General features: G+C 35.4%; 2 protein-coding genes across 2 annotated transcripts; both read left to right on the top strand.

The window, feature by feature from the left end:
• Positions 1 to 6,485: 6,485 nt before the first annotated feature.
• Positions 6,486 to 7,789, top strand: LOC101251136 (endochitinase). Its single transcript, XM_004248952.5, has 3 exons — positions 6,486 to 6,950; positions 7,030 to 7,183; positions 7,265 to 7,789. The coding sequence occupies exons 1-3, from the start codon at positions 6,509 to 6,511 to the stop codon at positions 7,635 to 7,637; spliced, it is 969 nt and encodes a 322-aa protein (XP_004249000.2). The 5' UTR covers positions 6,486 to 6,508; the 3' UTR covers positions 7,638 to 7,789.
• Positions 7,790 to 34,109: 26,320 nt separating this feature from the next.
• On the top strand, positions 34,110 to 65,696 carry LOC138338949 (uncharacterized). Its single transcript, XM_069290045.1, has 12 exons — positions 34,110 to 34,436; positions 37,275 to 37,356; positions 37,465 to 37,566; positions 37,876 to 38,787; positions 39,403 to 39,480; positions 39,715 to 39,821; positions 40,401 to 40,487; positions 40,581 to 40,925; positions 41,145 to 41,714; positions 41,886 to 42,014; positions 42,180 to 42,270; positions 65,509 to 65,696. Exons 1-12 carry the CDS (start codon positions 34,110 to 34,112, stop codon positions 65,694 to 65,696), a joined length of 3,018 nt encoding a protein of 1,005 aa, XP_069146146.1.
• Positions 65,697 to 72,089: the final 6,393 nt, after the last annotated feature.

Below are 72,089 nucleotides of genomic sequence, written 5' to 3'. Positions count from 1 at the left end.
AAATTCAGATCCACGCGCAAATCCATTTTATTTAAAATTCTTTGATATTTATTTGAATTTCTCGCCGTTGGAGATAATTATGAAAGGTTGAAACTTTCAGGAACAACCATGACCGTTTAAGGTTGCAAATTTAAATGGTCGTGTAGAAACTGAAAGGTTGCAACCTTTTGGAACCAATTACTTTTTGCTATAAATACCAGTTGATCTTCAAACTTTTTACTTACGAAAATTTCTGATTTCTTCTTCATCTGCACAAAGTTTTTTCGTGTATGTTACTGCGGTTGAGTGACTCGCTGACACCAAGGTTTTGGATATCAATACACTAGTGATTGAGATCATTATATCCTGGGAGGACATATTCCAAATCAAACCTTGGATACTAGAGGGGAATAGTTTCCATAAGGGGTTGGTATGTTTTACAAATTTTATCTATTCTTCTAATCTTCACTGATTCATTGAAAACTTTGGTAACTTCATGTTTCTGCAAAGTTTCTGGTAATCAGTATTTTTGTTTTAAACACTGATTGATAATAATCTTAAGGAAATTAATATTTTTTTGTTAAATTTGTGTTTCTGGTGGAGATAAAAAACCTTCGTGGTTTTATATTCCAAGTATGTTTACAATTTAAGTTTTCACTTACTGAGCCATCTGTATTAATTTCTGTTTTTTTACAGATTTTGAAATGGAAACAATAGCGACGGTCACAGTTGCTGCACCATCCCGAACTGCTGTACCACCAATGAAATCGAGAAAATTCTCTGATGTGAATTTCAAAGGATGGTAACAACGGGTATTTTTCTAGCTTACCGCTCTTGGTCTGCAGAAATTTATCAACGAAGAAAATCCAGTGCCTACTACTGATATGTCAGACATAAAAAGTTCATGATCATTGAAGCATGAAAACGGGTAGACTTCCTATGTAAAAGCTACATTCTGAGTGCTTTAGAGGATGACCTTTATAATGTCCATAGTGTAATGAAAACTTCGAAAGAGTTGTGGGATGCACTTGAGAAGAAATATAATACAAAAGATGCATGCTTGAATTTATTTTCCATTATCTGATAGTTGAGGATATGATAGTTAATGAAACTCTTCAAGTAACTGCAACGATTGAGAAGTTACCTCCTTCATGGAATGACTTCAAGAATTATCTAAAGCACAAATGTAAGAAAATGAAGCTTGAAGATCTTGTGATTGGCTCAAGATTGAGGAAGATAATAAGACCACAGAAAAGAAGTCTCGTAAGAGTTCGACAATGATATGAGTTATTATTGTTGAAGAAGCTCCTACCAAAGGGAAGAAGAGAAAGAAGTCCAATGGACAGAAGTCAGAACAGACCAAGAAGAAATTCAAAGGCAACTGTTACAACTACGGTAAGAGTGATCACAAGTCTTGTGGCTGTCGTGCTCCAAAAAAGGATAAATACAAAGACAAAGACAGACAAAGACAAAGTCAAAAGTCATATAAACATTTTCGAAAAGATGGAAAATTCAAATGACCTTTTTGCAATGATCTCAAAGTGCCACTTATTTGGAAATTCCAAGGAGTGGTTTCTCGACTCAAGTGCCACTAAACATATTTGCTCACCGAAAGAAGCCTTTACGATGTACGCTCTTGCTGAGTTCGATGGAGATATATTCATTGGGAATACGACAACAACAAAGATTGTAGGAACTAGATAAGTAATATTGAAAATGATATCCGGCAAGGTGTTGACTTTGAGCAACGTTCTGCACGCTCCTACTATTAGGAAGAATTTAATTTCTGCTGCACTACTCGTTAAGAACGGGTTTAAGTGTGTCGTGCTCAGTCACAAAGATGTAATAAGTAAGAATGAGATGTTCTTAAGAAAGGGCTATCTCACTGAGAGTCTCTTCTAACTGAATCTAATGGTTATTGATAGTTTTAAAAAGAATTCTGCATTTGTTTACTTAATCGAGTCAAATGATTTATGGCATGAATATTTGGGATATGTAAATTACAAAGCCTTGCGGAAATTGATTACTTTAGAAGTATTGCCTGATTTTAAATGCAATAAATTGAAATGCAAAATTTGTGTAGAAAGTAAGTTTGTTAAACATCCTTATGAGTCTGTTAAAAGAAATTCGAAACCTTTAGACTTAACTCAAACAGATATATGTCATATGAAGTCGACACCATTTCGTGGTGGGAAAAAGTATTTATAACATTTATTGAAGACTGCACTCAATTTTTTATGTGTATTTTCTTAACAGTAAGGATAAAACAATTGATGCATTTAAGCAATAAAAAAATGAAGTAGAGAATCAATTGAATATAAAGATAAAAAATGATTCAGAGTGATATGAGTGGAGAATACGAATCTCCTTTTGCAGAGATACGTTTAACATATGATATTATTATTTAAATTACTGCACCCTATAACAGTCAAATGGTTTGGCAGAATAGAGAACAGAATATTAAAGGAAATGATGACTGCCTTGATAATTAGTTCTGGTTCACCACGAAACCTTTGGGGGGAAGCCATCCTTACGGTTAATAAGATACTCAATAAGGTACCATGTAGCAAAATGCAATCGATTTCATATGAATTATGAAAAGGAGGGAAACCCAACTTAGAATATTTCAAAGTGTGGGGATGTCTAACCAAGGCAGAGGTTTCATTAACCAAGAGGGTGAAAATTGGACCCAAACGCTATGACGCATTGATGTCAGCTCGGACTAGTTCAAATTTTGGTAATTTAAGTGCGTGCCCCAAAATTTCAGCTGGGCGCCGAAACACTAATCAAATCAACACTATCCATTCAACAACTCAACCAACAAGGATTCAACAATGTTCTTCAAGAACTTCACTTTTTTTCATTTAACCAACCAGAAAGTCAATGAATTGAAACAAGTTTGGTGTGTGGGTGAACTGACCAACACTAAAAGATATCACATACCTTGATAGAGATCACCCCGACGAATTCCACTCACAAAACTAGACATTCTTGGCGAATTCTTGACTACTCTCCCTTTGTTTTATTCTATTCTCTTTTCTCCAAGCCCCAAGCGTAATTCTAACTTTTTCAAACTGATCTAAGACTTGTTTTTACCCCAATAAACCCCTAAAGCAAAATAGGAAATTATTTTGATGAAAAGAGTAGTTTGCCTTTCCCTAAATTCGGATTAAGATTTTCCTCAATCCAAAAGCCCAACTTCCGAAAGATATAACTCACTCATACGATATCGAAATCGTGCAAACTCGGAGGCGTTGAAAATATTATTCCAAGATCTTTCCACCAATACCTAGAAGAACATCTAACTCATCGTGATCTAGGAGTTATGACCGTATAAAAATGACCAATACTTACTTTATTAGATTCCATGTTTGATCAAATGCTTAAGCATCGCAATGAATCTATATTTCCTTATGATATTTTCTTGTCAGTGTTGGGAACAAATGTTGTATTTCAGTGAGCACCTTCTTTTCTGAGAGGTGGAATAGATATCAAATAATACATTCACTTAATTGATAGATGGTATGAAAAAGGGGGAACATAGTAAAATATTGTCTGATGCAAGTTGGTAATGTGAATAATGCTTCTTGATTGGAGTCTATGACAATTTGATATTAAATGTATGATTTTTAAATATTTATGCTTAGAAACCAATTTTTCAGTACATTAGTCATATCAACTCACTACAGATCAAAGCTTAGTCAACATGTATGACATAAAATATACGTCGTTATTAAGAGGAGCGAGGACTGGAAGACGAAAGATGAAATAGTTATTTCTCTTGTTTCATTAAGGGGGTGACACATATCTTAATAACTTCTCTTTTAGTATACCAAATAGAGGAATTAAAAGGTCGTTGCTCCAGGTAGGAAAAATAAATCCACGAACTTCATGAGGAGAACACTGTCAACAGGTCTCAAGACCCAAAGAGAATAGAGAATTTGTTGTCACTGTTATCCTAGGGAATTACTGCTTGTTCAGAAAAAATATGCTAGCATATAACGTCATAACGTAGCTTCAAAATGAAAAAAGAAAGTCTGCATTTTCAACTTCTATCGAATTGTTCTCTGCTTCTGTCATATCTTTATCACCACTTTTGTTTCTTTCTTCGATTTTAGTTTCTTTGTTATCTCGGGTGAGCTTTGAATTCATTGTCAATGTGTTGTACTAATTAAATCATATGCTATCGTGATGGAGCCTGTAAAAATTAGGTTTTAAGATATACAATTATGTCTGTGGATAAAAAATCGATGGTACCAACTTCTTCTTATAACAATTTATCTTTTACTTCATAATATGGTGCATTCACTTCTCTGTTGCAACCAAAAATCTCCTACCTGAGCCAGCTTAGAAGATGAACACAGGTTTTCTGCTCTTTCACCTACTTAAGTGCACTTGGAAGAGTGTTTTTGGTACGTAGGAAAATGTTTTCCAATTTTCTCATGCTTGATTGAGTTAAATGTTTTTCAAATCAATTCATTTTCCTCAAATTAAGGAAAATGACTTATCTTCAAAAATTAAGGAAAACATTTTCCAAAACTCTCTTTCGACCTCCATATCCCACCCACCCTCAACCCCCCAAAAAAATTAATTTATTTTAAAAAAATATTTTCAACTTCAAAAATATATTTTTTTCACGCCTACCCTCGACCCCCCTCCCGCACCCTTACCCGCCCTCTACCAACCCCCCCCCCCCCCAAAAAAAAATAAATTAAAGTTTACTTTTAAAAATATTTTCAACTTCAAAATTTCATTTTTTTTCATCCCTACCCTCGACCACCGCCACCCTCCCGCTAAAAAATAAAAGTTTAAGTTTGTTTTTGAAAAGTATTTTCAACTTCAAAAATTCATTTTTTCACCCCTAACCTCAACCCCCCACCCACATTCCCACCCCAATTTTTTTTTTTAAGTTTGTTGTTAAAAAATATTTTCTACTTCAAAATTTCATTTCACCCTTTCCCCCCCCCCTCCCCAAACCCCACCCCACCCCCCCCCCCACCCCCCAAAAAAAATATTTAAATTTGTTTTTAAAAAATATTTTCAATTTCAAAATTTTATTTTCTATTCTAGTAAAAATAAAAGATATATCTCAAAAACATTTTTTACTTATTCAAAAACCAAACACTCTTTTCCAGAAAAAATTTCTATTCACCAACCAAATATGAGAAAATAAATCAAAATCTAGTTATTTTAGAAAATGTTTTCCTACATATCAAACACACCCAATGTCTTCATTAATGTGTTCAGATTTATTTTATGCTCAACTTGGTCGCTATGTTATATGAATTAGCCACACAAATTCAATTTAATTGCACATTACCACTATTTTGTAGTTCACTGAGAAATTAAAGTTCATCACAACAAAATAAATATTGGGCGCACGGGCGACTCCCCACTAGTATCACTCAGAAATCACAATAAAGTATTAAATTTTGTCAAAATTCTTTATCCGTATTAAGAAATCTTTGAAGTCTGAATACATATAAATTCATAATTCATAAATTTCAAATTTCTCTTAGTAATTTTTATTGAGTTATTAATTTCATTTAAACAAATTCATTGTACTTTGTAAATACTCCTAATTTGTATGATTTTGGACTCATGTAAGGAAACCTTATCAAATTAAGTATGGAGTTAAAGGGGAAGAGTAGAATTAGCAGCCCAAAGATACACTTTCAAATTATGTAACTTTGACCCAGCCTGCCCTATTTCTTCTAGCACCAGCTGCTACCTTATATAATTACTTTAATTTGAAAATGTCATCAATATCATGCAAAATTTACCGGCCCTATTTCTTCTAGCACTAGCTACTACCTTATATAATTACTTTAATTTGTAAGTGTCATCAATATCATGCAAAATTTAGTCAAAATATTTATCTCGATGTCTTTGGTTCTCAAATAGAGCAAATAGACTCAGACTCGAACCTACGCAAGTGTAAAAGCAAGGAATGATTACCAAACAAGACAGTTCTCAACAAGCAACAAAATAAACAAGGCAAAACTAGTTAGAAAACGAATGCTATTGTCATTCCAGCCGAACTAACAATAACCTACATAGAAACCAGTTCAACCTTTAGCTTTACTTTTACCATTTTTGGCTCTTTTGTTAATTGAGATTTGAAATAAATCTCAACAATAATTTATTTATGATCCACATGACATTAGTCTAAGAGGTGATTGAACATTACTTGAGAGATATTGCTATTCGATGAGTTACATAGTTTTCCACTACAAATTTAATTTACTCTAACTATGAATATTATAATTTGTAGTACAGTTTTTATTTAATAGGTAAATTTAATAAGAGTAAACAAAAAATATCCAGCAACTATAGTCTCCAGTCCAAATTATGTAGAGAAAAGTCTGGAATAACGTCCAAAGCCGCCCGTCTCTTTTACTTATAACTGAATTAAATTCTGGATACGACAGGGTGGACTATCAATTTTGTCATAAAAGTCACTGATTCCTCACAACCACTTGCCTATAAATAGCTTTCACTTTAGCATTTGTTTGCCATCACATTCAAAATGAGGCGAACTTCTAAATTGACTACTTTTTCTTTGCTGTTTTCTCTGGTTTTGCTGAGTGCTGCCTTGGCACAGAATTGTGGTTCACAGGGCGGAGGCAAAGTTTGTGCGTCGGGACAATGTTGCAGCAAATTCGGGTGGTGCGGTAACACTAATGACCATTGTGGTTCTGGCAATTGTCAAAGTCAGTGTCCAGGTGGCGGCCCTGGTCCTGGTCCTGTTACTGGTGGGGACCTCGGAAGCATCATCTCAAATTCTATGTTTGATCAAATGCTTAAGCATCGTAACGAAAATTCTTGTCAAGGAAAGAATAATTTCTACAGTTACAATGCCTTTATTACTGCTGCTAGGTCTTTTCCTGGCTTTGGTACAAGTGGTGATATCAATGCCCGTAAAAGGGAAATTGCTGCTTTCTTTGCCCAAACCTCCCATGAAACTACTGGTATGTGTATAACCATTCACATCGAACCATTAAAATATAATTTCATTTTATTTTATTTAGTAATTGATTATATATGTAGGAGGATGGCCTTCCGCACCTGATGGACCATTCGCATGGGGTTACTGTTTCCTTAGAGAACGAGGTAACCCCGGTGACTACTGTTCACCAAGTAGTCAATGGCCTTGTGCACCTGGAAGGAAATATTTCGGACGAGGCCCAATCCAAATTTCACAGTAAGCTACATAAATCTATATATGGTAAAATTTGATGAACTTGTAGTGTCTAATTACGTGTATTTTGACATTTCAAAACAGCAACTACAACTATGGGCCATGTGGAAGAGCCATCGGAGTGGACCTTTTAAACAATCCTGATTTAGTAGCCACAGACCCAGTCATCTCATTCAAGACTGCTATCTGGTTCTGGATGACCCCTCAATCACCAAAGCCTTCTTGCCACGATGTCATCATTGGAAGATGGAACCCATCTGCCGGTGACCGATCAGCCAATCGTCTTCCTGGATTTGGTGTCATCACAAACATCATCAATGGGGGCCTAGAATGTGGTCGTGGTAATGACAACAGGGTACAAGATCGAATTGGATTTTACAGGAGGTATTGCGGAATTCTTGGAGTTAGTACTGGTGACAATCTTGATTGCGGCAACCAAAGGCCTTTTGGCAGCTAATTCTATCTAATAACTTCATTATATGTTTTGTTGTATTCTCGCACAATGCAAGGATCAACGATAAAATGAAGTTATAATAATATGATTGTAGTTTGATTAGTACCATGGCTATATATAGCCGTGTTCAATAATAAATAAAGATTTTTATCTAAGATACATGTATCTCAATAAAGTCCACAAGTATTAATCTTTCCCTTCAAATTAAGTTCCAACTTCAAAAACCAAATCTATGTGGACATAGTTATCCTCCAAGAAGGTTCCTCTCTAATGCTAGCTAGTTTACCAGTAACAAAGCTAGCTTCTCTATAGAAGTGAGTAATATATATATATATATATAGAGAGAGAGAGAGATATATATATATAGATATATAGATAGAGATATAGATATATAGATATATAGATATAGATATAGATATATAGATATATAGATAGAGATATAGATATATAGATATATAAATATATATATATATATATATATATTTATATATCTATATATCTATATCTCTATCTATATATCTATATATCTATATATATATATATATCTTGGAGCATTATATTAAAGGTTAGAAATGATGATGAACACCGCTCCCCTAATTAATGAGTAAATAGGAAAGTTAGTGAAATGAAGGGAACGAGTTATTTTGTCCAAATGAGTGAATTTGTAGCTATGGGTAAATCTAGAAAAGACACATCGTACAAATATAATCGAGAAGTATCACTCATTTATTTATTTAATGAAATCTAGGAAGAGTCGTCCCCTTATTCTCACTTGACTTCCAGTGATTAATTAGCTTTGTATTAGAGACAATACTTTCAATGCATCATCTAAAAATAATTGTCTTTTCTCCACCATTTCAAATAATGTGTCGTTACATCCGGTTCAAACAGCCTAGACGGATAGTATAACCTCAAATTAAAATCAATAGGTCGGCTAAGTTCCAGACTTGAAGGCGATTGAGGAATCCATTTAGGTAAGACTTGATCATATCCAAATTGCATTGCTACCCGATTTGGTCGATAAAGTTCTTGACAATCTAAACAAACAAGCTCATATGCCCTCAAGCATTGAACAACAGATTCCATTTCTGATCCAAAGTTTGCCCTTCAACTATTGTCCACTCTTTTTTTCCCTTGTAAGAATTGGGAACTAATAAACCTTCCATATACAAGGCTTATGGCCTCCACTGAAACGTCTCTCTCCAGAGGAATCAATAGTAGTCCTCAGTTATGACATTAATTACACATAGTTGTTTCATATTGTGCCATCGTCGTATTCTCACCCCATTAACCATATTGTTATTCTGAGCCTGATCTGGCTGCAATGGTACCAACCTCTCCCAAGCCCATGAACAAAGAACAATGGCACCAAAAGACTAAGGTCGAGAATGCAAATTTGTCTCCATATTTTTGGTGATTCGGAATTTTGAGATCATTTTTGCCAAAAATTAGCATGGAAGTCTGTTAAGACCTAATCTATGGAGACGATTGGTCACCACCACGTTCAAAACGGGTCATTTTCAAGGTCAAACGACCCAACAGCAAGTAACCGCACCCCATTTTGACGATTTTCGTGTGTTATAATCCACCATTTTTTTGGTGATCTTGAATTCCGAGATCATTTTTCCCAAATGTTTACATGAAATTCAATTAAAACTTATCTATGGAACTGGTTGGTCACCACAAAAATGACTCATTTTCAAGGTCAAACGAGCCCCAGAGCAGGTAAACCCCCTATTGTGTCGATTTTCGTGGCTATAGTCCATATGATTTTTTGTTATCTAGAATTTTTTGTCAAAAATTTACATGGATGTCTGTTAAGACCTTATCTATGGAGTCAGATGGTCACCACGACCAAAAAGGGGTCATTTTCAAGGTCAAACGATCCCAAAGCAGTAAACTCCCTATTTTATTGATTTTCATGTGCTATAGTCCATTATCATTTTTTATGATCCGGAATTCTGAGATCATTTTTGCCAAAAAATTGCATGGACGTTCGTTAAGACCTTATCTATAGAGTCGATTGGTCACCACGGTCAAAATAACTCATTTTCAATGTCAAACGACCCTAAAGCAAGTAAGACCCAAATTTATCGATTTTTATGTGCTATAGTCCACTATCTTTTTTAGTGATTCAGAATTTCGAGATCATTTTTGCCAAAAATTTACATGGATGTCAGTTAAGACATTATCTATGGAATTGGTTGGTCTCTACAGCCAAAACAGTCCATTTTCAAGGTCAAATGAGCCCTAAGCATTTAAATCCCCCATTTTGTGTTATTTTCGTGTGCTACAAGTCCATGAGATTATTGGTGATCCAAAATCTCAATGTCATTTTTGATGAAAATTTACATGGACGACTGTCAAGACCTTATCTATAGAGCCGGTTGGTCACCACGACCAAAACGATCCATTTTCAAGGTCAAACGAGCCCTAAAGCTGGTAAACCCCTTATTTTGTAAATTTTCGTATGTTATATATGCAGATTATGAAAGTATCAAATCACTAATTGAGCCAATCGAAATTTCAATTAGCAACACCTAACTGAAATTGTCTTCAAATTAACTAGTAGTTTATGTTAACAATCCTCGAGGATCTTCACGTGCCTTTAATTAAACGATATTAATTTTTTTTGAAAGTTCAAGTAAATGGATAGAAAAAGGAGTGTTCCTGCAGTAGTTGTAGTCGTTGAAAATATCATTAAATGATAAAATTGTGTACTGTTCTCTTTAATAACTTAAGCTTTTAGATAAGATAATCACACATTTCTAACAGTTATTGCTATGTTATGGACCATTACTTTGGCTTGTAAAGGTAAAAATAAAGTCATTCGATTTTTAATGGTAAGAAAATTCAACTTTGCTCATGTTTGACCGTATATACTATAATTGCTTATTTTAATCACTTTTATACTAGCTTTTCAAAAAGTACATTAAAGTGTTTGATAAACACATTTCTTTTGACCAATCTTAAAACATATTTTCTATGAGAGGAAGAAGAGACAGTAAAAACAAAAAAAGGAAAAGGCAAGATGGTTGTATAATATTTTAGAGATAAATGGGTAATATATTAGCAAATAACAGTTTGGTAAACATAAAATTTTGGTAAGAATAGTTTTGTCTTGAAAGAGTTAATTATCTGCTTTTGCTTCTTGACAGAAGCATAATAAATTTGTAATTTTCTTTTCCACAGAAAAAAGGGTTGCTTATGCAACGTTTGTAATCTCAAAGGTAGCAATATATGTAACGCAAAATTATGAAATTAAAATGAGTAGAGTCTTAATTATGAAACTGTATTCGGTAACATCATATCACCAACTGATACCCAAGGGGAGATTGTGTGAAATTTAAGGGTATTCAGATTTAGGGTGACTCGACAGTGAAAAAAAGACGTGTGTTAGGCCTCTAAATTTAAGGGACCTCATTTTTTAAAATAATAGGTTATAAGTTGTTATTTTTTAATAAATATTGAATACCATTTGTAGAAAAATTATGAAGAGATCGATAACTTCAATATGCATAAGATTTGACAAAAGATTATCACAAAAAAGATACGAAACTTAATAACAAAGTTCTCAAACACCAACTGTATTTGGTAACATCATAACACCAACTGATACCCAAGCGCATGTAGGCAACAGAATACACTCCTACTACTACAAAAGGAATCACTCAATCTGCATAAAGAATACATGTTGAGAACTCAGTACAAGCATAACAGAGTCAATTTACACCTTCTTTTTGTTATAATACCTTTTCTTGTTTTACTTTTGGTGGACTTTGCACAACATCACTTTGTTGAGGAGAAGTCTGAGCATTTTCCTTGGCAGGCTGCACAAACATTGATTCTCATAAAAAAAGCTAAGGGTGATGTGTAGAGATGTTAAATGAGCGGGTTGAATTGAAATTGCATATATTAAAATAGATTGAAATAGAAATTAGATTTGGTCTTGATCCATCCAAGTTTACTTGGGTTCAAATTGTTAGGAAAGACAAGGCACTAACAAAGAATGTCTGACAGGATAACGGCGAAAGAATACCAAAGTCTATACTTTCCCTTCTCGATTTGAACCAAGAGAAGACAAACAACCACAAGCAATATAATAGTAAGGCAGCAAATAATTCAACCAAACAAATATAACAAGTCAATAATAAACCAATCACACAAGACACCAAGATTTACGTGAAAAACCCTTCGATGTGAAGAGTAAAAAACCACGAGACCAAAAGCTCCACTATAATCACCAAGAGTTACAATATTGTTCTCCAAAATTGGCCACAAAACAAGTGACAAACAACGAGCAACAACAAAATAAGATTGCACCAAATCTAGAGAATTAAAGGAGCAAAATCACCAATTTCGCAGCTACTATTCACGACAGCAAAACTGAAGCTGCAGGCCACCAAATCCAATTCTGTCAGTTCCTAATCAAAGATTGAGATGAAGATAATATGCTATCCAAAAATCAGCTCAATCGGATAAGAAACGAAGCGGGAATCGCAATTTGAAGTTGGCTGTTAGGGCTGAATTTTGATTGCAAAAAACTGCTCTTTTTCTCTCTTTTTGGCTGCTGAAAAACTCTCTGTGTATATGAAAATAAGACCTAAATAGGCTTAAATTTGCCTAATAAGAATGGGACTACGGGCAAAAATGGATTGGTCCAAATTGGGCTTTTATTTATCCACATAGGAAGGGAAAAAAGACCCATAACCCAACAATTCTCCCCCTCACGACTATGTGGAGGAGACCGCCATCCCGACGACCATGCAACAATCTTCAAACTTTCCTCTTGGCAAAGCTTTAGTCATCATATCGGAATCATTGTCATTTGTATGAATCTTTTCAAGCTCAAGAAACTTAGAATCCAACACATCTCGAATCCAATGGTATCTCACATCAATGTGTTTAGACCAACCATGGAACGTAGAATTCTTGCCAAGATGTATAGCACTTTGACTGTCACAATAAAGCACATACCTCTCTCGAGCACAACCAAGTTCCCCCAAGAATCTCTTCATCCAAAGCAATACTTTACAAGCTTCAACGATAGCAATAAGCTCAGCTTCTGTAGTAGATAGAGCAACACATTTTTGCAACCTAGATTGCCAAGACACAGCTCCCCCTGCAAAAGTAACCAAGTACCCTGAAGTAGACTTGCGAGTATCAACATCACCAGCCATGTCTGAATCAGTATAACCACAAATAATAGGCTTCCCTGTACGAAAACACAAACTCAGACTAGAAGTGCCATAGAGATATCTCATAACCCACTTCACAGCATTCCAATATTCTCTTCCCGGATTAGAAAGAAAACGGCTAACAACTCCAAAAGCGTGAGCAATATCCTGTCTTGTACAAACCATCGCATACATCAAACTACCAACAGCTGAAGCATAATGAACTTTCTTCATATCTTCCTTCTCATCATCACTAGAAGGACACTTTTTCGTGCTCAATTTGAAGTGCATAGCTAAAGGTGTACTGACAACCTTAGCATTGTTCATGCTGAATCTGCGAAGTACTTTCTGAATGTACTTCTCTTGTGATAATACCAATTTCTTGGCCTTTCTATCACGGACAATCTGCATGCCAAGAATCTGCCTTGCTGGTCCTAAGTCTTTCATAGCAAAAGACTTACTCAACTCTTGCTTCAACGTCTGAATCCTGCAAGTATTATGGCCAACAACAAGCATGTCATCAACATAAAGCAACACAATAATAAAGTCACCATCAGAGAACTTTTGCACAAAAACACAATGGTCTGAAGAAGTCTTCTTGAAGCCCTGCTGACTCATAAAAGAACCAAACTTCATGTACCACTGTCTGGGAGCTTGTTTCAAACCATACAAGCTCTTCTTCAATTTGCAAACATAATTCTCTTTTCCCTTGACTTCAAAACATTCCGGTTGCTCCATATAAATTTCTTCATCTAAGTCACCATGGAGGAAAACAGTTTTAACATCCATTTGCTCAACCTATAAATCTAGACTTGCAGCCAAGCCTAGAACCACACGAATGGATGACATCTTCACAACTGGAGAGAATTTCTCATCAAAATCAACTCCCCTTTTCTGATTAAATCCCTTGACAACTAATCTAGCTTTGTACCGTGGAACTGGATTACCATGGCCTCATCAAGACTCTCAGGTTCTCCCCCGTCAGTGAAGAGTACATACTCATTGGGAGAATAACGAGATGAAGGAATTCTCTCTCTACTAGATCGTCTGAGAGAACTCTTTGGAGCATCTATAATTGGTTGTTGGACAACCACATCATCTTGCACTGGAGCATCAACAACATCATGCCGGTCATTCTGAACATGATCACCATCTTCATTATAAACTTGATTTTCATCATTATGAAGATTTTCTTCCGGTGCAATAGTCAAAGGAACTGGATCAATATCAACTAAGCTCTCACTACTCTGAAAATCAGCCTTGTCAACTTTGTCAAAATCTTCAATTGTTTGGTCTTCAAAGAACACAACATCACGACTTCTAACAAGTTTCTTCTCAACAGGATCATAGAAAAGATAGCCAAATTCATCTTGACCATAACCAATGAAGATACACTGCCTAGTTTTAACATCCAACTTTGACCGTTCATCCTTAGGAACATGTACAAAGGCTTTACACCCAAAGACTCTAAGATGATCATAAGAAACATTCTTACCAGTCCAAACTCTGTCAGGGACATCACTATCTAAAGCAACAGCAGGAGATAAATTGATAACATAAGCAGCAGTATTAAGTGCTTCTGCCTAAAAAAAATCTGACAGCTTAGCATCTGAAAGCATACATCTAACCCTCTCAACTAGAGTTCTGTTCATCCTCTCTGCTAAACCATTTAACTTAGGAGTCTTTGGAGGAGTTTTCTGATGCCTAATACCCTGCTCTCTGCAATATCTATCAAAAGGACCAATATACTCACCACCATTATCTGAGCGGATGCATTTCAATGTCTTCCCTGTTTGTCTTTCAACCAAGGCCTGAAAACCCTTGAACACATCAAGTACTTTATCGTTGGACTTCAAAGGAAATACCCAGAGTTTGTGAGAATGATCATCAATAAAAGTCACAAAGTAAAGTGCACCACCATGAGATCTTACCTTAAAAGGACCACACAAATCAGAATGTACCAACTCCAGCAAATCGAGCTTTCTTGAAGGCAGATGACTTTAAAAAGAAACTCTTTTCGGTTTACTGGCTAGGCAATGAACACATTTCTTCAACTATGCTTGTTTCACTCCAGAAAACAAATTTTTCTTAGCCAAACTATCAATCCCCTTCTCGCTCATATGACTCAGCCTTCTATGCCATAACTCTGATGAAGTATCATTCTCCACCCAATTTACTGAGTCTCTCGACATGGAGCCCTGAAATACATACAAGTTAGACAACTTGTCACCACGGGCCACAACCATCAAACCTCTAGTAAGCTTCCACTGGCCAATACCAAGTGTATTAACATAACCCTCATCATCAAGATATCCCACAGAAATCAAATTCAAGCGAACATCTGGAGCATGCTTGACATTATTGAGAACTAGTTTGGAACCATTGTTACTTTCCAAACAAACTGTCCCAATGCCAATAACTTCAACTTCATGATTATTGCCCATTTTCAACGTTCCAAAATTACCTGGAGTATAAGAAGAAAATAATTCCTTCTTTGGCGTGACATGAGAAGTAGCACCAGAATCCACAAACCAGCTAGACTCATCACGAACAAGATTAATGGCATTTGCATCACAAGAAACAAGAAGATTATCATTAGCAACAACAGCAACACGATTTTCATTATCACCTTCTCTCTTTTGTTGTCTCATATCTCTCTTGTGCTTGTAACAATATTTCATGATATGCCCATTCTTGTGGCAATAGTCACATGTAATATTCTTGTATTTAGACTTTTGACTTGCTTCTACTTTTACCTCTATCATTCTGACCTCTGGACTTGTTTCTCCCCTATCTTCAGTAACCAAAACATCGGAGTGTGAAGCTGAAGAAGATGAGGCTTGAGATCTTCTTCTCATTTCTTCATTCAAGACACCACTCTTAGTATATTCCATGGTTACAACACCATTGGGAGCAGAATTAGTCAATGAAACTTGAAGAGTTTCCCAAGAGTCTGGCAGAGTATTAAGAAGCCAAAGTCCCTGTATCTCATCATCAAACTTTACACCCATTCTGGACTGCTGGTCAAGAACACCCTGAAAATCATTAGTATGATCAGAAATAGGAGTGCCCTCTTTATACCTGATATTCATTAATTGTTTCAATAGGAACAACTTGTTGTTGCCAGTCTTCGAAGCATAAAGTGTCTCGAGCTTGTCCCACAAACTTTTGGCATGTGTCTCATTCACAATATGATTTCTAACATTATCTTCAACCCATTGTCTAATATAGCCACAAACCTGCAGATGCTCAAATTCCCATTCTTCATCATTCAAAGACTGAGGCTTATTAGAAGCAAACACAGGTAAATGCATCTTCTTGACAAATAGAAGATCTTTCATCTTGCCTTTCCAAATATGATAGTTACTACCATTTAAACACACCATTTTGCTCATATTTGCCTCCATCATTCAAAACGACAATCAACAATAATCAATACTCTGATACCACTTTGTTGGGAAAGACAAGGCACTAACAAAGAATGTCTGACAGGATAACAGCGGAAGAATACCCAAGTCTATACTTTCCCTTCTCGATTTGAACCAAGAGAAGACAAACAACCACAAGCAATATAATAGTAAGGCAGCAAGTAATTCAACCAAACAAATATAACCAGACAATAATAAACCAATCACACAAGACACCAAGATTTACGTGGCAAACCCTTCGATGTGAAGAGTAAAAAACCACGAGACCAAAAGCTCCACTATAATCACCAAGAGTTACAATATTGTTCTCCAAAATTGGCCACAAAACAAGTGCCAAACAACGAGCAACAACAAAATAAGATTGCACCAAATCTAGAGAATTAAAGGAGCAAAATCACCAATTTCGCAGCTACTATTCACGACAGCAAAACTGAAGCTGCAGGCCACCAAATCGAACTCTGTCAGTTCCTAATCAAAGATTGAGATGAAGATAATATGCTGTCCAAAAATCAGCTCTATCGGACAATAAACGAAGCGGGAATCACAATTTGAAGTTGGCTGTTAGGGCTGAATTTTGACTGCGAAAAACTGCTCTTTTTCTCTCTTTTTGGCTGCTGAAAAACTCTCTGTGTATATGAAAATAAGACCTAAATAGACTTATATTTGCCTAATAAGAATGGGCCTATGGGCAAAAATGAATTGGTCCAAATTGGGCTTTTATTTATTCACATAGGAAGGGAAAAAAGACCCATAACCCAACACAAATGGGTTGGGTTCAATAAGTTGTATCTTGACCTGATTAATCTGAATAATTTTAACATGGTCATAGTTAACTTTTATAATCACAATCTGGAATTTCAGCTCAAGATTTTTTATTTAAAAAAATAACAAATTGATAAATAAATCCTAAAAGATATTAAATAGATAATAATTATTATCTTTAATAAAGCAACATATTCATAAAGAGATTTAAAACGGGTTGAAATTGGAGACTGAATTCAAAATTTAAAATGGGTCAGGCTTGAATGAGTTGAGATTGAACCCAATTTAAATTATCTTGAGCCCTACCTTTAAATTTCTGGGTAATTAGGTGGGTTAGAATTCATTTTTCATACCCCTACTGATATGTGAAATTTAAAGGGTGTTTAGATTATTGCACTTACTTTTTTGTTGATCATTGTTTTCTCAATGAAATCGTGTTGATTTTGTCCCTTTTTCTCATCACTATTTACATCTGCTTGTTTCTGCATCATGTTCTTTTGATCCTCCTTTTCTTTCCTTCTCATTTCAGTTTCATGCCAAAGATTCTGCGGAATTAAAAAAATTAAACAGAACATATTCATGTATATATGAAAATCTTTTATCAATTTTTAGAACCATGAAAAAAAAACCGAAAGAATGTAACTCACCATCACATATTCATTGTCCTTCATGATAGGGGAAAAAGGATTAAAATTGGTGTTTCTCTATCGCGCTTATCTTGTCTCGGCTAAACATGAATTAATGAAGAAACAAATCAGCTCAGGAAAATAAAAACAATGCGAACAAAATACTAGAAAATTCAGAAAGAAATTGATTCGAGAAAAGTTTATACTATAACCAAACTTGAACGAAATTTAGAGTAAAAGACACCAATTACTTTAAACCAATAAAACATCATACACACACAAAAAGGAATGAAAAGAAAAAAATGGTTGCAAATATAAACACATAGGAAAACTCACTTTTTTTTCCGTATTTTGACAGAAGGATTGTGTACAAAATAAGTTATTCTCTCTCTATATGTGTGTGTAATTTATTTAATATATTAGTGTTTTTCCATAATGATTATTCACATCTTTTGAAAATGAGTGTTTTTTTCCATAAAATCTAAATCCAATTTGAAAACAACTTATGACTGTCCAAAATTGGACAACTATTGACTGTCCTAAATCCAATTTTCAACTCACTTTTGACTGTTCAAAATTGGACAAATATGAACAAAAGCTCAAAAATCAAGTTTTTCCATAATTAAAAAAAAATCATTTGTGGGCGTCTCTATTATCCATTCTAGATTCTGAGTTGTGTTAATTGAGGCAATGAAAAATAGAGTATATGTTTTCTTTGATTATAAGATATCAAAAGCATTAAACGAGATGAAAAAAGATAGTAAATTCCTTTAATATGGAATGCTAGACATGGATATAAAGACGAATCTCAAAGGAAATCTTTTTTTTTTCTATTGCGATAAAGAGAAATGGGAGAGGGGATTACAATGCAGGAAATTGAACCTGAGGAAATTGAACCTGATTGATGAAAGGTCAGAAAACCATTCTACCATTGTGTCTGCATGAGTATATATAACGAATAGAATGTATTGAATTGAAAAGGTAAGCAAGAAACAACGTGAGTGTGTGTGTAAGATAGTTGTGAAATGGCGTGTGTTTCGATATGTATTGTTATTTTGTGTGTTGGAGTGTGTGTATAGTCCAGATGGTGACCATGGTAACAACGTGAGTTCATTAGAAGGAATCTTGTGAAGGTGGCAATGTCTCATTGGTTTATATTTTATTTTATTTTTTTGAAAAAGAGTCATTAGGAAATACAAAAAAATAAAAAAAATAGGCATAATACATAATTTTTTGCTTTTAACTTTGCTTTATCTCGTATGTATATCCTTCAACTTTGGATATAAACCTGTAGACACATCCTACTTGATGTCCTACGTGTATCATGTCATGTAGGACGTGTGTCCATTTGTTTAACTTTATACAAACTGAAGTGTGTTTACTTGTAAACAATCAAAGTTAAAGAATATAAATGTGATCTGAGTTGAAGGATTGAGGTACTCCAAAGTGTATTCAATCCATTAACTCCTTTAAAGGAATTCCAAAATTTGAACAAGTAAACACACATGTCCTACTTAATCTCTTATGTGTACCATGTCATGTAAGATATGTATGTCCACTTGTTCAACTTTATGAAGAAGCTTGAGTCTATGAATATGAATATACAATTATGAAATCATGTATATATATATATATATATATATATATATATATATATTTTCATGAAATCAATGTGTGTGACTTAAGTAAGCTTAGAGATAAAGTTATTTATATGTTCATCACAACAAATTAGATTATCAGGGAAAAATAATTTCGTCATTTATAAATCATATTTCGTCGGTGTTATCTATGTATAGTTACTGTACGTATGTATGTTGAATTACTATTAAGTATGTACATATTTATAGACAGAAGCAAATAGATCGACTTAGTGTATGTAGTTTATCAATCACAAATCAATAGACACACACAAAAATTAGCACAAAAACTTGAGAATTTTTTTTGTGCGTGTTTATCAATGAAAGTATATTAAAATAAAAAATAAAAGTGCTAAACCAACAATTATTAGTGATCTGGTGGTAGAACTGTGCCCCCCACACAATACTTATAACCTAGATTGTATTTTTCAAATGATGCATTTTATAATTATGTAATTTAAAAAAAATTGATGTATTAAACTTTTTCGTTTTTACAAAATAGACTGAAACTATAAGAAAATTACTGATTACCTGGGGATTTTTCTAGGGATAATATCGTAAATCTGCATGTGATTTGATAACCTGCGAATTTTCTCGTAAAATGAAATCCGATACAAAAACCTTCGTAGGTAACTCTAACCTGCGAATTTAAACAAGCCCTAGGTAATTTACCTTGGGATTAAAATCTGCATGTATTACTTGCGGATTTATTTGCGATAAATATCGAAAATTCTTGCGAATTTTTACCAAAATTTCTTTTAAAAATAAAATTTCTTGTGGATTTTCGTAGAAATATTTCGCAAGCAAATCCCTATAAAGATCCCCAAGTGTAGGAGTTTGGACATAAAATTTTGTGAAACAAAAGAAAATTTCTTGGATATATATATGAAAATACTGCCTATAAAAAGAAACTCGCAAGGACTAACAAAAAAATACAATTCATGTTATATCACTTCAATTCAACAAACAATAGAATTCATAATTCCTATGAAAAGAAACCCGCAATATCAATAGTTTATGATTCTTAAACGGACTAAAAACAAAATACAATTCAAATTTGAATTCTACATAGTACTGTTAACTATCTCAATCATTATTATAGTCACTCTCATTCACACTATCAGAGTCATGGGTAGAACCACTATTTACCAACAATTTTCGATGCTTGAAAATTTTCATTTTTCTGAACCAAAAAATAAATATATTTGTGAACACATAAATAATGAAATTTAGATGTTGTGTGGTTCAACAATGGTTGGGGAAAATTACTAGGCAGTTACATGAATCTAAAAATATGCGCATAACAATACAAGAACAAGGACAAAAGAAAACAACATGATACTTGTCTGAAAAAAAGCTACATAAGAAACAAAACATAACTATAATGTACAGGGAACCAATTCTTTTGAACACTTCCCTATATAATTAGAATTTCATACACTTTTAATCATGTGCACACAGTATATATAGCTAGCCATATATTTATATCCTACCTACTCAAATAATCTCTAAAGCATTCTAATATGAGAACACACAACATATATATGATGTATTAATTGAAGCAGATATCTAAAAAGAATGAAATTGTAAGCTAATTTTCATAGATGTGTCAATCGAATACTTTCGACCTTTCGCATTCTACTCATGATCAATGAGACAACTTGGTTAGGGAACAAAATATAATCACAAAATTACTTGTATTGAATTAACTTAATTTTGATTGTTCCATCAAGTAAAGGAAACAGAATGAGGAAAACGATCCAACATCAAGCGATCACATCACTAATTATTGGAATATAATTACAAAATGGATCAACAAGGAGAAAAACTGATGACCATGCAAAGAAAAGATGACAACAAGTTGTACTAAGTTTCAAGATAATGAATATATTTGTACTTGTAATTTTAGCTCTCTCTCATATTGTACTTGACTCTACTACTCATTTGTTGGATTCTCTTAGTAAAAAAAAATGGACCAAGGAAGAAACAACGCAATAAGCCACTCACCTATGCTTCTAGATATAAAATTGACTTCATGCAATAGTAAACCCTATTCAGATTCTTTAATGTATGATAAAATCATGAGACATTTGTCCTTAAAGTATAAAGAAGTTGGACTAACAGATTATATGGTAATAAGTGAAAGTATATAAGGCAAAAGTTCAAAGAGTTGAAGCCACACTTAAAATTGCTAAACAATTATAATTACAGAGGAGTCACAAAAAAGACCTAACTCATGAGACACTATTTAAAAGTAGTACAGTCGAACAACCACAAGTAACCAAATTAAATGAGTAGTTGAGTTAAAGTAATAGTTCAATCTTTAAGGATGTCAATTTTTGAACTTGCTTTATTCCACATGCCTCAACACACACTCACACACACACGCACGCACGCACACACGCCCGCCCGCCCGCCCGCCCGCAAGCACGCATGCACGCGCGCGCACACACACACACGCACTGTCAATTTTCTTGTGCTATGTCCACCATCTTTTTTGGTTATTCGGAAATTTGAGACTATTTTTGCTAAAAATTTTCATGGACGTCCGTTAAGACCTAACGTAATGGAGACGATTAGTAACCACCACGGATAAAATGGGTAATTTTCAAGGTCAAACAAGCCCCAGAGCAAGTAAAACCCCATACTTTGACGATTTTCATGTGCTATAGTCCACTATTTTTTTTGTGATCTTGAATTCCGAGATCATTTTTCCCAAATATTTATATGAACGTTCATTAAAACCTTATCTATGGGGCTGGTTGGTCACCACAAAAATGACTCATTTCAAGGTCAAACGAGCCCCAGAGCAGGTAAACCCCCAATTATGTTGATATTTGTGTGCTATAGTCCATAGAATTTTTTGTTATCCAAAATTTTTTGCCAAAATTTTACATGGATGTCCGTTAAAACCTTATCTATGCAGCCAGATGGTTACCACGGCCAATAAGGGGTCATTTTCAAGGTCAAAGGATCCCTAGAGTAGGTAAACCCCCTATTTTGTTGATTTTCATGTGCTATAGTCCACTATCATTTTTGATGATCCGGAATTTCGAGATCATTTTGTCCAAATTGCTCTTATCAAGTATGTTATATATTGATTGAGGTTAATATTGTATATAGTGAAACTGTTGAGCACTCATGTTCCATGTATTAATTGTTCTAATACGACAAAAAAATTAACCACTCAAGTGAAAGAGTCTCATTCTTTCAAATTGTTCTCTCTCACTTTGTATTCTTGAATTTTTTTTGCAAGCTTAAAGCAAATAGTATCTCATTTTCAGTTCATGAGGAAGAATCAACTCCTAAAACACATTTTTTCTCTATTCCACCTTAAACTCTCATCTAGAAATCATGTGTCAACAAGATGCCATTATCTTAGAGCTAGCATGAAAAAATAAGGATAGCATGATTTCCATTGTAAGTTTTAAGGAATACTCAATTCCAAATCATGCATGTTTTTCCAATAAAAGAAAAAAATTATTGAATAGATGAATCATGGTTACCTATATGCGTCAGTGAGGGAAACTGCTACTCCAATGAAAAGGTTGAAGTAGTATTTTCACTGATAAGATTGTTGAACTGGAGGTTGGTCATATTGCTTATGAAAAAAAATCAGATATGATTTTAGACTCTAGAGACTATTCTTGATAAATATTGTTGACACTACTATCTCCACTTATTTCATTCTTTTATTCACTTCTAATGTTAGTGCCTCTGGCTTTATTCTACTCATGTCAAGTATTTGTTTTTTTTAATTATTGCTCAATAGTTTTTGCTTCATTCAGTATGACTTCGATCTTAAATAAAACATTATCTGCCCTCTATAATACACAATTATGTTCCATGAAGTCGTAATTTGATTGTCTTGGTGATAGCCAGTGGCCATGAATAGTTTAAATGATCAATCTAGCTCGTATATTATAGGATTGACATAGCTTTTCAATGATGCCAAAAGAGGGAAGATAAGAGTTGTGAAGTGTTTATAACCCATTGACTAACTTGTTTCATGTTAGTATTTCATGCTTCAGTGTCTACAGATAAATTGTTTGAATGCACAAAGAAAAGAGGTTCGTCATCATCAAAAAGGGTGAATTTGTTGGTATTTATGCAGTTTTTATGATTGACAAAGAAAGAAGAAACATGTCAGTCAACACGGTCCAAACGTACACTGTCACGAGCTATTGAATTCGAGAAAGCTTCTAAAATGAATAAAGACAAGAGTGCAAAAATAAAGGAATGGATAATGTTAATTTCGTGAGTAACTCCAATGAAATAAACATCTGATGAATTGAAGAGAAAGAATCAATGAGTTTTGATTTGAAGGAGTCTAAAGAGGCAAGTAGTTTTAATTGAAGAAGGAGTCTCACTTAAAGTAGAGCTCTTAAAGTTACTGTTGAATTGAAGTGTTGGAGTCGACTACAATATAACAGAATTAATGAATGTAATTTGAAGAAGAAGTCCAAAGAAGGTAGGAGTTTGAATTGAATAATGAGTCTTACATGAAGTAGAACTCTAAGTCAAAAGAGTTCAAGTCAATAAGGAGTTTGAAGTGAACAATAACTCTATGATAAATTTTGCTTAAATAGAAGTGAAGTCGTTCAGAATATGTGTGCACTTACAGGGCAAAAGAGCGATTCAGAAGTTCACTTCGCAAGTGCTACCAGCGAACTGAAGGAACACATCGAATAACCTGATCCTTTACAAAGTTTCTGTGTTTGGAGTTTTTTCTTTGTGAATGAGTCTTGATGTAATCTTATTTCAGTGAGTTATAAACTGAATTAGGAGTGTTTTCTTTAGGTTGTAATAACTTGAAGAGTTGGGAACACATACCTTGGGAGGTTTGTGTTGAAAGGTTAGGAATTAGAGTTAGTTCCTAGGATTACAAGAGTTGTAGTGCAAATCCATAACTTGAAGTTAAGGTAGGTTGCAAAGTTTGTAATTTATCTTTTGTGGAGACTCGTAGTTGATTTAGTGAAGTTGGAGTTAAATTTTATAAGGGTACAGGTCGTGGTTTTTACACCATTTGAATCGGGTATTTCCACGTAAAAATATTGTGTTTTTATTTACTGTCTTTACTTCTTTGTTGAAACACGTTAGACAACCTATTTCACACTTAGGTGAAAAATTAAAATCAATAAATTATTAAGTCGTTTAAAAATATCAATATGTTTTTATATAATAAGTAAGTTTGTACTAATAATCTGAGATACACGTATAACACGTAATAAAAATAATTAAACTTAGACTACCAAATCACAATAACTTTGAAAAATATGTGTCAATTAAATAATGACCTACAAGGCTTGTGTCATATAAACAAGTAACTTAGAAGGTTTATTTTTTTTACAAAATCATTATTAGGACACTGATTTTTATTTTTTAACGGATTAACGACATCAAATTTGGTAAAAGGACCTTTTTGTTTAAAAAAATAGTTGTTATATTGTTTATGTTTTTAGAAAGAAAAAAATTGCTTATTTTGCTCTTAATTCGGATAAAGTCTGTATATTTTTTACTCTCTCAGGATTTCACTGGTAGAATACATTGAATATATTGTTATTAATGTGAATGCAATTTCAATTTTTGTAAAATGTTACTGCAATATTACTGAAATTATTTGTTAACAACATTTATGATATACAATTGATCTCTTTCTCAATATTTTTTAGGTACTAATAATTAGTCGTACAAAACTAAAATAAAAAATAATTTTTAAAATTAAAAAAACATCACTTCATTTTGGTTTGATGTTTTAATGAGTTTAAGAAATGTATACATACACATTTTTTATATTATTCCAAAATATTATATATAGATGCTTTTGAATTATAATATAATAATTACGTTTATCTTACCAATTTCCGAAGATATCATCTTAGTCAACCTTTAACCCTTTTTTCATATATAACTTTTCAACCAGGAAAAAAACTAATTATAAATGGAAAAAAATAATAAATGAATCTCATTTTACTTTCCACTATAAAAAGCCTTTTGCACCTTGCTCCAAAGTATCTCATTCAAATTATTTTAATAAAAATGGCCAAGCTTTTGAAGTTTGCTTTAATTGGTTTCCTTCTCATTGTTTCAGGTTTTTTTTCTTTTAATTATCTTCTTCAGTCACTTTTTTTTTTATAATTTGAAATTTAACCTCTTCATTTTTGTGACATATATATGATAATGTAATGACTATTTATATGATATATATGTGTAATTTAATCGATTGTAATAGGTTATTTCTTTGTTTTTCAAGTAACCATCTTTAAGTGATATGGGGAGTTAATTATTTTTAATTTTTTTTTGCTTGTGTATATTGAAATGTTATTTTCGTGAATTTAATTGCAGTTGCAATGAATGTCAATCCAGTGAATGCACAACGAAGATGTACTGAAACACAATGGAAATGGACTTTGCGTAGGCAGTTCTGGTACTGGCCAATTTGCTTGTGCTTGTACTTATGATTATTAAAATTCTCATTTAAACAGAAAATGATTACAAGTGAATTCTCAACTTTTGTACGTGTGTTATGTCATGTATGGTCTAATCTATCAGAATCAACTTTTTTCCTTTCCAAGGGAAATACCTTCATATTTCATTATTATAAATTTAATAGTACAATATTATATATTTTACATATAAATATTTATTTGGTATGGTTCATTATTTTCTTGATGCATTTTTATAAAATTTATAACCTACAAAATAACTCGATGTCGTTATAAATTTGGCACACCTCAAATGAAGGGATCACAATTGGCACTCAATGGCTTATATGACTAAATAATTATATATTGGGATATATGCTCGTTCCAGTCATACCTAATAACAACATACAATAACAAATTTGAATTTGGAAAATTTTGGAGAAGGAAGACAAAAATTATTTTGATTTTTGAATAAAAATCACTGAATTCGAGGAAGGATTCCTATGCATTTCATCAAAGTGATCAAAATCAGGTGTACGTAATTCATAATGCTTAAAATATGTTTGACCAATAAATGGAAAAAATATTTAGTGTTGAAGTATATTATTGCAAAATGATAAGAACCGTACTATTTGAGATTTATCTAAACTTAAATAGGTGTAATTAGTTAAAAAAAACATGGGAGATTCTATTTATTCATTAACATAATCTACCTTAAAAGACAATCAACATTCAAACCAAGCTTTCCATTAGATATACAAAAAATGTACATACTCATGAACATGTTTGGTTTGAAAAATGATTTTTGTTTTAGATATGCCCGTCCTTTGTGTTGAGCAAGATTAAATTGAATGCACGTGATGCAAAGTGCAAACAATGGGGAACCAACTAGGGATACATGTTTGCATTTTAGTTCTACGATGATTAAACTTGGCAGAGAAAGATATCTAGACTTGCTGCAAAATGAGCAAACAACTTGATTCAGGGAGTAGCGACGTATCGATAGCAATGTTATTCAGTTTTGTGCGTGGAAACTCTCCATCCTAAACATGTGTGAATAATAATCATTTACCATTGATCAAAGACCTACTGGCTAATCTAGACAGAAGTGGGGGCACAATACTACAATTTCTGAAATTCTATTTTTGAAAACTCAGAGAGGTGCACGAGGAAAAACATTTATATCACAGTTCAATAATATTAAAACAATTAATAAACATACATGTAGCACATTAGGCCTGTACATATAAAATATTGCATAATATAATAAAAGTTAAGTACAAGTCAATATATCAAAACTCGAATTCGAGTGATGATTTCGTAAAAAAAATCTCTTATCAATACATCACTTTAATTGAGTTTTTTCAAAAGCCGTGTAAGGTGGTAAAAAAGGAGGTGTGACAGATGACGACTTTGTAAATAAATAATTCCTTATCAAAACATCATTTTAATAGAAAAAACTTTTTCTAAACTGTGTTAAGTGTGGTATATAAAAAAAGAGTGTGACAATATGTCTAAAGCTTGATTTATTTTTTCAAGCATCTAAAACATTAAGAAACTCAAGAACCGAATTAAGGTGATTAAAACTCTGAAAATTGATGCTGACATGAAAGGATTTGTGTGGGACGTCAAGGGTCGAAGGTATGTTGCGAAATGAGGGCATTTTGGGAGGTTTTCGATTCTCTAATTTTGTGCAATCAACTATAGCGGGCATCACACCACTATAGCAGGACATCTGTGCAGGAGCTATAGAGGTTGTACATGCACTATAGAGGGGGAAACTACTATGGTGATGCCGTTATAGCGGATCAGGCCACTAGTCTAACACATTGCAACTCTACTTTTAGAATTTGAATAATTTGTTGTAAGTATATGTATTGAGCATATGGAAGAAAGTGGATAATGAGCTGAGCTGTCCAAGTTGTTACAGTTTGTACAGGTGTCATAGAGTTAGTGGCTAGATACTAACTCCGTTATTATTAGTTAGTTAAGCTTAAGTCAGCTAATACTTGTATACATACAGATGTACTATGCATAGTTCAATACACGTTTTAAACAATAAACAAAAATTTTCAATTCTCTCTGTTTTAGTAGATATTTTGATATGGTATTAGAGCTTTTCTGGTTGGATCTAGGAATTCTTCATCTGCAATTATTGAAGGATTGAGAGATTCATCAAGTAGAAAACAGAATTCTGAAAATTAATTTCAATGGCGAGAAGGAATGATCACAATTATCCTTTGTTCTTATCTTATTCAGATGTTGCTGGATCTATGCAGATCGGGATTCAGTTAACAGGCATGGAGAACTACACCTTATGGAGTCGTGCGATGCAATTCAACTTGCTTACCAGAAGCAAATTGGGATTTATTGATGGTACAATCACACGAGATGCTTTTACAGTTGATTCTGAGAAGCAGGATTGAGATCGATGTAACACAATGGTGATTTCATGGATCGTCAATAATGTCAGCAAGGAACTTGTAAGTGGAATCCTTTTATGCTCTAATGCTAGTGTGGTATGGAGAGACTTAAAGGAATGATTTTACAAAGTTAACATGTCTAGGATATATCATCTTCACAAAGCAATAACTACCTAAACTCAAGGTGTTTCTTTTGTTGTGTGTATTTTTCAAAATTGAAAGACCTCTGGGATGAATTTGATTCAATTGTACCTCCTCCTTGTTGTGAGTGTCCAACATCGAAGGATTATGATGATGGTTTGATAAGACAACAACTTCTCCAATTTCTCATGGGATTGAATGATAACTACAGTGAAGCTCGTAGCCAAATTCTTATGATGATACAAGTTCCTACTGTGAACCAATGTTATGCTATGATAATCCAAGATGAGAGTCAAAAGGTTTTATATGGGGAGCAACTTGGTAATAACAGTGCAATTGATCACACAACCTTACTGTCCAACAAAATTGAAGGAACTGGTATGCCTAGAAGAGGTTGTTATGCAGGTAATACAAGAAGTAGTTCTGGAGGTGGTAATACAAGTGGATTTGGATATTATAGTGGATATTATGGAGGCAATGGTTATGTATCTGGCAGTTTTGGTGGTTCCGGATCTGGTGGAGGAGCTGGTAGCTCAGGAGCAAGTAGTTGTAGGTCTAGAAGGCCTTCTCCTTACTGCGAAATTTGTAATTTCAGAGGACATACTAAGGAAGCTTGTTTTAAGGCAATGCAATGCAACTATTGCAACATGACGGGTCACACTAGGACAATTGTTATAAAATCATATGTTACCCTGTTGATTTCAAAGGAAAGAACAAGATCTCTGCAGCTAATGTCCAAAATCAACACACTGGAGATAATGGAATCACTCCACACCCACACCATGTCCAACAACCTCACTTCACAATGGATCAATACAATCAAATTCTGATGTTGTTAAACAAATCTCAGTTGAATGAGACTTCTGCAAATGCAAACATGACAGGTATACTTGCTAGCTCTTCTAGTTTAATTCATACACATCCTACAAATTCACAATGGATAGTTGATAGTGGATCCACAAACCATATGGTGAATGCTAACTCATTCTTTAATACTGGATTAACAGTTGCTAGAATAGGGAAGGTTAAAATACCCACAGGTGAGTCAGCTATGATAACTCACTCTGGGAAATGTCAGTTAGAAGGAGGTGATGTGATTACTGATGTATTATGTGTGCCTGAGTTCCAGTTCAATGTGTTATCTGTTGCTAGGTTGACAAAAGAGTTACAATGTTGTGTTTCATTTTCCCCTGATTTCTGCATTATTCAGGACCTCTTCAATGGGAAAGTGAAGAGGATTGGTTAGGCATGGGATGGTTTGTACATAATGAACACCAAGATTAAGGAGGAATCTGAAAGAATAAAGTCTCTGAATGTAGCAGAATGCAAAGAAACAGCTGAGTTGTGGCACAAGAGGATGGGTCATGCACCCATGTCTGTGATTAGGATATTAGACATAGTAAAGAATAAACAAGCATTTTCTTTCCAACACTATGATATATGTCCATTGGCTTGACAAGTTACACTTCCTTTTCCTAATAGTGACACTAGAGCTTCTCATTGTTTTATTTTTGATCCATATAGAAGTTTGGGGACCTTAAAAAGTTGCTACTCATAATAATATGAGATATTTTCTCACATTAGTTGATGATCATTCTTGATGGACTTGGACATTGTTGATGCACCTTAAATCTGATGCTTGCACATTACTTAAAAGTTTTCTGACATTGATAAAAACTCAATTTGAAAGGCAAGTTAAGGTACTTAGATCTGATAATGAGGGAGAATTCTTTAATACTCAATTTAAGGAGTTATTTGATTATGATGGTATTGTCATCAAAGTTCCTGCCCACACATTCCACAACAAAATGGAGTGGCGGAAAGGAAGCATAGGCATATCCTTGAAACTGCCAGGGCTATTCGATTTCAAGGTCATTTGCCTATATTTTGGGGTGAATGCATCACAACTGCTGTCTATATCATTAACAGAGTGACATCTACTGTTTTAAGGAATAAAACTCCTTTTTCATGTTGTATCAAGTACATGCCATCTTATCACACATGAGAGTCATTGATTGTTTGTGTTATGCAACAAACTTGGTTAAGGGAGACAAGTTAGGGGCAAGAGCTATCAAATCTGTATTGATGGGATATGGAACTACTCAAAAAGGTTATAGGCTCTATGATCTACAAAATAAAGTCTTCTTTTCAAGTAGAGATGTATGTTTCCATGAGCACCTATTTCCTTTTCATTCATGCACTATGGATGATCAAATAAAACAGATGCAGATGATACTGTGTTAATGTCTATTTTTCATCCAACTAAAATTGCTGAAGAGTTTCCAATTGCAGGGTTGGAGGATGTGATATTGCACCACTTATTGATTCAATTGGATTTGAGACAGTGGTTGAAGCTGCAAGCTTTATAGATCCAGTTGGACAACTACCAGTTAGGAGAACATCAATAAGAGTTAGTAGACCATCTATCTGGCAGAAATATTTCATCAAAAACCATGTTCCAAGTCTGCAAATCTGGCTGTCCCCTATCAGAGTTTTATAGCTCTAAAGTCTCTAGAGACTAAGCCACAATCTTATGCATATGCTATTTTGGATAAAAGATGGGTTGAAGCAATGAATTTTGAAATTGAAGCTCTACAGAGTAATGGGACTTGGAAAGTAGTTCCTTTGCCACCAGGTAAGAAGGCAATTGGTTTCAAATGGGTCTTCAAGATAAATTATAAGGCTAATGGTGCTATAGAAAGGTTTAAAGCCAAATTGGTAGAAAAAGTTTACAATCAAAAGGAGGGTCTTGACTATCAACAAACTTTTTCTCCAGTTGTAAAAATGGTGACTGTGAGATCTGTAATTTCTTTTGCTGCAACATATAGATGGAGAATTCAACAAATGGATGAAGATAATGCTTTTTGACATGGAGATCTACAAGAAGAAGTATATATGCAATTACCACTAGGACTCAACAGTGATAACAGTGAGGGGTCACAAGTTTGTAGACTAATTAAATCACTTTATGGATTGAAACAAGCTTCTAGGCAATAAAATGTGAAACTCACAGATGCTTTGATTAAAGCAGCGTTTCATCAATGTCATTTGGAGTACTCATTGATGACAAAAAGGACAGTAGAAGGAGTTCGGCTAGTATTGATTTATGTAGATGATCTATTGATTACAACAAGTAGCAAAAGGTTAATAGACAATGCCAAACAGGTTCTGAAGAGTAATTTCAAAATCAAAGACCTATGAGATCTCAAATATTTCCTTGGTATAGAGTTTGCAAGAATTCAGAAGGAATACTTATGCATCAAAGGAAATATTCCACGGAACTCATATCAGAATCTGGAGTGAATGTATCAAAACCATGTGCTACACCAGTCGAAGTCAACTAGAAATTGACCACCTCAGAGTTTGATTATCATTTAGAGCTTGATAATGCTAATGTTCTGTTAGATCCAGGTGAATATCAAAGACTGGTCGGAATATCATTGTACCTTACAATTACCATGCCTGATATTGCCTTTGCTGAGCAAAGTCTTACTCAGTTTATGCATCCTCATAAGTCATCACATATGGAGGCATCTCTTCGAGTAGTAAGATATGTAAAACAAGCACCTGGTTTTGGTATCTTGATGTCTGCTAAACCAACCAACACTCTTTAGGAATTTTGTGATGCTGATTGGGGTCTTGTATTAATTCAAGAAGATCCATCACTTGGTACATGACTATGTTTAGTAATTAATTGATTTCTTGCAAGTCCAAGAAACAGCCTACTGTGTCTAGAAGCTCAAAAGAGGCTGAGTACAGAAGCTTAGCATCTACAGTAGCTGAAGTTATTTGGTTGATTGGAATATTCAGAGAATTAGGTATTGAAATGAAATTGCTAGTGAAACTATACTGTGACTGTAAGGCTGCTTTACAAATAGCAGTAAACCCTGTGTTCCACGAGAGAACAAAGCATAGTTACATAGATTGTCATTTCATTATGGAGAAGATACAAAGTGGGCTTGTACATATTTTGGCATTTGTCTTCTGTTGAGCAAGCTGCAGACATACTTACAAAAGAACTGAGCAAGTTGCAACATGATTGTTTAGTATCCAAGCTAGGAACGAAGAACATCTTCATACCACCTAGCTCGAAGGGGGGTATTTAGCATATGGAAAAAAGTGGATGATGAGCTGAGTTGTCCAAGTTGATACAGTTTGTACAGGTGTCATATAGATAGTGGCTAGATACTAATTCTATTATTATTTATTAGTTAAGCTTAACCCAGTTAATACTTGTATATAAACAAACGTACTATGCTTAAATCAATACACGTTTTAAACAATAAATTAAAATTTTCAATTCTCTCTATTTTAGTAGATATTTTGATATGATATTAGGCCAGCTTATCACACGTGAGAGTGATTGGATGTTTGTATTATGCAAAAAACTTGGTTAAGGAAGACAAGTTAGGGGCAAGAACTATCGAAGTTGTATTTATGGGATATGGAACTACTCAAAAAGGTTATAGGCTCTATGATCCACAAATTGAAATCTTCTTTACTAGTAGAGATGTATGTTTCCATGAGCACCTATTTGCTTTTCATTCATGCACTATGGATGATCTAAATAAAATAGATGTAGATGATACTGTGTTAATGCCTATTTTTCATCCAACTAAAATTGCTGAAGAGTTACCAATTGCAAGGCTTGGAGAATGTGGTATTGCACCTCTTATTGATTCAATTGGAACTGAGATAGTGGTTGAAGCTGCAAGCTCTATAGATCCAGTTGGACAACCACCAGTAAGGAGAACATCAACAAGAGTTAGTAGACCACCTATCTGGAAGAAATATTTCATCACAAAACCATGTTTCAAGTCTGCAAACTCTTGTTTATAAACCATTGAAGATAATGTTACTTATGATAATCTGGCTGTCCCCTATCAGAGTTTTATAGCTCAAATGTCTCTAGAGATTGAGCCACAATCTTACGCACATGCTATTTTGGATAAAAGATGGGTTGAAGAAATGAATTTTGAAATTGAAACTCTACAGAGTAATGGGACTTGGAAAGTAGTTCCTTTGCCACCAGGTAAGAATGCAGTTGGTCGCAAATGGGTCTTCAAGATAAATTATAAGGCTAATGGTGCTATAGAAAGGTTTAAATCCAAATTGGTAGAAAAAGTTTACAATCAAAAGGAGGGTCTTGACTATCAAGAAACTTTTTCTCCAGTTATAAAAATGGTGACTGTGAGATCTGTAATTTCTTTTGATGCAACAAATGGATGGAGCATTCAACAAATGGATGTCGATAATGGTTTTTCACATGGAGATCTACAGGAAGAAGTATATATGCAATTACCACTAGGAATCAACAGTGATAACAGTAAGGGGTCAAAAGTTTGTAAACTAGTTAAATCACTTTATTGATTGAAACAAGCTTCTAGGCAATAAAATGTGAAACTCACAAACACTTTCATTAAAGCAGAGTTTCATCAAAGTCATTTAGATTACTCATTGATGGCAAAAAGGACAGTAGAAGGAATTGTTATAGTATTGATTTATGTAGATGATATATTGATTAGAGGAAGTAGCAAAAGGTTAATAGACAATGCCAAACAGGTTCTAAAGATTAATTTCAAAATCAAAGACCTAGGAGATCTCAGATATTTCCTTGGTATAGAGTTTGCAAGAAATTCAGAAGGAATACTTATGCATCAAAGGAAATATGCCATGGAACTCATATAAGACTCTGGAATGAATGGATCAAAACCATGTGCTACAACAGTCGAGGTCAACCAGAAACGGACCACCTCAGAGTTTGATGATCATTTCAAGCTTGATAATGGTAATGTTCTGTTGGATCCAGGTGACTATTAAAGACTTGTTGGAAGATTATTGTAACTTACAATTACCATGCCTGATATTTCCTTTGTTGTGCAAAGTCTTACTCAGTGTATGCATGCTCCTAAGTCATCACATATGGAGGCAACTCTTCGAGTAGTAAGATCTGTAAAACAAGCACCTGGTTTTGGTATCTTGATGTCTGCTAAACCAACCAACACTCTTCAGGGATTTTGTGATGCTGATTGGGGGTCCTGTATTAATTCAAGAAGATCCATAACTGGGTACATGATTATGTTTGGTAATTCATTGATTTCTTGGAAGTCCAAGAAACAGCCTACTGTGTCTAGAAGCTCAACAGAGGCCAAGTACAGAAGCTTGGCATCTACAGTAGCTGAAGTTATTTAGTTGATTGGAATGTTAAGAGAATTAGGTATTGATATGAAATTGCCAGTGAAACTATACTGTGACAATAAGGCTGCTTTACAAATAGCATCAAACCCTGTGTTCCATGAGAGAACAAAGCATATTGACATAGATTGTCATTTCATTAGGGAGAAGATACAAAGTGGGCTTGTACAAACTTTACATTTGTCTTCTGTTGAACAAGCTTCCATAACTTCTTCATTTAGTGATATCAATTAAATTCTCATCATTATGTGTATTGATATGATATATTAGTCATTCATTTTGTATTTTGCTATTTTGTTTAATCGTTTATTGAATACTTATATTTTGAGCTGAGTTTTTTCTAAAAAATGACAATTTACCCATTAAGGTAAGGATAATGTAACGACCCGCTAGGTCGTTTTGAGAACTAGGACTAGTTTGACTCCTTTTGAAAATTTAAAGGGGTATTTTAAAACTATTAGATAACTATGAGTACCCAATTGATGAAACTTTTATTAAATAAATAATTAGATAATAGGTTTGTGGAGTTTCACGGTTAATAATTTCTTATTTAGAAGAAAAGGAAAACGAAAAGTGGGGAGGCGAAACCTTACCACAGGCGACATGCGAGAGGGAGAAAAATCATAGCCATCGTTCAGGTACAACCGCCCTTCTCAGAATCTGTAACTTTACATGAATTATTCGATAATCTATTTTAGTATAAAATGATTCATTATATGTATTATATTGTTGGGGTTAGATTCGAGAAAAACCTGTCAGTAGGGTTGAAATTGTTGTTGACGAATCTTCAATTCTCTTTTGCTGTATATTGTGTGTTAGTAAATGGTGGAGGGGGACAAACTTATTAGCCAATCATTAGGCAATTATGCCAATGATTGGCATTGAATGTATTATTATTAAAGGGATAGAAATTGGCCATATAAGTTTGGAGAAAGAAAGAACACGGTCTCGTGATCCTTATTCTCTTATATTGTTTTTTTTATTTATTTATTTATCAAATTTAGTTACTAGTTTTTAAGATATTGAGATAGGTAATTAAATATTAGGTGTATATTATATGATTTAACATTGAATCTAGGGTACTTGGAGAGGTGAAGGTTAAGTTCTTGGCTTGAAATTTGACGAATTGGCATACAAATTATACCAAGATTTGGCGTTTGATTAAAGATATGAGTGAGTTTAGGATCTATGATATACCTATAATAATTTGAATGTCCACAAACTCGCTTACTTATGAATATTGCATCATTGGTAGATCGTGAACATTCCAAAACTTAACGAAAAGGGAAGGAACTATCTTGAGGATTCGTGACACGAGCTCGACACTTGAGGTATGTTAAGACTTTTAGACTTATTGAAGGACGTTTTCCTAATTAAAGATTAAAAATGAAAATAGACAAAGGGGTAAGTGGGAAAGATGGTGGTCTCGTATCAATGGTGTGACGGGCATTGGTACGAATACCGGTGTTATAAAAAGGAAAATTTCTATTATAGAATGTGGATTGAAATTTGAGAATGCCAAAGTATATGGGCATTAGCTGATATATTATTGACTTGAATTCCATGTGTGGTTGTGTTTTATTTATTTCACCTGTATAGTTGTGATAATTGAGGTGGTTATGTATTATGTTCATATTGATTGATTGAGATGCATCAGCATCCCCTCTATTGAAATAATATTGTGCACATGCATAGACATGAGACTGAGTATAAGTTGGGCACGTGGAGATCGTCCGTGCTGGGGATGGTGAGATATTAAGATTGTAATTTGGGCACGTGGAGACCGTCCGTGCGAAAATTATTTGATATTATGATAGTGCGTTGAGATCGTCCATGTCGGTATATGGACCTCGTGAGTCCCCCATGGATCATGAACTCTCGATGTATTTCCGAGGAGTATCATGTATATACGGTTGAGTGAGTACTGGGTATTCTGAGACATATCATTACATGCCATCATATTGCGTTGCATTTCATCCCATCATTCATTCTTGTTGACTATATGTTTCGTTTAGTGTTTGGAAAATATTAAATGTTGATTTTCTTTATTGATGAAACTTAAATAGTAAGTGTAATATATATATATATATATATATACTTGTACAATCTTAGAATTTATTTTCTTATATAACTCCCGTCACTACTTCTTCGTTGTCGGTCAATGAGACATACTGGGTACACGTGGTTTCGTACTCATACTACGCTTGTTGCACTCTTTGTGGTGCAGATTCGATTCTGAGTAGAAGCACATCTCGTGGAGCAATTTGAGTCCGAGCTTGGAGTTGTGGTGAGCTGCTTGGCTGTTTCGTGGCCCACACCTCCCTCTATCTTTTATTTATTCTGTTATTAGTATTCAAACAGGATATCCCTTATGTTAGATTTATCATTTAGTTTCAGACTTGCATTGAATTTTAGAAGCTCTTGTACTTACGACACCAATTCTTGGGGTGATATATTTTATCTTCCGCATTTTGTACTTATAAGGAACTCAATGTTGGAGATTCTTGCTAAGTGTTGGTCTTTTTTACTCATTTGTTGGTTTAGTTGGGTTAATATGTTGGGTTGGCTTACCTATTGGTTGGGAACATAGGTGCCATCACGACTTGCAAAATTTGGATCGTGACAAATTTGGTATCAGAGGCTAGGTTCATCGGTCTCAAAAGTACAAGAGCAATGTCTAGTAGAGTCTTGCGGATCGGTATGAAGACGTCCATACCTATCTTCGAGAGGCTATAGGACATTTAGGAAATATTTTGTTCTTTTATTCCTTATCGTGCACACTTGACCTTGTAGAAATTATAATCTTGATTTCTCATTCTCTCTCAGATGGCGAGGAATCGTACATCGGCAAGTGGTGGTCAGGATCCTATTCCTGAGCCTGCTTCTTGGAACACTGTCCGAGGTAGAGGTAGGAGACGAGCTCGAGGTCGGGGTAGGGGCCGTGTTGCAGCACCTGTGGATGTTTAAGTACCAGTAGCTACTCAGGGTCGTGATAGGACCGTACCTCCTGATGCAGAGGTTATTCATGGGGATGTGCAAGATCGTGTCGAGGGGGATGGGCCAGCTCAAGCTCCAACTAGTACTATTGTCCCCCCAGTGCTTCAAGATACCTTGGCTTGTATGTTAGGAATCCTAGAGGGGATGGCCCAGGCAGGAGCTTTGCCTGTCACTTCTGATGGCTCACAGACCCGTGTTGGAGGTCAAACTCCAGATCCGATAGTTGCTCCAGATTCTCAAACTCCCAGGACTCAGCCAGCTGCCGCTGTAGCTCCTCGTTTTGATAGTATGGAGTTTCCAGATATGACATCACATTTGGTGAACAGGTCTTCTATGACTATTGATGAGCAAAAGATGTTTGGGAGGTTCAGACTAATGAATCCTCCTACTTATACTGGTGACTTAGCTGAGGATGCATATGAATTCATAGTTAGTTGTCATGAGAGGTTGCATAATCTTGGATTAGTGGAGTCTCATGGAGTTGACTACACAGCGTTTCAGATGATTGGCTCTGCTAAGCAGTGGTGGAGGGATTATATTAGTAGTAGGCCAGCTGGATCCCATCCACTATCCTGGAATGAGTTTACTCAGGTATTTCTATCCAAATTTGTTCCACGCAGTGAGAGGGAGAGTAAGAGGGTCGAGTTTGAGGGTTTTCAGCAAAATGGTATGTCAGTTGCAGAGTATGAGGGTAAATTTCATGCCTTGGCTAGGCATGTTTCGATGATACTTCCCACAGAGGCTGAGAGAGTGAGAAGGTTTGTTAAGGGGCTGATTATTCCGATCCATCTAGGAGTTTCTCAGGTTGCTGCTTCTGGTGTTCCATTCCAAAAAGTGGTAGATGCTGCTAAGGAGTTGGAGATGATTCGACGTGAGGGATTTGAGCAGCGAGAGGACAAGAAGACTCGTTATTCAGGTGATTATGGTGGTGCTCTGCCTAGGAGTCGAGTTTACTTGGGCAGAGATTATCACCCTCAGTCCAGCAGACCCATTCATGCTGCTATACCAGCGTCTGAGGCTAGTTACGCTGGGCATAACTCTTCGAGCTTGGTACATACTTCGCAGGGTTCATCTTCTAGACCTGTAGTTCATGGAGGGCATTCTGGTCATTCCGATTTCTCTCATCAGTCAGCGTCTCGTAGGGGTTGCTTTGAGTGTGGTGATATGGTACTTTTTGTGAGAGACTGCCCTAGGACCAGACGTGGTGGCTTACATCAGGGTTCTCAGGTTTCGACTTCCAGGGGTTCACAACCTCCAGCTAGAGGTGGTGCACAGAATGGTAGAGGTGGTTCTCATTCAGGTAGAGGTGGTTCTCCTTCTGGTCGAGGTGGTGGTCGTGGAGGTTCACAATCTGATGGAGGTCGTTCTCACTGTTATGCTTTTCCAGGTAGGCCAGAGGCTGAAGCCTCAGATGCTGTTATCACAGGTATTATTCCGGTTTGTCATCGACCAGCTACTGTATTATTTGATCCAGGCTCTACTTATTCTTATGTGTCCACGTATTTTGCTCCTAGTCTGGATATATTGTGTGAGTCTCTTGATTTGCCGATACATGTTTCTACTCCTGTCGGGGATTCTGTAGTTGTAGATCAAGTGTATCTTTTATGTACTGTTACTTTGATGGGGTATGATACTCATGCAGATTTAAAGGTCTTAGAAATGATAGATTTTGATGTGATTCTTGGTATGGATTGGTTATCTTCTTACCACACAATTTTAAATTGTCATGCCAAGACCATCACTTTAGCTATGCCTGGAATTCCTATAGTAGAATGGAGAGGTATTCTTAGTCATCCTTCTAAGGGTGTGATATCATTCCTTAAGGCTCGTCAGTTGGTACAGAGAGGATGTTTGGCGTACATGTCCCACATTCGAGATACTAGTATTGAGACTCCTATGCTTGAGTCTATTCCAGTAGTGAGTGAATTTTCAGAAGTATTTCCGACCGATTTGCCAGGTCTTCCAGCAGATCGAGATATTGATTTTTGTATTGATGTGGAGCCAGGCACTTGGCCTATTTCCATTCCTCCTTATCGTATGGCACCAGCTGAATTGAAAGAGTTGAAGGAGCAGCTGCAGGATTTGTTGAGCAAAGGTTTTATTAGACCAAGTGTATCTCCTTGGGGTGCTCCAGTGTTATTTGTGAAGAAGAAAGATGGATCTATGCGTATGTGTATTGACTATCGGCAGTTGAACAAGGTAAACATCAGAAATAAGTATTTGATACCTCGTATTGATGATTTATTTGATTAGTTGCAGGGTGCTTCAGTTTTCTCCAAAATTGACTTGAGATCTGGCTATCATCAGCTGAAGGTTAGGGCGGAGGATATCCCTAAGACGGCTTTTCGAACATGTTATGGTCATTACGAGTTTTTGGTGATGTCTTTCGGACTGACTAATGCCCCAGCAGCTTTTATGGACTTGATGAATGGAGTGTTCAGACCGTATTTAGATTCCTTTGTTATTGTCTTCATAGATGATATATTGATATACTCACGCACTAAGGAGGAGCATGAGCATCATTTGAGGATTGTTCTTGGGATTCTAAAGGAGAAGAAGCTTTATGCAAAGTTTTCAAAGTGTGAGTTTTGGCTTAGTTCGGTAGCATTCTTGGGACATGTAGTGTCCAAGGAGGGCATCATGGTGGATCCTAAGAAGATTGAGGCGGTTAGAGATTGGGTCAGACCTACTTCAGTTACTGAGATTCGTAGTTTCTTGGGCCTTGCAGGTTATTATCGATGGTTTGTTGAGGGTTTCTCATCCATTACATCTCCATTAACTAGATTGACACAGAAGGAGGTGACTTTTCAGTGGTCTGACGAATGTGAGGTTAGTTTCCAAAAGCTCAAGACTTTATTGACTACTGCTCCGATTTTGACCCTACCCGTGGAGGGAGAGGGTTTTGTCGTATATTGTGATGCTTCTCGGGTTGGTCTTGGTTGTGTGCTGATGCAGAAGGGAAGGGTGATAGCTTATGCTTCGAGACAGTTAAAGGTCCATGAGAAGAACTACCCTATTCATGATTTAGAGTTGGAGGCTGTGGTGTTTGCATTAAAGATTTGGAGGCATTATCTTTATGGTGTGCATTGTGAGGTGTTCACGGATCATCGTAGTCTCCAGTATATATTCAATCAGAGGGATCTAAATTTGAGGCAGAGGAGATGGTTGGAGTTGCTCAAAGGCTACGATATGACTATCCTTTATCACCCAGGCAAAGCAAATGTTGTAGCAGATGCCTTGAGTCGGAAGGCGGTAAGTATGGGTAGCCTAGCCATGTTACAGGTTAGTGAGCGTCCCCTAGCTAGGGATGTCCAATCCCTGGCCAATAGCTTTGTGAGGCTTGATATTTCAGAATCTGGTAAGGTATTGGCTTATATGGAGGCTAGCTCATCCTTGTTGGAGAAGATTCGAGCTCAACAGTTTGATGATGGTGATTTATGTAAGATTAGGGACAAGTTTTTAAAAGGAGAAGCCAAGGCTGCAATTCTTGATAGTGAGGGAGTTTTGAGGATTAAGGGTCGTATATGTGTTCCTCGTACAGGTGCTTTGACTAGATTGATCATGGAGGAGGCTCATAGTTCGAGGTACTCTATTCATCTGGGGGCTACTAAGATGTATCGTGACTTGAAGCAACATTATTGGTGGTGTCGTATGAAGAGGGACATAGTAGATTTTGTATCCCAGTGTCTGAATTGTCAGCAAGTGAAGTATGAACACCAAAAGCCTGGAGGTGTGACACAGAGGATGCCTATACTTGAGTGGAAGTGGGAGCGTATTGCTATGGATTTTGTGGTAGGATTGCCATGTACTTTGGGTAAGTTTGATGATATATGGGTCATTGTGGATCGACTGACTAAGTCTGCACACTTTGTACAAGTTCAGACGACCTATAATTCAGAGAAGTTAGCCAAAATCTATATTCGGGAGATAGTTCATTTGCATGGGGTTCCTATATCTATTATTTCTGATCGTGGCACCCAATTTACCTCTCATTTCTGGCGGTCTATGCAGAAAGAGTTGGGCACTCGGGTGGATCTTAGTACAGCCTTTCACCCTCAGATTGATGGTCAATCTGAGAGTACTATTCAGGTTCTCGAGGATATGTTGCGGGTGTGTGTGATTGACTTTGGTGGTCAGTGGGACCAGTTCTTGCCTCTAGCGGAGTTTGCTTACAATAATAGTTTTCACTCAAGCATTAAGATGGCACCATTTGAGGCTCTATATGGCAGGAGATGTCGATCTCCAATTGGCTGGTTTGATGCATTTGAGGTTAGACCATGGGGTACAGATTTGTTGAGGGAGTCCTTGGACAAGGTCAAGTTGATCCAAGATAGACTTCTCATGGTTCAGAGTAGGCAAAAGAGTTATGCAGATCGAAAGATTCGTGATTTAGAGTTTATGGTTGGAGAGAGGGTTCTACTTAAGGTTTCACCCATGAAGGGTGTGATGAGATTTGGAAAGAAGGGCAAGTTGAGTCCAAGGTACATTGGTCCTTTCGAGGTTATGGAGCATATTGGTGAGGTGGAATATCAGTTGGCTTTGCCACCTGGGTTGTCAGGTGTCCATCCTGTATTTCATATTTCAATGCTTAAGAAGTATCATCAGGGTGGTGATCACGTGATTCAATGGGATTCAGTGTTACTTGATCAGAATTTGACTTTTGAGGAAGAGCCGATCACCATTTTGGATAGGCAAATTCGGAAGCTAAGGTCCAAAGAGATTGCTTCAATAAAGGTTCAGTGGAAGCATCGTCCAGTAAAGGAGGCTACATGGGAGACAGAGGCAGACATGAGGATTAAATATCCTCATCTTTTTGAGCGTCCAGGTTAGCTCTTTTCTTTTTTTCCGTTCGAGGACGAACATTTGTTTAAGTGGTAGGTGATGTAACGACCCGCTAGGTCGTTTTGAGAACTAGGACTAGTTTGACTTCTTTTGAAAATTTAAAGGGGTATTTTTAAACTATTAGATAACTATGAGTACCCAATTGATGAAACTTTTATTAAATAAATAATTAGATAATAGGTTAGTGGAGTTTCACGGTTAATAATTTCTTATTTAGAAGAAAAGGAAAACGAAAAGTGGGGAGGCGAAACCTTACCACAGGCGACTAGCGAGAGGGAGAAAAATCATAGCCATCGTTCAGGTACAACCACCCTTCTCAGAATCTGTAACTTTAAATGAATTATTCGATAATCTATTTTAGTATAAAATGATTCATTATATGTATTATATTGTTGGGGTTAGATTCGAGAAAAACCTGTCAGTAGGGTTGAAATTGTTGTTGACGAATTTTCAATTCTCTTTTGTTGTATATTGTGTGTTAGTAAATGGTGGAGGGGGACAAACTTATTAGCCAATCATTAGGCAATTATGCCAATGATTGGCATTGAATGTATTATTATTAAAGGGATAGAAATTGACCATATAAGTTTGGAGAAAGAAAGAACACGGTCTCGTGATCCTTATTCTCTTATATTGTTTTTTTAAATTTATTTATCAAATTTAGTTACTAGTTTTTAAGATATTGAGATAGGTAATTAAATATTAGGTGTATATTATATGATTTAACATTGAATCTAGGGTACTTGGAGAGGTTAAGGTTAAGTTCTTGGCTTGAAATTTGACGAATTGGCATACAAATTATACCAAGATTTGGCGTTTGATTAGAGATAAGAGTGAGTTTAGGATCTATGATATACCTATAATAATTTGAAGGTCCACAAACTCGCTTACTTATGAATATTGCATTATTGGTAGATCGTGAACATTCCAAAACTTAACAAAAAGGGAAGGAACTATCTTGAGGATTCGTGACACGAGCTCGACACTTGAGGTACGTTAAGACTTTTAGACTTGTTGAAGGACATTTTCCTAATTAAAGATTAAAAATGAAAATAGACAAAGGGGTAAGAGGGAAAGATGGTGGTCTCGTATCAATGATGTGACGGGCATTGGTACGAGTATCGGTGTTATAAAAAGGAAAATTTCTATTATAGAATGTGGATTGAAATTTGAGAATGCCAAAGCATATGGGCATTAGCTGATATATTATTGACTTGAATTCCATGTGTGGTTGTGTTTTATTTATTTCACCCGTATAGTTGTGATAATTGAGGTGGTTATGTATTATGTTCATATTGATTGATTGAGATGCATCATCATCCCCTCTATTGAAATAATATTGTGCACATGCATAGACATGAGACTGAGTATAAGTTAGGCACGTGGAGATCGTCCGTGCTGGGGATGGTGAGATGTTAAGATTGTAATTTGGGCACGTGGAGACCGTCCGTACGAAAATTATTTGATATTATGATAGTGCGTTGAGATCGTCCGCACAGACACGTGGAGATCGTCCGTGTCGGTATATGGACCTCGCGAGTCCCCCATGGGTCATGAACTCTCGATGTATTTTCGAGGAGTATCATGTATATACGGTTGAGTGAGTATTGGGTATTCTGAGACATATCATTACATGGCATCATATTACGTTGCATTTCATCCCATCATTCATTCTTGATGACTATATGTTTCGTTTGGTATTTGGAAAATATTAAATGTTGATTTTCTTTATTGATGAAACTTAAATAGTAAGTGTAATATATATATATATATATATATATATATATATATATATATATATATACTTGTACAATCTAAGAATTTATTTCTTACATAATTTCCATCACTACTTCTTCGTTGTCGGTCAATGAGACATACTGGGTACACGTGGTTTCGTACTCATACTACGCTTGTTGCACTCTTTGTGGTGCAGATTCGATTCCGAGTAGAATCACATCTCGTGGAGCAATTTGAGTCCGAGCTTGGAGTTGTGGTGAGCTGCTTGGCTGTTCCATGGCCCACACCTCGCTCTATTTTTTATTTATTCTGTTTTTAGTATTCAAACAGGATATCCCTTATGTTAGATTTGTCATTTAGTTTCAGACTTGCATCGAATTTTAGAAGCTCTTGTACTTAAGACACCAATTCTTGGGGTGATATATTTTATCTTCCGCATTTCGTACTTATAAGGAACTCAATGTTGGAGATTCTTGCTAAGCGTTGGTCTTTTTTACTCATTTGTTGGTTTAGTTGAGTTAATATGTTGGGTTGGTTTACCTATTGGTTGGGAACATAGGTGCCATCACGACTTGCAAAATTTGGGTCGTGACAGATAAAACACATGTATGTGGATACTTTGTATTCTCTCAAGATATCAGTTATATATTACACTTGGTATCTTATTGTTGTGTTAACCACGTGAATATAATTTTAATTTTCATAAAACGATACTACAATATTAATTATTGATATTGCTTACAACACTTATAATATACAATTTATCTCTTTCTCAAATATTTTTTGGTACTACCTATTAGTTGTATAAAAATGGGGAAAAAATAATTTTTAAGATTGAAAAACAATCAATTCTTTTAGGTAGGATCTTTTAATCAGTTTAGGAAAAATATATGTACATTTGTCATTTTATTCTAACATATTAGACATAGAACATATATATGATTATGAATTAGAATATAATAATTATTTTACCTTATAATTCTCAAAGATCTTATCCTAGTCAAAAATTTGAACAACCTTCCATAACTTCTCAACAAGGAAATGAATTATAAATGGACAAAAAATAAATTAGTTTGATTTATTATCAATTTTTATTTATCAACATGTTGCAAAAACACACTATAAATAGTCTCTTGCACTTTATACAAAAGTATATCATTAAAATTAACTTGAGAATAATTTTGATTAAGAATGGCCAAAATTTTTAAACTTTGCTCTTTGTTTCCTTCTCATCATTTCAGGTTTGTCTTTTATTTTTTATTTTTTTGCCTGTTCATTTTTATGAAATATATGCTATTTAAAGTTCTGAGGCATAAATTTTATATATTGATAATGTGAGGAATATTTCATGATATATATGCATAATATTATTGGTTCTAATAGGTTGTTTCTTTGTTTTTCAAGTAACCATCTTTTAGTTTATATAGAGAGTTAATTATCTTATGTTATAGGTCAACTTCACATGAATATATAAAAATTCTCTATGTTAACAGAAGGCACAATCAAACTTATGATGAAAATAAACAATTCAAGTGTTTTTTATTACATGTGTGTAGTGAATATTGTTTTTCATGACTTTGATTGCAGTTGCATTGGATATTAGTCAAGTGAATGCACAACACCGATGTACGAAAATTCTGAATCCAAAAGGATGTGTTCTTTCTGATTGCAAAAAAGAATGCTTTCAAAAATACAATGGAAATGGTCTTTGCTCAAGTAGTGGTACTATTGGACAATATGTTTGTACATGTGTTTACAATTGTAACCTTGATTAGTTGAATTCTCTAAATTAATTTTTATTTCAAAAATGATTTTTATAAGTAGTCTACTTGAAGGTTGTTCTTTATATAAAATAATGAATTTTTAATCCTTTTCTAACATTTATTTTATTATGTTTTGATTTAAAATTCAGATTATGAAACCTATTTATGCAACTGAACTGAATTCGTACTACGTAGACTCCTTAAAGTAGCAAAACATATACTTTCCAAGTAAAAAATCTCCATTTCAAAGGTAGATCTAATTATTCGAACATAAGTAACTTCTGTTCAAATTATATAAGTGTTTTATGTCGATATATTGTCTAATATATGAGGAATGTTAAAGAAAAAGTATACGTTATATCAAATCAATTAACATGAAAAGTAATAAAATGTACATGTCACCTTATCATATAAAATGAAAAAAGTTTAATAAATGAATATATTAATAAAATAAATTATAAATTAAAAAAGTGATATAATATTGATGAAATGCCAAAGAAAACTGACCAACAAGGAACACACATATACATTATACATACACCCACACATCAAATTGTAAAGATAGATTACAATTTCAATCCATTTTAATTTCTTTGGAGGATCTTATAATATATTTTAGTTTTTAATATTATAAATCTATTAGTAGACTTGTATTAAAAATAGTTTAACAGAAAAATGAACATACATTGTTCATTTTCATTGCTCCATTTATATTTTTTTAGCGATGATCATATTCTTGACGTATAAGTCCATTTATATAAAAGCAAATAGTCTAATTTTGCAATGTAGAATTTAAAAAGCCGTTCAAGTAACTCATCATTAATGTACAACATTTTTTTTTTACATTTTAATAGAAATTCATTAACTCAAATTGAAATGTTTTCCTAGCACAAATTTAAAGTGACCATGGTTGTATACACTAAGAAAAAAATTCTTAATTAATTCATCGGGGGAAAATGTGTAGACATTTTACTTTAAGGTAAAGGGAAAATTCACAAGTACTCCATTAATCTATGTCCGAAATTCTAGAGACACATTTATACTATACTAAAGTCCTATTACCCCCTGAACTTTTTTTATATGTAATTTTCTTCCTCTTTCAACCTACGTGGCACTAGCTTGAAAAAAAACAACCAGCGTTGTGCCCACAAGATAGTTCCACGTAGGCTAATAAGGGATAGAAAATTATTAATAAAATAAGTTCACGGGGGTAATAGGACCTTAGTATAGTATAAGTGTGTCTCTGAGATTTCGGGCATAGGTTGAGGGGATACTTGTGCATTATCCTTTTTCTTTTTTTATAAAAATCCGTGGAAGGTGGTAAAAGAAGAGGTTTGACAGATAACAACTTTGTAAATAAATAATCCCTTATCAAAATATCGTATTAATTGAATTTTTTTTAAACCGTGTTAAGTGTGGTGTAAAAAAAAAGTGTGAAAATATGTCCAAGCTTGATTTATTTTTTCGAGCATCTAAGATATTAAGAAACTCAGGTATCAAATTAAGGTGAGTAAAACTCTCAAAATTTATGTTGGCATGAATGGATTTGTATGGGTCTGTCACGACCCAAATCGGGGCCACGACTGGCACCCACACTTACCCTCCTATGTGAGCGAACCAACCAATCTAATCCTTAACATTTCAATGTAATATCAACATAAAGTAATGCGGAAGACTTAAATTCATTAATAAAATCAGTAACTATTATTATTCCCAAAATCTTGAAGTCATCATCACAAGAACATCTATGATCAAATTACTAGACTAAGAGTATTCTAAAAGCTAAAACAAGTAAAAGCTAGTCCATGCCGGAACTTCAAGGCATCAAGACATGAGGAAGAAGATCCAGTCCAAGCTAGAAGCATTAGCTCACCCTGAAGATCCGATGTGACGAAGACTGGCTAGAATTGTGGTTGAGTTGAAGATGACGGTACGTTTGCTGCACTCCACAAATAAACAAGAAGAAAACATAAAAGTAGGGGGTCAGTACAAACACTAGTACTGAGTAGATATCATCGGCCAACTCAAAATAGAAAACAGTATGTATTAAGCAATATCATGAAATCAACTAATATCCTTAGCACGCAGCATTTACAGTTACCATAACCCTTGGTTACAACACCAAGCACATCAATGAGGACTCACACCTCCTCATCATACTCATTTGGGAATTTAGTTCATTAGATTGGATATATTAACATATTTCAAGATTCATTATGTTTATTCCCCTCGTGTCGGTACGTGACACTCCGCCCTCAATATACTATCCTGGTATCGGAACGTGACACCCGATCCATATTCTATCCTGGTACCGGAACGTGGCACCCGATCCATATCCTATCCTGGTGTCGGAACGTGACACTCCGATCCTCATATATTATCCTTGTACCGGAACGTGGCACCCGATCCATATTCTATCCTGGTGTTGGAACGTGACACCCGATCCATATTCTATCCTGGTGTCAGAACGTGACACCCGATCCTCATTCTATCCTGGTACCGGAACGTGGCACCCGATCCATATTCTATCCTGGTGTCGGAACGTGACACCCGATCCATATTCTATCTTAGTGTCGGAATGTGACACCCGATCCTCATTCTATCCTGGTACCGGAACGTGGCACCCGATCCCCTAATCTCACCACTTTCGTTCATCAAGCCTTCTTTTATACCAAGGCATCATCATTAACAAAGTAGATTAGGGTTTCTTTTCAAGATTTGGGATTCAATAGCTTCATCATGCTTATTTATTCACAATTACATAATCACATCATTCATGCAAGCATACAATTAAGCATATTGAAGGTTTACAATACTACTAACACATATCATTCGCTATTAAGAGTTTACTACGAATAGCATGAAAACCATAACCTACCTCCACCGAAGAATTGAAATCAAGCAAGTTAATCCTCAAAGCTTGGTGCTTTCCCCTTTCTCTCGATCGTTTCTCTCTCTCCCTTATTGTTCTTTCTATTTTCTTATTTCAAATCCTCTTTCTTTTACCCTAATTAGTGTATAATTAAGGATAAAAGATGGCAATAATGCCCCACTAATTAACTTAAGGTTACCTCTTTTAACCCCCAAGTAATTAGACTTATTAACATTAACCCACTAACTTTATAATTAAGGCAAGAATAGTCAAAAACGTCCCTTAAAACGTATCAAGAAATCCAACCCGGACTGGGATTGCGCAACCTGTGATGGGTCGTCGCACCTGCGACGGTCCGTCCTGCTGTCCGTCGCATAGTTCAGAAACTTGATTTTGGGTGAATGGCCTGTGACGGTCCGTCACACCTGTGACGGTTTGTCCTGCCACTCCGTTACGAAGTTTAGAGAGTCGATTTTTAGTACCCAATTTCAGATTTTCTAAGTGTTTGGAAATGAGAGCCTGCGACGGTCCGTCGTGCCCATGACGGATCGTCGTTGAGTCCGTCGCCTCAGCCTATTTTTCCAGAAATAAAATCTGCTGCTCAAGACGACTAAACAGGTCATTACATTAGATACCAATTTACCCATCGTTCGTCCCCGAACGATCACAAGAAGGAAAACAAGGGCGAAAAGGAGTACCTTAATCTGTAAACAGATGTGGGTATTTTTCTCGCATATCCGCCTCCTTCTCCCAAGTGGCTTCTTCCACGGGTCGATTCTTCCATTGCACCTTGATGGATGCAATCTCTCTTGACCTCAACTTGCGAACTTCTCTATCTAAAATAGCAACAGGCTCCTCCTCATAAGACAAGTTCTCATCAAGCAAAACTGAATCCCAACGGATAATGTAATTTCCATCCCCATGATATCTTTTCAACACAGACACATGGAATACCGGATGCACTCCGGACAGCCCTGGAGGCAAGGCTAACTCATAAGACACCTCCCCTACTCGCTTAAGTACTTCAAATGGACCAATATACCTTGGGCTAAGTTTACCTCGCTTACCAAATCACATCACCCCTTTCATTGGCGAAACCTTCAACAAGACTTGTTCACCTTCCATGAACTCTAAGTCTCTAACCTTTCGATCTGCATATTCTTTTTGTCTACTTTGCGCCGCTAGAAGCTTTTCTTGAATAGACTTCACTTTCTCTATCGAATCCCTTAAAAGGTCAGTACCCCAAGGTCTAACCTCGAATGCATCAAACCAACCAATGGGAGACCTGCATCTCCTCCCATACAATGCTTCAAATGGGGCCATATCAATACTTGAGTGATAGCTATTATTGTATGAAAACTCCGCTAAGGGTAGGAAGCTATCCCAATGGCCACCAAACTCTATCACACACGCACGAAGCATATCCTCCAACACTTGAATCGTTCGCTCAGACTGACCATCGGTCTGAGGATGGAACGCAGTACTAAGGTCCAACCTAGTACCCAATTCCGCATGCAATGTTTTCCAAAACATAGAAGTAAACTGCGTACCTCTATCTGATATGATGGATAGTGGAACCCCATGCAATCGAACGATTTCTGAGATATAGATCTTGGCTAACTTCTCTGCATTGTAAGTCATCTTTACTGGAATGAAATGTGCAGATTTAGTTAACCTATCAACAATCACCCAAATGGAGTCATACTTACCCATTGTCCTTGGAAGACCAACCACAAAGTCCATTGCAATTCTTTCCCACTTCCATTCCGGAATGGGCATTCTCTGAAGTGTTGCTCCGGGCCTTTGGTGTTCATACTTTACTTGTTGATAGTTTGGACACTTGGCAATAAAGTCAACAATATCACGATTCATTCTACTCCACCAAAAGTGTTGCTTTAGGTCACGATACATCTTGGTTGCACCCGGATGTATAGAATACCTTGAACTATGAGCCTCTGTCAGAATAGTGTTGATCAAATCATCGACGCGGGGTACACATACCCTTCCCTTGATCCTCAAAACACCTTCCTTATTGATTTGTGCTTCTTTAGCCTCTCCTCGCAATACCTTATCTTGAATTCGGCACAGTTTCTCATCATCAGACTGTCTTCCCTTAATCTTGTCAAAAAAGGAAGATCTTGCCTCCACAGAAGCCAACAATCCTTCCTTCTCATTTACTTCTAATCTCATCAAGTCATTAGCTAGAGTCTGAACCTCTCTAGCCAATGGGCGTCTAGAAGCTTGCAAGTGGGCTAGATTTCCCATGCTTCCCACCTTTCTACTTAAAGCATCCGCTACAATATTCGCCTTCCCCGGATGATACAAAATAGTGATGTCGTAGTCCTTCAGTAGTTCCATCCATCTCCTCTGTCTCAAGTTCAAATCTTTCTAAGTAAAGACATACTGTAGGCTACGATGATCCGTATAGATCTCACACTTAACCCCATATAAATAGTGTCTCCATTGCTTTAATGCAAACACCACCGCAGCCAATTCCAAATCGTGGGTCGGATAGTTACGTTCATGCACCTTTAGTTGCCTTGAAGCATAAGCAATCACACTCTTCTCTTGCATTAGTACTGCACCCAAACCAGAATAGGATGCATCACAATAAACAATGAAGTTCTTACCCTCTACTTGCAAGGTAAGGATAGGTGCGGTAGTCAACAAAGTCTTGAGCTTCTGAAAGCTTTCCTCACATTCGTCCGACCATACAAATGGAACATTTTTCTTAGTCAAGTTCGTTAATTGGGAAGCAATAGAAGAGAATCCCTTGACAAATCGACGATAGTAGCTAGCTAACCCAACAAAGCTCCTTATTTCTGACACATTAGTAGGTCTTACCCAATTCTTCACTGTCTCAATCTTAGAAGGATCCACCATCACTCCATCCTTAGAAACCACGTGCCCCAAGAAGGACACTGCATCTAGCCAAAACTCACACTTAAAGAACTTGGCATAAAGCTTTTTCTCCCTCAACATTTCCAATACCATTCTCAAATGCTCTTCATGTTCCTTCTTGCTCTTTGAGTATACCAATATATCATACATAAATACGATCATGAAGAGGTCCAAATATGGCTTAAAAATCTCATTCATCAAGCTCATGAACGCAGCAGGGGCATTCGTAAGACCAAAAGACATCACTACAAATTCGTAATGCCCATACCTCGTTCGAAAAGCAGTCTTTGGCACATCCGTTGCCCGTATTTTCAATTGATGATAACCGGATCTCAAGTCAATCTTAGAGAAGACACAAGCACCTTGTAACTGATCAAACAAGTTATCAATGCGAGGAAGAGGATACTTGTTCTTTATGGTTACCTTGTTCAACTGTCGGTAGTCTATGCACATCCGAAAACTCCCATCCTTCTTCTTCACAAACAAAACCGGAGCACCCCAAGGAGATGCACTTGGTCTAATAAAGCCTTTGTTTAACAACTCTTGAAGTTGGGCTTTTAACTCTCTTAACTCCGCCGGAGCCATTCTATAAGGGGGTATAGAAATGGGGCGAGTACCCGGTTCAAGGTCAATACAAAAATCAATATCCCTATCTGGTGGCATACCAGGAAGATCTGCAGGGAACACATCCAGAAACTCACGGACCACCGAAACTGACTCAATTGGGGGTACTTTGGTAGTGTCATCCTTGAGATGTGCCAAGAAAGCTAAACACCCTTTACTAACCATTTTCTTAGCACGAAGAAAGGAGATGATACGCACCGGATTGGGAGTGTAGTCGCCCTCCCAAACTAACGGATCTGTCCCAGGCTTGGCTAACGTCACCGTTTTAGCATTACAATCCAAAATCGCAAATTGCGGAGAAAGCCAAGTCATACCCAGAATTACATCAAAGTCAACCATTTCTAAGATAACCAAATCTACATAAGTGTTGCTCCCCACAAAATTCACCAAACAAGACCTATATACTTTTTCAACTATAACAGACTCACCCACCGGAGTAGAAACACGAATAGGTATGTCAAGTAATTTACAAGGTAAATTTAGACCATTAGCAAATGAAGAAGATACATAAGAAAATGTGGATCCAGGATCAAACAATACAGAAGCCATGCAATCACAAACCGAAAGATTACCTGTGATGACAACATCTGATGTCTCCGCTTCTGACCACCCAGGGAAAGCGTAACAATGGGCCCTTTCGTTTGTTTGTCCGTTGCCCCTACAATGTTGTGATGTAGTGGCTCCAGTTTGCCCATCACCCCGACCGTTTTGGTGACCACCATTACTTCGACCACCGCGTCCTCCAGAATGACGACCTCTTCATTAACCACCTCTACCTCTAACAGTTGGAGGTCTGTAACTCTGTTTTGGACAATATCTCTTAATATGTCCAATCTCCCCACATCCATAGCACTCTCTGGGTTCATGCATAGGTCTCTCAGAGAAGTGTTGACCGGTCGGAGGTGGACCTCCAACTACAGTCTGTAGTGAAGACTGAATGGGTCGAACTGCATAACCTCCGAAACCTCGTCCTCTAGAGTAAGAACCATTAAACTCACCTCCCTTTTGAAACCTTTTTGATGTCGATGTCGAGGTGAAGTCATCGGGCTTCACTCTTTCCACCTCTATCACGAAGTCTACCACTTCTTGGAAGGATTTTGCTGTAGCCGCTACCTGTAAGGCCGAAATTCGCAACTCTGATCTCAACCCCTTCACAAACCGGCGAATCCTGTCTTGTGGACTGAAACAAAGTTGCGTGGCATACCTGGATAATGCACGAAACTTAGCCTCATATGCATTGACCGACATCCTACCTTGCTCTAGGCTCGAGAACTCATCCCTTTTCCTATCCCTCAAAGTTCGGGGGATATACTTCTCCATAAACAAGCTAGAGAATGAGGCCCAAGTCATAGGTGGTGCCTCTGTTGGTTGACACTCAATATGTTACCGCCACCACATTTTGGCGTTCCCTTGAAACTGATAACTCACGAACTCAACACCAAACCGTTCTACTATACCCATCTTGTGTAGTAGCTCATGACAGTCAACCAGAAAATCGTAAGCATCCTCAGATTCCGCACCCTTGAAGACTGGAGGTTTCAAATTCAAGAACTTACTGAAAAGTTTATGCTGATCATTTGTCATTATAGGCCCAGTAGTCAGACGTGGAAACGTGCCTATTTCCAATGGAACATCCATGCGGGGAGCCATAGTAGCCGCATGTTGTACCTCCGGAGCCTGAGGTGCTGGTGCAGAAAACACTTGGGGTGTCTGGCCCTGATCAGATAACCCGCTAAGATAAGCCAGAACCTGATTGATCATCTCTGGGGTAGGTTGGGGTGACAATCCCTCATTTTGCACTTGTTCAGTTTCCCCATCCTCCCCTTCTCTTATTACTTCCTCAGTCGGTGGAGGAGTCACTGCCCTAGTATCAGATGGGCTAGGTGCTCGTCCTCTTCCTCTAGAGGACGTCCTCCCACGACCTCTACCACGGCCTCTTGCCGCTGTTCTTCCTCGAGCCACAGCCCCAGTGGTTGGCTCAGTTGTTTCTTGTCTGGCCGGTGTTGGTGTTGGCGTAGTCGTTGCTCTAGTTCTAACCATCTGCGAAAGAGAGTGAAGATGGTCAGATACCAATTCGTATCGCCTAGATACCAATTGGACTCAAGTAGTAGCACGAAAGAAAGAATGAGAGAGTGAAATTTTTCCTAAAGTCTTATAGCCTCTCAAGGAAAAGTAAAGGCGGCCCCCTACCGTTCCTTAAGACTCTACTAGACCTGTTCTTGTGTGATGAGACCAACGAACCTAATGCTCTGATACCAAGTTTGTCACGACCCAAATCCAGGCCGCGACTGACACCCACACTTACCCTCCTATGTGAGCGAAACAACCAATCTAAACCTTAACATTTCAATGTAATATAAACATAAAGTAATGCGGAAAACTTAAATTCATTAATAAAATCAGTAACTATTATTATTCCCAAAATCTGGAAGTCATCATCACAAGAACATCTATGATCAAATTACTAGACTAAGAGTATTCTAAAAGCTAAAACAAGTAAAAGCTAGTCCATGCCGGAACTTCAAGGCATCAAGACATGAGGAAGAAGATCCAGTCCAAGCTAGAAGTATTAGCTCACCCTGAAGATCCGATGTGACGAAGACTGGCTAGAATTGTGGTTGAGTTGAAGATGACGGTACGTTTGCTGCACTTCACAAATAAACAAGAAGAAAACATAAAAGTAGGGGGTCAAAACAAACACTAGTACTGAGTAGATATCATCGGCCAACTCAAAATAGAAAACAGTATGTATTAAGCAATATCATGAAATCAACTAATATCCTTAGCACGCATCATTTACAGTTACCGTAACCCTTGGTTACAACACCAAGCACATCAATGAGGACTCACACCTCCTCAGCATACTCATTTGGGAATTTAGTTCATTAGATTTGATATATTAACAGATTTCAAGATTCATTATCTTTATTCCCCTCGTGTCGGTACGTGACACTCCGCCCTCAATATACTATCCTGGTGTCGGAACGTGACACCCGATCCATATTCTATCCTGGTACCGGAACGTGGCACCCGATCCATATTCTATCCTGGTGTCGGAACGTGACACTCCGATCCTCATATACTATCCTGGTACTGGAACATGGCACCCGATCCATATTCTATCCTGGTGTCGGAATGTGACACCCGATCCATATTCTATCCTGGTGTCAGAACGTGACACCCGATCCTCATTCTATCCTGGTACCGGAACGTGGCACCCGATCCATATTCTATCCTGGTGTCGGAACGTGACACCCGATCCATATTCTATCTTAGTGTCGGAACGTGACACCCGATCCTCATTCTATCCTGGTACCGGAACGTGGCACCCGATCCCCTAATCTCACCACTTTCGTTCATCAAGCCTTCTTTTATACGAAGGCATCATCATTAACAAAGTAGATTAGGGTTTATTTTCAAGATTTGGGATTCAATAGCTTCATCATGCTTATTTATTCACAATTACATAATCACATCATTCATGCAAGCATATAATTAAGCATATAGAAGGTTTACAATACTACTAACACATATCGTTTGCTATTAAGAGTTTACTACGAATAGCATGAAAACCATAACCTACCTCCACCGAAGAATTGAAATCAAACATGTTAATCCTCAAAGCTTGGTGCTTTCCCCTTTCTCTCGATCGTTTCTCTCTCTCCCTTCTTGTTTTTTTTATTTTCTTATTTCAAACCCTCTTTCTTTTACCCTAATTAGTGTATAATTAAGGATAAAAGATGGTAATAATGCCCACTAATTAACTTAAGGTTACCTCTTTTAACCCCCAAGTAATTAGACTTATTAACATTAACCCACTAACTTTATAATTAAGGCAAGAATAGTCAAAAACGTCCCTTAAAACGTATCAAGAAATCCAACCCGGACTGGGATTGCGCAACCTGTGACGGGCCGTCGCGCCTACGACGGTCCGTCCTGCTGTCCGTCACATAGTTCAGAAACTTGATTTTGGGTGAATGGCCTGTGACAGTCTGTCACACCTGTGACGGTCCGTCTTGCCACTCCGTTACGAAGTTCTGAGAGTCAATTTTCAGTACCCAATTTCATATTTTCTAAGTGTTTGGAAATGAGACCCTACGACGGTCCGTCGTGCCCATGACAGATCGTCGTTGAGTCCGTCGCCTCAGCCTGTTTTTCCAGAAATAAAATCTGCTGCTCAAGACAACTAAACAGGTCGTTACATATCAAGGGTCGAAGGTATGTTGCAAAATAAGGGCATTTTGGGAGGTTTTCGAGTCTCCAATTTTGTGCAATCAACTATAGCGGGCATCACACCACTATAGCAGGACATCTTTGCAGGAGATATAGAGGTTGTACATGCACTATAAAGGCGGAAACTATGATGGCGACGCCGTTATAGCAGATCAGGCTGCTAGTATAACATATTGCAAATCTACTTGTAGAATTTAAATAATTTGTTATAAGTGTATGAACTTGAACCAGGTGAGTTCAATTTATCTATTTCTCAATATCTTTTAGGTAATAAAAATTTTAGTAGTATAAAAATGAAAAGAAATAAAGTAAAAATGATATAATGATAGGGACATCAAGACAAAATCAATGGGTAAAATTGGGTATCCAACACATCTCGAGGCATATATGCATACCAAGCAGACAAGATTGGTAACTAAAAATAAAAACAATCCAAAATAATATTTTTATAAAGTCTTTATAAATTAAGTACTCGATTAGGTAAAGATCCCGCGTCGATATATTAATAGTTTGTGTGTGGGTTTCATGAGAAAATCGAATATGTGTGTTTGTAATTACGTGAACATGTTTCATTGTAATACCCTATAATTAAACAAGGGTATATATATCATTAGGTTAAGAAAAAAAGAATTAATCAGCTATTTGCTTAAAAGGAAAAAAAAGAATTTGGAAAAAAGCCCTAGGCAACCACACTGCACCTTTCAACGTTTAAAAAAAAAGAGAAGAAAAACAGAGTTGTTGTGTTTCTGTTTCCATCGAAGGACCGGGAAAGAGAGGAAAGAATGAAAGGGAGAGGGAGAAGGAGAAAGAGACTTATTCGAAGGTTTCGCTTTCAGGTTCGAGGTAAATCCTTTTTGCTTTTCTTATCCTACAGCCTCTCCGAGATTATTACATAGGTATTTCACTATAGGTGTTGAAATCTAAATACTAAAATCTAATAGTTGGCAACAAGGGTTGTACAAACAGATAAATCATATATATTTTCTTTCTATTTATGAGTATCAAGATAAATGATTGATCAATGGATTTGCGCATGAGAAAACCAATATATTGAAGTATATTTCATACTACTAATGCCAAAATATGCTCCCAGTAGCAGTAGCTGGAAATTACATTGTCATGCTGACCTTGAGTTGCTGTTAACTGTAGCAATATCTAAGAAAGTTGTTTAAGCAACCACAAGATATGAATATTTAGAGTTTTTAACATGTTGATGCTAAAATTGAAGTTATATTCGTTACGAAATAAGATACTTTGACACATTGAGAATCAAACCTGAAACTTGAGGGTTGGGTAATTTAAATAGTTACAGAATTAGCTTAATCATGAAACCTAACTAGAAATTTATATGAATTTGATTATAGATTGACCAAAGAGATTCATATTACTCGAGTTGTGAACTTGGTATTACAGCACCAGTACTGGGAGTAGTTTTATAAATGTCATGATTTTTATATGGTTTATAAAGTAAATGTCTTACCGACTATTTTGATCTTGCATGTGGAGCAAGTCTATTACTGAATATCATACTGAAGATTATTTGAGATGATTTCATTCTTACGAGATATGATTACTGTTATTGAAAAGATTTTACACTTATCTGAGAAATCAGTTGATAGACACTTGAATGTTTGATCCAAGGTTGAGTTACCCTTCTGCGCTACCATAGATATATCTTTGTTTGTCAATCTCTTCAGCTTCAAACACTTTAGCCAATTAGATTTACACTTAATATTTTTTAGGGTTGCATCTCCATTAATGATTGTCTAGAGTTTTGGTATAATGACTATTAGATTTCAAGGGTTTTAATTTTGAAATGTTTTTGACAAGAGATTGAGTTTATGATTTGGATTCTTAAAATGGTGTGATGGGCTAGTAATTTGTTCTGCAATCATAGGATAACTATAGGTGTCACTCATGCTGATTTGGGTCAAGACACTCTTTGATTTAAGATCCTATATCATAGCAAATCATTTGTAAGCTATGGTAAACCTCACAAACTCAAAATCCTTTGCTATAGTGAAGCCCTAATAAGATTTCAAAAATATATTTTCTATTTTAGATTTTGACCCTCTCTTAAATCACGATAAAATAGATTGTTTAGGATAAATGGGAGTAATAATTAACTAAAACTATTAAATCATCATATCATTTCATTTCTCATTGCATACAACATTTTTCAAGGTTTTAATTGACATATATTCTAATAAATAATTTATAAATCCTTTTGAGAGAAATAAACTCATCCATTAATTGGCTAAAAAATTACCAATTAACTCTTCATGTAAATGAAGTTTTATTATAAGGATAGAAGGTTAGTGAATAATATAGTGCTATGATCGTGCAACGAGAAAAGTAGGGGCCTAGCCTCCTCCTTTCTTCTTCATTTAGTGATATCAGTTAATTTCTCATCATTATGTGTATTGCTATGATATATTATTCATTCATTTTGTATTTTGCTATTTTTTTTAATCGTTCATTGAATACTTATATTTTGAGCTGAGTTTTTTCAAAAATGACATTTTTACCCATTAAGGTAAGGATAAAACGTGTGTATTTGGCTACTTTGTATTCTCTCAAGATATCAGTTATGAATTATACTTGGTATCTTATTGTTGTCTTAACCACGTGAATATAATTTTAATTATCATAAAACGATACTACAATATTAATTATTGATATTGCTTACAACACTTATAATATACAATTTATCTCTTTCTCAAATATTTTTTGGTACTACCTAAAAGTTGTATAAAAATGAAAAAAAAATTTAAGATTGAAAAATCATCAATTCTTTTAGGTAGGTTCTTTCAATCAGTGTAGGAAAAATATATATACATTTGTCATTTTATTCTACCATATTAGACATAGAACATATATATGATTATGAATTAGAATATAATAATTATGTTACCTTATACGTTCTCAAAGATCTTATCCTAGTCAAAAATTTGAACAACCTTCCATAACTTCTCAACAAGGAAATGAATTATAAATGGACAAAAAATAAATTAGTTTGATTTATTATATATTTTGTATTTATACACCTGTTGCAAAAACACACTATAAATAGTCTCTTGCACCTTATAGAAAAGTATATCATTGAAATTAACTTGAGAATAATTTTGATTAAGAATGGCCAAATTTTTTAACTTTGCTCTTTGTTTCCTTCTCATCATTTCAGGTTTGTCTTTTGTACCTTTTTTTTTGGAGATTTTGCCTGTTCATTTTTATGAAATATATGCTATTTAAAGTTCTGAGGCATAAATTTTATATATTGATAATGTGAGGAATGTTTCATGATATATATGTATAATATCATTGGTTCTAATAGGTTGTTTATTTGTTTTTCAAGTAATCATCTTTGAGTTTGTATTGAGAGTTAATTATGTTATTTTATATGTCAACTTCACATGAATATATACAAATTCTCCATGTTAATAGAAGGCACAATCAAACTTATGATGAAAATAAACAATTCAAGTCTTTTTTTTATTACATGTGTGTAGTGAATATTGTTTTTCATGACTTTGATTGCAGTTGCATTGGATATTAGTCAAGTGAATGCACAACACAGATGTACGAAAATTTTGAATCCAAAAGGATGTGTTCTTTCTGATTGCAAAAAAGAATGCTTTCAGAAATACAATGGAAATGGTCTATGCTCAAGTAGTGGTACTATTGGACAATATGTTTGTACTTGTGTTTACAATTGTAACCTTGATTAGTTAAATTCTCTAAATTAATTTTTATTTCAAAAATGATTTATAAGTAGTCTACTTGAAGGTTGATCTTTATATACGAGAATGAATTTTTAATCCTTTTCTAACATTTATTTTATTATGTTTTAATTTAAAATTCTGATTGTGAAACCTAACTATGCAACTGAACTGAATTCGTACTACGTAGACTCCTTAAAGTAGAAAAACATATACTTTCCAAGTAAAAAATCTCCATTTGAAAGGTAGATCTACTTATTCGAACTTAAGTAACTTCTGTTCAAATTATATAAGTGTTTTATGTCGATATATTGACTAATATATGAGGAATGTTAAAGAAAAAATATATGTTATATCAAGTCAATTAACATGAAAAGTAATAAAATGTACATGTCACCGTATCATGTAAAATGAAAAAAGTTAAACAAATGAATATATTAATAAAATAAATTATAAATTAAAAAAATGATATAATATTGATGAAATGCGAAAGAAAACTTACCAACAAGGAACACACATATACATTATACATACACCCACACATCAAATTGTAAAGATACATTACCATTTCAGTCCATTCTAAATTCTTTGGAGGATCTTATAATATTTTTTAATTTTTAATACTATAAATCTATTAGTAGACTTGTATTAAAAATAGTTTAACAGAAAAATGAACATACATGGTTCATTTTCATTGCTCCTATTATATTTTTTAGTGATGATCATATTCTTGACGTATAACTCCATTTATATAAAAGCAAATAGTCTAATTTTGTAATGTAGAATTTAAAAAGCCGTTCAAGTAACTCATCATTAATGTACAACATTTTGTTTGACATTTTAATAGAAATTCATTAACTCAAATTGAAATGTTTTCCTAAGCACATATTTAAAGTGACCATGGTAGTCTACACTAAGAAAAAATTCTTAATTAATTTATCGGGGGAAAATATGTAGACATTTTAATTTAAGGTAAAGGGAAAATGTACAAGTACTCCATTAATCTATGTTCGAAATTCCAGAGACACATTTATACTATACTAAGGTCCTATTAGCCCCTGAACTTATTTTATAACTAATTCCTACCCTTTTCAACCTACGTGGCACTAACTTGTAAAAAAAGTCAACCAACGTTGGATCCACAAGATAGTGGCACATAGGCTTAAAAGGGGTAGAAAATTATTAATAAAATAAGTTCAAGGGGGTAATAGGACCTTAGTATAGTATAAGTGTGTCTCTAAGATTTCGGGCATAAGTATTTATACTATACTAAGGTCCTATTACCCCCTGAACTTATTTTATAACTAATTTCCTACCCTTTTCAACCTACGTGGCACTAACTTGTAAAAAAAGTCAACCAGCGTTGGATCCACAAGATAGTGGCACATAGGCTAAAAAGGGGTAGAAAATTATTAATAAAATAAGTTCAAGGGGGTAATAGGACCTTAGTATAGTATAAGTGTGTCTCTAAGATTTTGGGCATAAGTTGAGGGGGTACTTGTGCATTATCCTTTTTTTAATAAAAATTCGTGTAAGGTGGTAAAAAAAGAGGTGTGACAGATGACGACTTTGTAAATAAATAATCCCTTATCAAAATATCATATTAATTGACTTTTTTTAAATTGTGTTAAGTGTGGTGTAAAAAAAAGAGTGTGACAATATGTCCAAGCATGATTTATTTTTTTCAAGCATCTAAGATATTAAGAAACTCAAGTATCGTATTAAGGTGAGTAAAACTCTCAAAATTGATGTTGGCATGAAAGGATTTGTATGGGACATGTAGGGTCGAAGGTATGCTGCAAAATAAGGGCATTTTGGGAGGTTTCCGAGTCTCCAATTTTGTGCAATCAACTATAGCGAGCATCACACCACTATAGCAGGACATCTGTGCAGGAGCTATTGTATGCGACGCCGTTATAGCGGATTAGGCCGCTTGTGTAACACATTGCAATTCTACTTCTAGAATTTGAATAATTTGTTATAAGTATATGAACTTGAACTGGGTGAGTTCAATTTATGTATTTCTCAATATCTTTTAGGTAATAACAATTTTAGTTGTATAAAAATGAAGAGAAATAAAGTAAGAATGATATAATGATATGGACATCAAGAAAAAATCAATGGGTAAAACTAGCTAACTAACGCATCTCGAGGCATATATGCATTACCAAGCCGACAAGATTGGAAACTAAAAATAAAAATAATCCAAAATAATATTTTCACAAAGTCTTTATACATCAAGTACTCGATCAGGTCAAGGTCCTGCGTCGATATATTAATAGTTTGTGTGTGGGTTTCATGAGAAAATCGAATATGTGTGTTTGTAATTACGTGAACATGTTTCATTGTAATACCCTATAATTAAACAAGGGTATATATATCATTAGGTTAAGAAAAAGAGAATTAATCTTCTATTTTCTTAAAAGGATAAAAAAGAATTTATAAAAAAGCCCTAGGCAACCACACTGCAACTTTCAACGTTTAAAAAAAAAGAGAAGAAAAACAGAGTTGTTGTGTTTCTGTTTCCAGCGAAGGACCGGGAAAGAGAGGAAAGAATGGAAGGGAGAGGGAGAAGGAGAAAGAGACTTATTCGAAGGTTTCGCTTTCAGGTTCGAGGTAAATCCTTTTTGCTTTTCTTATTCTACAGTCTCTCCGAGATTATTACTTAGGTATTTCACTATTGGTGTTGAAATCTAAATACTAAAGGCTAATAGTTGGCAACAAGGGTTGTACAAATAGATAAATCATATATATTTTCTTTCTATTTATGAATATCAAGATACATGATTGATCAATAGATTGGCGCATGAGAAAACCAATAGATTGAAGTATATTTTATACTACTAATGCCAAAATATGCTCCCAGTAGCAGTAGTTGGAAATTACATTGTCATGCTGACCTTGAGTTGCTGTTAACTGTAGTAATATCTAAGAAAGTTGATTAAGCAACCACAAGATACGAATATTTAGAGCTTTTAACTTGTTGCTGCTGAAATTGAAGTTATATTCGTTACGAAATAAGATACTTTTATACATTGAGAATCAAACCTGAAACGTGAGGGTTGGGTAATTTAAATAGTTACAGAATTAGCTTAATCATGAAACCTAACTAGAAATTTATATGAATTTGATTATAGATTGACCAAAGATATTCATATTACTCGAGTTGTGAACTTGGTATTACAGCACCAGTACTGGGAGTAGTTTTATAAATGTCATGATTTTTATATGGTTTATAAAGTAAATGTCTTACCGACTATTTTGATCTTGCATGTGAAACAAGTCTATTACTGAATATCATACTGAAGATTATTTGAGATGATATCATTCTTACGAGATATGATTACTGTTATTGAAATGATTTTACACTTAGCTGAGACATCAGTTGATAGACAATTGAATGTTTGATCCAACGTTGAGTTACCCTTCTGCGCTACCATAGATATATCTTTGTTTGTCAATCTCTTCAGATTCAAACACTTTAGCCAATTAGATTTACACTTAATATTTTTAGGGTTGCATCTCCATTAATGATTGTCTAGAGTTTTGGTATAATGACTTTCAGATTTCAAGGGTTTTAATTTTGAAATGTTTTTGACAAGAGATTGAGTTTATGAGAACTCGAGCAATATTTATTTTAAACTACTTATTTTTTTTTGTTTTTTTTTTTTATGATTTGGATTCTTAAAATGGTTTGATGGGCTAGTAATTTGTTCTGCAATCATAGGGTAACTATAGGTGTCACTCATGATTATTTGGGTCAAGACACTCTTTGATTTAAGATCCTATGTCATAGCAAATCATTTGTTCGCTATCGTAAACCTCACAAACTCAAAATCCTTTGCTATAGTGAAGCCCTAATAAGATTTCAAAAATATATTTTCTATTTTAGATTTAAACTCTCTCTTAAATCACGATAAAATAGATTGTTATAGGATAAAAGGACTAATAATTAACTAAAACTATTAAATCATCATATCATTTCATTTCTCATTGCATACAACATTTTTCAAGGTTTTAATTGACATATATTCTAATAAATAATTTATAAATCCTTTTGAGGGAAATAAACTCATCCACTAATTGGCTAAAAAATTACCAATTAACCCTTCATGTGAATGAAGTTTTATGATAAGGATAGAAGGTTAGTGAATAATATAGTGTTATGATCGTGCAATAAGAGAAGTAGGGGCCTAGCATCCTCCTTTCTTCTTCATTTAGTGATATCAGTTAATTTCTCATCATTATGTGTATTGCTATGATATATTAGTCATTCATTTTGTATTTTGCTATTTTGTTTAATCGTTCATTGAATACTTATATTTTGAGCTGAGTTTTTTCAAAAATGACATTTTTACCCATTAAGGTAAGGATAAAACATGTGTATTTGGCTACTTTGTATTCTCTCAAGATATCAGTTATGAATTACACTTGGTATCTTATTGTTGTGTTAACCACATGAATATAATTTTAATTTTCATAAAATGATACGACAATATAAATTATTGATATTGCTTACAACACTTATAATATACAATTTATCTCTTTCTCAAATATTTTTTGGTACTACCAATTAGTTGTATAAAAATGAAAAAAAAATAATTTTTAAGATTGAAAAATCATCAATTCGTTTAAATAGGATCTTTTAATCAGTTTAGAAAAAATATATTTTGTCATTTTATTCTAACATATTAGACATAGAACATATATATGATTATGAATTAGAATATAATAATTATGTTACCTTATAAGTTATCAAAGATCTTATCCTAGTCAAAAATTTGAACAACCTTCCATAAATTCTCAACAAGGAAATGAATTATAAATGGACAAAAAATAAATTAGTTTGATTTATTTTCAAGTTTTATTTATCAACATGTTGCAAAAACACACTATAAATAGTCTCTTGTACTTTATACAAAAGTATATCATTGAAATTAACTTGAGAATAATTTTGATTAAGAATGGCCAAATTTTTTAACTTTGCTCTTTGTTTCCTTCTCATCATTTCAGATTTGTCTTTTGTACGTTTTTGTTTTTTTTGAGATTTTGCATGTTCATTTTTATGAAATATATGCTATTTAAAGTTCTGAGGCATAAATTTTATAAATTGATAATGTGAGGAATGTTTCATGATATATATGTATAATATCATTGCTTCTAATAGGTTGTTTCTTTGTTTTTCAAGTAATCATCTTTGTGTTTATATTGAGAGTTAATTATCTGATGTTATAGGTCAACTTCACATGAATATATACAAATTCTCTATGTTAATAGAAGGCACAATCAAACTTATGATGAAAATAAACAATTCAAGTCTTTTTTTATTACATGTGTGTAGTGAATATTGTTTTTCATGACTTTGATTGCAGTTGCATTGGATATTAGTCAAGTGAATGCACAACACAGATGTACGAAAATTCTGAATCCAAAAGGATGTGTTCTTTCTGATTGCAAAAAAGAATGCTTTCAGAAATACAATGGAAATGGTCTTTGCTCAAGTGGTGGTACTATTGGACAATATGTTTGTACTTGTGTTTACAATTGTAACCTTGATTAGTTAAATTCTCTAAATTAATTTTTATTTCAAAAATGATTTATATGTAGTCTACTTGAAGGTTGTTTTTTATATAAGAGAATGAATTTTTTTAATCCTTTTCTTACTTTATTTTATTATGTTTTAATTTAAAATTCTTATTATGAAACCTAATTATGTAACTGAACTGATTCGTACTACGTAGACTCCTTAAAGTATCAAAATATATAATTTTCAAGTTAAAAATCTGCATTTGAAAGGTAGATCTAATTATTCGAACTTAAGTAACTTCTGTTCAAATTATATAAGTTTTTTTATGTCGTTATGTTGTCTAATATATGAGGAATCTTAAAGAAAAAATATATGTTATATCAAATCAATTAACATGAAAACTAATAAAATATACATGTCACTATATCATTTAAAATGAAAAAAGTTAAACAAAACAATATATTAATAAAATAAATTATAAATTAAAAAAGTGATATAAAATTGATGAAATGCGAAAAAAAACTTACCATCAAGGAACACACATATACATTATACATACACCCACACATCAAATTGTAAAGATAGATTACAATTTCAATCCATTCTAATTTCTTTGGAGGATCTTATAATATATTTTAATTTTTAATTTTACAAATCTATTAGTAGACTTGTATTAAATATAGTTTAACACAAAAATGAACATACATGGTTCATTTTCATTGCTCCTATTACATTTTCTAGTGATGATCATATTCTTGATGTATAAGTGCATTTATATAAAAGCAAGTAGTCTAATTTTGCAATGTAGAATTTAAAAAGCCGTTCAAGTAACTCATCATTAATGTACAACATTTTGTTTGACAATTTAATAGAAATTCATTAACTCAAATTGAAATGTTTTCCTAAGCACAAATTTAAAGTGACCATGGTAGTCTACACTTAGAAAAAATTCTTAATTAATTCATCAGGGGAAAGTATGTAGACATTTTACTTTAAAGTAAAGGAAAAATTCACAAGTATTCCATCAATCTATGAGAAAAATATGTAGACATTTTACTTTAATGTAAAGGGAAAATGCACAAGTACTCCATCAACCTATGCTCAAAATTCCAGACACACTTATACTACACTAAGGTCCTATTACCCCCTTAACTTATTTTATAAGTAATTTTCTATTCCTTTTGGGCCTACATGGCACTAGCTAGAAAAAAAATCAACTAGTATGGGACCCACAAGATAGTGCCACGTAGGACGATAAGGGCTAGAAATATTATTAATAAAATAAGTTCAGGGGGTAATATGACCTTAGTATAATATAAATGTGTTTCTGAAATTTCGGGTATAGGTTGAGAGATGCTTGTGTATTATTCCTAGAATAAAATATAACTTTGTTGTTCAACTTTTAAAGGGTATTTTGGATTAACAATAAAGCTCGTTGAGAAATAGAAAATAGTAAGTTTTAATAACTAATTATGTATTTAGTGTAGTTTAATTATATTTATTGATTTAATTTTAGAAGTTAGTCAAAGCCATTTTTGAATTAAAAATATTAGTGAAGGGCATTTTTGTTATCAAACTTCAAATCTAAAATCTTCCTCCCTTTAATATAATATCATATGATATGATGATTACTATGATTAATTGCTCATTTATTTTGTATCTTGCTATTTTAATGTAACGACCTGTTTAGTCGTTTTGAGCAGCAGATTTTATTTCTGGAAAAACAGGCTAAGGCGACGAACCCAACGACGGACCGTCATGGGCACGACGGACCGTCGCAGGGTCTCGTTTCAAAACACTTAGAAAAACTGAAAATAAGGTACTGAAAATCGACTCTCTGAACTTCGTAACGAAATGGCAGGACGGACCGTCACAGGTGTGACGGATCGTCACAGACCCTTGGTGGAAATTTGGGTCTCTGAACTTTGCGACGACCTGCAGGACGGACCGTCGCAGGCACGACGGCCCGTCACAGGTTGCGCAAACCCAGTCCGGGTCGGATTTCTTAATACGTTTTAAGGGACGTTTTTGACTATTCTTGCCTTAATTATAAAGTTAGTGGGTTAATGTTAATAAGTCTAATTACTTGGGGGTTAAAAGAAGTAACCTTAACTTAATTAGTGGGGCATTATTGCCATCTTGTATTCTTAATTATATGTTAATTAGGGTAAAAGGAAGAGGGTTTTGAATAAAGAAAATAGAAAGAACAAGAGAAAGAGAGAGAAAGTTGAACGAGAAAGAGGAGAAACGAAGAGGACAAAAAGCTTTGGGAATTTGCTTGCTTGATTTCTAATCTTCGGTGGAGGTAGGTTATGGTTTTCATGCTTTCATAGTAAACTCTTAATAAAGAATGATATGCATTAAAGTAATGGGATTGATGATGCCTTGGAAGGCTTGATGAATTAAAGTAATGGGATTGATGATGCCTTGGTATAGAGAAGGCTTGATGATTTACAGAATGATATTAGTGGATCGGAGTGTCACGTTCCGACACATAGTATTAGTGGATCGGAGTGTCACGTTCCGACACATAGTATTAGTGGGACGGGTGTCACGAACCGACACGTAAAATTAGGGGATCGGAGTGTCACGTTCCGACACATAGTATTAGCGGATCGGAGTGTCACGTTCCGACACATAGTATTAGTGGGACGGGTGTCACGAACCGACACGTAGAATTAGGGGATCGGAGTGTCACGTACCGACACATATAGGGGATCAGAGTGTCACGTAACGACACATATAGGGGATTGGAGTGTCACGTACCGACACATATAGGGGATCGGAGTGTCACGTACCGACACATATAGGGGATCGGAGTGTCACGTACCGACACATATAGGGGATCGGGTGTCACAAACCGACACGTAGAATTAGGGGATCGGAGTGTCACGTACCGACACATAGTAGTAGGGGATCGGAGTGTCACGTACCGACACATAGTAGTTGGGGATCGTAGTGTCATGTACCGACACAAGAGGAAGAAAGATAATGAATCTTGAAAGATGATAATATACTCAACTTAATAAACTTAATTCCCAAATGAGTATGGTATTGAGGCTTGAGCCCTCATGGATGAACTTGATGGCACTTATTGATGATTATAGTACCTGTTGTTGCTACATGTTGAGTTTTATAGGTGATTTATGATATTACTTGATATATATTGTTCTCTATTTTGAGTTGACCGATGATATCTACTCAGTACCCGTGGTTTGTACTGACCCATGCTTTTATGTTTTCTTCTTGTTATTTGTAGAGTGCAGCAAACGTGCCATCGTCCTCAACTCAACAGTAATTCAAGCCAGTCTTACTACATCAGAAATTCAGGGTGAGCTAATGCTTCTAGCTTGGACTGGATCTTCTTCTTCAAGTCTTGATACCTTGAACTTCCGGCATGGACTAGCTTCTTATGTATTTTTAGCTTTTAGAATACTCTTAGTTTAGTCGTTTGATCGTAGATGTTCTTATGATGATGACTTCCAGATTTTGGGGATGATAATAGTTATTGATTTTATTAATGAGTTTAAGTCTTCCGCATTACTTTACGTTAATATTATATTGAAATGTTAAGGTTTAGATTGGTTGGTTCGCTCACATAGGAGGGTAAGTGTGGGTGCCAGTCGCGGCCCGGATTTGGGTCGTGACAAACATGGTATCAGAGAATTAGGTTCGTTGGTCTCATCACACAGGAACGAGTCTAGTAGAGTCTTAAGGAACGGTAGGGGGACGCCTTTACTTTTCTTTGAGAGGCTATAAGACTTTAGGAAAATTCCATTCTTTCTTTCTTTCGTGCTATTACTTGGATCCAATTGGTATCTAGGTGATACAAATTGGTATCTGACCATCTTCACTCTATTTCGCGGATGGTTAGAACTAGATCAACGACTGCGCCAACACCAACATCGGCAAGACAAGAAGCGTCTGAGCCAGCCACTGGGGCTGTAGCTCGAGGAAGAGTAGCGGCAAGAGGCCGTGGTAGAAGTCGTGGGAGGACGTCCTCTAGAGGAAGAGGACGAGCACCTAGCCCGTCTGATACTAGGGCGGTGACTCCTCCACCGACTGAGGAAGTGGTAAGAGAGGGTGAGGAAGGGGAGAATGAACAAGTGCAAAATGAGGAATTTCCACCCCAACCTACCCCAGAGATGATCAATCAGGTTCTCGCTTATCTTAGTGGGTTGTATGATCAAGGTCAGGCCCCTCTAGTGTTTTCTGCACCAACACCTCCGGTTTCAGAGGTACAACATGCAACCACTATGGCTCCTCGTATGGATGCCTCATTGGACATAGGCACGTTTCCACGTCTGACTACTAGGCCCATAATGACAAGTGATCAGCATGAACTTTTCAGTAAGTTCTTGAAATTGAAACCTCCAGTCTTCAAGGGTGCTGAATCTGAGGATGCTTACGATTTTCTGGTTGACTGTCATGAGCTACTACACAAGATGGGTATAGTAGAACGGTTTGGTGTTGAGTTCGTGAGTTATCACTTTCAAGGGAACGCCAAAATGTGGTGGCGGTCACATGTTGAGTGTCAACCAACAGAGGCACCACCTATGACTTGGGCATCATTCTCTAGCCTGTTTATGGAGAAGTGTATCCCCCGAACTTTGAGGGATAGGAAAATAGATGAATTTTTTAGCCTAGAGCAAGGTAGGATGTCGGTTACTGCATATGAGGCTAAGTTTCGTGCATTATCCCGGTATGCCACCCAACTTTGTTTCAGTCCACAAGAGCGGATTCACCGTTTTGTGAAGGGGTTGAGGTCAGAACTGCGGATTTCAGCCTTACAGGTAGCGGCTATGGCAAAATCCTTTCAAGAAATGGTTGATTTTGATGTAATTCTGGTATGACTTGGCTTTCTCCGAATTTTGCGATCTTGGATTGTAATGCCAAAACTGTGATGTTAGCTAAGCCTGGGACAGATCCGTTAGTGTGGGAGGGTGACTACACTTCCAATCCGGTGCGTATCATCTCCTTTCTTCGTGCTAAGAAAATGGTTAGTAAAAGGTGTTTAGATTTCTTGGCACATCCCAAGGATGACACTACCCAAGTACCTTCGATTGAGTCGGTTTCGGTAGTCCGCGAGTTTTTGGATGTGTTCCCTGCAGATCTTCCAGGTATGCCACCAGATAGGGATATTGACTTCTGTATCGATCTCGAACCGGGCACACGCCCCATTTCTATACCCCCTTACAGAATGGCTCCCGCGGAGTTAAGAGAGTTAAAAGCCCAACTTCAAGAGTTGTTAAACAAAGGCTTTATTAGACCAAGTGCATCTCCTTGGGGTGCTCTGGTTTTGTTTGTGAAGAAGAAGGATGGGAGTTTTCGAATGTTTATAGACTATAGACAACTAAACAAGGTAACCATAAAGAACAAGTATCCTCTTCCCCGCATTGATGACTTGTTCGATCAGTTACAAGGTGCTTGTGTCTTCTCTAAGATTGACTTGAGATCCGGTTATCATAAATTGAAAATACGGGCAACGGATGTGCCAAAGACTGTTTTTCGAACGAGGTATGGGCATTATGAATTTGTAGTGATGTCTTTTGGTCTAACGAATGCCCCTGCTGCGTTCATGAGCTTGATGAACGGGATTTTTAAGGCATATTTGGACCTCTTCGTGATCGTATTTATTGATGATATATTGGTATACTCAAAGAGCAAGAAGGAATATGAAGAGCATTTGAGAATGGTATTGGAAATGTTAAGGGAGAAAAAGCTTTATGCCAAGTTCTCTAAGTGTGAGTTTTGGCTAGACGCAGTGTCCTTCTTGGGGCACGTGGTTTCTAAGGATGGAGTGATGGTGGATCCTTCTAAGATTGAGACAGTGAAGAATTGGGTAAGACCTACTAATGTGTCAGAAATAAGGAGCTTTGTTGGGTTAGCTAGCTACTACCGTCGATTTGTAAAGGGATTCTCTTCTATTGCTTCCCAATTGACTAACTTGACTAAGCAAAATGTTCCATTTGTATGGTCGGACGAATGTGAGGAAAGCTTTCAGAAGCTCAAGACTTTGTTGACCACCGCACCTATCCTTACCTTGCCAGTAGAGGGTAAGAACTTCATTGTCTATTGTGATGCATCCTATTCTGGTTTGGGTGCAGTACTAATGCAAGAGAAGAGTGTGATTGCTTATGCTTCAAGGCAACTAAAGGTGCATGAACGTAACTATCCGACCCATGATTTGGAATTGGCTGCAGTGGTGTTTGCATTAAAGCAATGGAGACACTATTTATATGGGGTTAAGTGTGAGATCTATATGGATCATCGTAGCCTACAGTACGTCTTTACTCAGAAAGACTTGAACTTGAGACAGAGGAGATGGATGGAACTACTAAAGGACTACGACATCACTATTTTGTATCATCCGGGGAAGGCGAATGTTGTAGCGGATGCTTTAAGTAGAAAGGTGGGAAGCATGGG

Source organism: Solanum lycopersicum, chromosome 10 (genome assembly GCF_036512215.1).
Source record: "Solanum lycopersicum chromosome 10, SLM_r2.1".
In the NCBI taxonomy this organism is placed as follows: domain Eukaryota; kingdom Viridiplantae; phylum Streptophyta; class Magnoliopsida; order Solanales; family Solanaceae; genus Solanum; species Solanum lycopersicum.
Note: the sequence above shows the minus strand (reverse complement) of the source record. Positions and strands in the feature narration are given on the sequence as shown.

Excerpts from the sequence above, each read along its gene's own strand:
- LOC101251136 (XM_004248952.5), top strand. The coding sequence starts at position 6,509 with ATGAGGCGAACTTCTAAATTGACTACTTTTTCTTTGCTGTTTTCTCTG. Across the intron at positions 6,951-7,029 it reads AACCTCCCATGAAACTACTG|GAGGATGGCCTTCCGCACCT; the intron begins GTATGTGTATAA and ends TTATATATGTAG. Across the intron at positions 7,184-7,264 it reads GGCCCAATCCAAATTTCACA|CAACTACAACTATGGGCCAT; the intron begins GTAAGCTACATA and ends ATTTCAAAACAG.
- LOC138338949 (XM_069290045.1), top strand. The coding sequence starts at position 34,110 with ATGCCTGATATTTCCTTTGTTGTGCAAAGTCTTACTCAGTGTATGCAT. Across the intron at positions 37,567-37,875 it reads GCTTCAAGATACCTTGGCTT|TTAGTTGTCATGAGAGGTTG; the intron begins GTATGTTAGGAA and ends ATGAATTCATAG. Across the intron at positions 42,271-65,508 it reads TCATCTTTTTGAGCGTCCAG|TTGCATTGGATATTAGTCAA; the intron begins GTTAGCTCTTTT and ends CTTTGATTGCAG.